Source organism: Phragmites australis, chromosome 14, assembly GCF_958298935.1.
Source record: "Phragmites australis chromosome 14, lpPhrAust1.1, whole genome shotgun sequence".
NCBI lineage: Eukaryota > Viridiplantae > Streptophyta > Magnoliopsida > Poales > Poaceae > Phragmites > Phragmites australis.
The window spans coordinates 21,829,861-21,901,748 of NC_084934.1; the positions used below are offsets into that span (position 1 = coordinate 21,829,861).

The 71,888-nt window shown below is 43.2% G+C and overlaps 4 protein-coding genes across 4 annotated transcripts; all 4 read left to right on the forward strand.

Annotated features, from left to right (window-relative positions):
* The first annotated feature begins 7,499 nt into the window (after nt 1-7,499).
* On the forward strand, nt 7,500-14,872 carry LOC133890326 (uncharacterized). The gene is made up of 4 exons (XM_062330732.1): nt 7,500-7,651; nt 12,950-13,548; nt 14,331-14,448; nt 14,633-14,872. The coding sequence occupies exons 1-4, from the start codon at nt 7,500-7,502 to the stop codon at nt 14,664-14,666; spliced, it is 903 nt and encodes a 300-aa protein (XP_062186716.1). The 3' UTR covers nt 14,667-14,872.
* Nucleotides 14,873-32,505: 17,633 nt separating this feature from the next.
* On the forward strand, nt 32,506-40,162 carry LOC133891777 (cysteine-rich receptor-like protein kinase 10). The gene is made up of 3 exons (XM_062332524.1): nt 32,506-33,019; nt 38,566-38,683; nt 38,866-40,162. The coding sequence occupies exons 1-3, from the start codon at nt 32,596-32,598 to the stop codon at nt 38,900-38,902; spliced, it is 579 nt and encodes a 192-aa protein (XP_062188508.1). The 5' UTR covers nt 32,506-32,595; the 3' UTR covers nt 38,903-40,162.
* A 2,025-nt stretch (nt 40,163-42,187) lies between these two features.
* On the forward strand, nt 42,188-43,006 carry LOC133890327 (uncharacterized protein At2g37660, chloroplastic-like). Its single transcript, XM_062330733.1, has 3 exons — nt 42,188-42,335; nt 42,570-42,798; nt 42,982-43,006. Exons 1-3 carry the CDS (start codon nt 42,188-42,190, stop codon nt 43,004-43,006), a joined length of 402 nt encoding a protein of 133 aa, XP_062186717.1.
* Nucleotides 43,007-64,962: 21,956 nt separating this feature from the next.
* LOC133891053 (cysteine-rich receptor-like protein kinase 10) lies at nt 64,963-69,083 on the forward strand. The gene is made up of 7 exons (XM_062331746.1): nt 64,963-65,938; nt 67,034-67,171; nt 67,362-67,492; nt 67,574-67,784; nt 67,875-68,112; nt 68,202-68,352; nt 68,451-69,083. The coding sequence occupies exons 1-7, from the start codon at nt 65,059-65,061 to the stop codon at nt 68,784-68,786; spliced, it is 2,085 nt and encodes a 694-aa protein (XP_062187730.1). The 5' UTR covers nt 64,963-65,058; the 3' UTR covers nt 68,787-69,083.
* Nucleotides 69,084-71,888: the final 2,805 nt, after the last annotated feature.

The window sequence follows — 71,888 nt, forward strand, 5'->3', positions numbered from 1 at the left end:
AAGCCGAAGGCCAGATGGGAGAGGTGATCCTCGACTCCCTCGGCCCTTAGTCGCAGCCCGGCTCTGGAGGTAATTCGCTCGGAGCCTCAAGACGACGTGTCGGAGGCGAAGTCGAAGGCTAGACGAGAGAGGTGGTCCTTGACCCCCTCGGCCCTTAGTCGTGGCCCGGCTCCGGAGGTAATTCACCCGGAGCATGGTGATGGCGTGTCGGAGGTGAAGCTGAAGGCCAGACGGGAGAGGTGGTCCTTGACCCCCTCGGCCCTTAGCTGCCGCCCGGCTCCAGAGGTAATCCGCCTGGAGCCTGGCGACGATGTGTCGGAGGTGAAGCCGAATGCCAGACGGGAGAGGTGGTCCTCGACCCTTAGCCGTTGCCCGGCTCCGGAGGTAATCCGCCCAGAGCCTGGCGATGGTGTGTCAGAGGTGAAGCTGAAGGCTAGACGGGAGAGGTGGTCCTCGACCCCCTTGGCCCTTAGCCGCGGCCCAGCTCCAGAGGTAATCCATCCAGAGCCTGGCGACATCATGTCGGAGGCAAAGCTGAAGGCCAGACGGGAGAGGTGGTCCTCGACCCCCTCAACACTTAGCCGTGGTCCAGAGGTGGTCCTCGACCCCCTCAACACTTAGCCGTGGTCCGGCTCCGGAGGTAATCCGCCCGGAGCCTGGTGACTATGTGTTGGAGGCGAAGCTGAAGGCCAGATAGGAGAGGTGGTCCTCGATCCCCTCGACCCTTAGCCGCTGCCCAGCTTCGGAGGTAATCTGGTCGGAGCCTGGTGACGGTGTGTCGGAGGTGAAGCTGAAGGCCAGATGGGAGAGGTGGTCATCAAACCCCTCGGCCCTTAGCCGCTGCCCGGCTCTGAAGGTAATCCGCCTGGAGCCTGGCGACAGTGTGTTGGAGGCAAAACCGAAGGCCAGATAGGAGAGGTGGTCCTCGACCCCCTCGGCCCTTAGTTGTTGCCCGGCTCCTGCAACAACCAGCCGGGGATACATATTATTTCCCGTGCCACACAGAGTGGGATTTTACTTATTGTTAGCATGGCCTTCATAAACGACGTATGAACCGTGTCTTTAGATGAGACTGTAGGGTAGTGACTTTACCTGTTACCATACGTGTCTGAGTCATGCGGGCCATACCTCTTCGATCTGTTGGTTGTGCCTGTCGGGTGCTAGTGGGCTTCGCATCCCTTCGGCACGAAGGCGTTTTCCTTTAAGATGTCACGGGATTTTGTCTGATAGGTTTGTTGGAACCTCTCCGTCTAGCGGAGGTTTTGTGAGACTATTTGGTGGAGGTTTTTGTAAGACGCTCCGCCTCACGGAGATTTTCGGAAGTCTCTCCATTTTTATTAGAGCTTTAGCAAGACTATTTGGCGGAGGTTTTTGTAAGACGCTCCGCCTCGTGAGGTTTTCGGAAGTCTCTCTGTTTTTGCCAGAGCTTTTGCAAGACTATTTGGCGAAGGTTTTTGTAAGACGCTTCGCCTCGCAGAGGTTTTCGGAAGTCTCTCCGTTTTTGCCGGAACTTTTACAAGACTCTCCGCTTTTGTCGGAGGTTTGGTAGGACTCTCCATCTTTGCTGGAGGTTTTGTATATGGCTCTCTGTTTTTGCCGGAGGTTTTGTAGGACTCTCTGCTTTTGTCGGAGGTTTGGTAGGACTCTCCATCTTTGCTGGAGGTTTTGTAAGGGCTCTCCGTTTTTTTCGAAGATTTTGTAGGACTCTCCGCTCTTGTCGGAGGTTTGGTAGGACTCTCCGTCTTTGCTTGAGGTTTTCTAAAAGGCTCTCCGTTTTTGCCGGAGGTTTTGTAGGACTCTTCGCTTTTGTCGGAGGTTTAGTAGGACTCTCCGTCTTTGTCGGAGATTTTGTAAAGGGCTCTCCGTTTTTGTCGAAGATTTTGTATCCTTTTGTAAGACTCTCTATTTTTACCATAGGTTTTGTATCCCCTTCAGCATGTATTAACACCGAAGGCTCTACACACTATCGGGGCTACGCAATACCTTCTAGGAAACCTAGGCAGCCTTGCCTTCCAAGTGACCTAGGCATGCTATGCCCGTGGTGTGTAGGCTCGTCATGCTGCCGAGGAAACGCCCCGGGTGCACTACAACACCGTCCACCAAGGGTGTGCCTTGGCGCGTGGCATTTATAGGACCGAAGCGGTTGAAAGAGACCTGGCTCATTGGAGCTTCCTCAACGGAGACGTAGGATTCACGGTGGTGAATCCGAACTTCGAGAAACAAATCTTTGTGTCTCCTCTTTTGTTTCTTTACTTTTGAGTTCTTGTTCAAATCTTTGTGCATATTGCTCGATCTACTTGTTTGTGTGTATTTGAGTGTAGGTTCTTCGTGGATCTACTTGGAATCATTTCCGGGAACACACGACATCACTTGGTTTGAGTTAAAACTCTCTTCCCATCCATTTTATTCAGTTTCGGGCTCTGTTCTGTACAGAAACCGGAGAATCCGGACTTCACTGGAGTATCCGAACCTGTACAACCCAGAGACTCCTGTCTTCACCGGAGTATCTGGTAAACAGTAATTTCAGGCATATGAACAGTGTTTTCAGCCTTTTTCAATTTAAGTTTTATTGCATATCTCTTACTAGATTAGAGTAATTTTTGTCACCTTAGGATTGTAATTTTCACACTTATTTGGGGTGATTGTGCACTAGTTGAGCCTAGCATATTTAGGTTTTTCACTTGTGAAAAACCCGTTAGTTTATATTTCGCTGTAAGTTTAGGCTAACGGTAAAAGGGGATGAATTTTTGTAAAAACGCCTATTCACCCCCTCTAGGCGACATCATTGTCCTTTCACTAGGGGAGTATCACAGGAAAACTCTGCAATTATGCTCCTCCGTGCTGTGTTGAGTGTGTCCTCTTTTTCCCTTTCTATTTCAGGTGACCACGACCCCCTATTTATAAGGCAGTACGTAGCTTAGTGTACAAGTTATCATGATGTACAAATATCTAGGACCTGACCAAATTATTAGGCCTTATCCTGGATAACTACCTTTTAACCTACATATAAGACAAATATCTACCGTGATAACTATGTTGGTGCTTGCCCCCTAAGGGGTGAGCCGGCTGCCAATTACGTCCCGGTGCTACTCTGCCGGGGGTGTCAGGATGACTTGCATCGTGTTGAGGTGTCAGGATAATCACCACTTGCACCAGCATTTATCACCCATCACCTGACGTTAGGTCGGCGGCAGAGAGGGGGGTGTCCTTTCTTCCCTAATATTATCTCCGGAGGCCGGTCGCGCCTTTTGGCTTCGGAAGGCCGCATGGGTACCGGAGGGGCAGTCCGAAGGGGTCCGCAACCCCTAGGGATAAGACCTCCTGTTGAGTTCGGAGGCCGAAGGCTCCAGGGGTACTTGCTGTAGCTTCAAGTCTTCGGCAGGCCACGTATGAGCCGGAGAGGTGGTCCGAAGGGACTTGTAGCCTCCGGGATGGGGCCTCCTGCTGAGTTTGGAGGCCGAAGGCTCTGGAGGGATCTTTGATAGCGACTGCCAACTATTATCCTCAGACCGGTCTATTTTCCCCCAACTAGATGAATCGTGGCCATTTGCAGCTTGGCATGTTAGGTTGATTTCCCCACCCCGTAGCATTCCATATCATTCAGGATAAAAAAAGGATTCTAATTTGTAGAAGGTTGCATTTCCATACACTTTCGTAATCAGTTGAGCACGCATGTTAGCTAGTCTGTTACTTCCCTAGCTCCCCTCTCATCTCTGTCTCAGAAAAACACTATTTTAGTGACGCAGTTGATCTAGTGCACTGGCGAATATCCAAGATTTCACAATGAATGGCATCAAATTATCAGTTTTGTTGTGTTCTCTGTTAAGGGTGTAAGCATATTTGTCGAGTTTCTATTATGTACTATATATATTGTTCCTTAAGACAGCCATATACATAAAATTGGGGTGGTTTGGGTATAGGGTGTTTATTTTCACTAGTTTTGACATTTGAGGGATGCAAATTTAATGGTATTGAACTTCAAGGTGTAAATTAAACCAAGACAAAAGTTGAGGTACCAAAAATAGAATTTTCCATACAATTATTTAGATGCTCGCTCATCCTCTTCTCTGCCTATGTTAACATGGTGCGATGTTGAACATAGTGGTGGATCCACCTGGGGAGGGAGGCTCAAGCCCCCTACTCCTGGGAGCATTTAGGAGCCCTAGCTACCTCTTCAATTTTTAGGTATGGAAGCGAAAGAAGAGGAGAAAGAGGAGAATGAGGTAGAAGAAGAGAAAAATAGAAGGAAGAAAAGGGGGAAGAGCCCTTTACTTCATAGTTTTGGATCCATCACTGGTTAAACACCTAGCTCTAAATCATCTTCCACTACCCTGCCCTCCGGATGAGAAATCTCCCCTACCAGGGGGCAATCACCTCTTAGTTGAAGGTTGTCATCATCCTAGGAGCTCCATCGTCAAGTCGCAGTAGCAACCCATCATCGTTATCATTCAGATGTGCATGCACCTCCTATGCGTCAGCCATTCGAAAGAAACTTAGGGTGTGTTTGGTTCCCCGAATGAGGTTTTGTAGAGCTGCATCATATAAGCAGATTCAGTGGAGTCATATTTGTTGAAAATAAAGAGTGTTTGGTTGGTTGTATATGTTTGGACAGACTGAGCTAAGTTTTTGTTTGGTCAGCCGAATCTGAAGCCACATGAGCGGATGCAAGAGTTGAGATTGTGATTGGTTACACATGTGAAAATGATTTTGCTACATTGACAAGTCGAACCGCCTGCATGAGCGGATGTAGAGCCTGTATCTGCCAGGCCAGGATGATGATGTATATTTGTATCCGCTGGGTCAAGATGTAACAGTGGATGCGGGCAACCAAACATGTTTCTCTCTGATATTATACGCATCTATCGGACCAGGCTGAGAGAAATTCGGACAACCAAACACACTCTTATCCATCGAATAGCCTACCACAACGCACGAGGCCCACTTCGGACGACCCAGTTTGTGGCCCATCCAGCTGACCAAAAGGTAAGTTTTTACCCTTTTCCTTTTGTATTGTTTCTAATCTTTATTAGTAATAGTTGAGCGCCCGTGCGTTGCAACGAAAACAAAAATTACACAAGATAACATTAAGCATATACAAAGGCTATTGCATGTGCTGGTTTCAGAGGAGTCAACAATGTTATAGTGTGTTGTTGACTTGTCCTTACCCAAGAACGCACGAGCAAAACTTTCAATAGTCTGAAAGAATCATTAAACGAGTCATAAATGATGAAACTATGCAGCAACTACTCTAGATAAATCTACCAAAGCCCTTTTTCTTTTCTACATGCAACCAAGTAGTAGGCAAACCAGCTTAAGTATTTGATGTGATCTGGAGCTATTTTCATTTAAGTATGTCTCTCTAGTTCTCTTTTGAGCTGGTACAAGCAAACAAAATACACATGAGACGACAATAATCACCTATTAGAAATTAAATAAACTACAAACAATACCCACCTTCACACACAAAAATAAGTACTTTAAGGTGTGGTCTGAATCCCTCAAGCTCACCTCAGTAAGGTTTTCTACATATGTTCCCTTCTGTAGAATAATCAGCATCAAACCATTAGCAATGCAGGGGCACAACAGGATACCCTCTCCCTCCCAATCTCCCTCTCTTAAAAAAGGTAATTGTTGCTCTGACCTCTACATCATCCCAGAGTCTAAGAGACGTGGTCTTTGCACTAAGAAGATCCCTCGCAACTTCGTTATATATTTCAATCGCTGAGAATTTCAATACAAATGCTGTCTCCACATGCTGCAAAAGAAATGGCATGCTTATCAGCTGACAATCAAAACTGTTCCAATCCGAGCCCTGTTATGAACTAAAACCTGAGGAACAACTCTTTGGTTACCTTGCCAATGTAATCATAGATATCTGCTACTGTATACTCCATTATTCCAGTCATGGTGTATGTCTTTCCACTACTTGTTTGACCATATGCAAAAATACTTGCTATTACAGGGGGGTGGGTAAAGAAAACACAATTCAGTGAGTTCGTGGAATGCTTCAATTCAAATAAATTGGAGAAATATATGCAGCAAGTTTGGACTTACAGTTAATGCCACTAACTACAGAGAGGGCAACTGCCTTGGCCCCTTCCTCATATACTTCTTTGGTATTGTAGTCAGAACGGAATACCCTATCTGCAATTGGAGTAATGTGTCAAGGAATATACACACAACAACACAGCTGGAAAGTAAGACAACTTTGTAGTGCATACTTGTTAAAAAGAGCAAACTAAAGCCCCACTGACCATCTATACTCTAGCAACATGAAAATTTGGCCACTACAATAAAATCATCCAAGTCAATTTGTAAAATGTACACAATTTAATTTAAGGACAAAATAGCTTCTTATGGGACAATTTTGCTAAATTGAAATAGTCGCTCCAAGTTGTTCATGTCAAACCATTACTCTGTAATCAGCTTAGCAAATATGTCTTAATTGCTAGTAACAAACGATGGTACCTATAGCAATAAATAGCTGATGATCTGGGAATGGAGTCTAGACAGGCATTCAGAATTTCGAGCAATGTCAAAGGACACACTATAAAGTTTGAACCTTTTTTCTTTGAAATGCAACTGAAATATACTACGTATACAAATGAACTGATTAAACAGCCAAATTGTGAACAGAAGTTGCAGAGTTAATGAACTATGTATACAGAAAGACCAAAACAATATGAACAACACAAATGTGGTAACAAAAAGACCTGGTTTGCGAAGCACTAACAAAATGAATATGCAGTCGGGGCAGTAGGCCGGTCCGGGAACACACTCCTGGAGATGATGGTAGTGTTGTTGATGCACTCCCACTCCGCTGGGTCCCCCCTTGCAATCTCCTTGTCGCTCAGCGGTCTTAGCCTCATCGAGACCAGTATCTTCTCCAGCTTCCCCGCACCACCTCCGTCGCCATTGGCCATCTCAGCCCCATCCACCTTGTCCCATTGCCTACTGCTAATAATTTACCCGCGCCTCACCAGTCATCACTGTGCTTTTGAGCTAGATCTCATCACTACGGCAACCTGTAATGCTAAAGCAACAGCGACACAAAAGCATGTAAAGACGAGGAATTTACTAAGCCTAGAGGTGAACCCGTGCCGTTGACAGCGGCGACGGCCCAACAGCCTTCGCCACCACGCTACGGCTGAGCTCGGCGGCAGCCATGGCGGCGCTTGTGCTTTTTTTTTTGGGCAGGATTATCGAGAGATTTGGGGTGTGTGTGCTGCAGGGAAAGCGTGGGAGTTGAGTGAGGCAGCCACCATGCTGTGACCACCACGCTCCCCAAGATCTGGTCATGTCTGCTTGGGAGGGTCGCACAGGACGGTGGCTACCCTTTTTCTCCCTCTAAAATATTCCTCCCCCTTCTTTTTCCCTGCGGGCGGTGACGAAGTCAGCGAGGGTGAGGTCAGTAGAGCGGATCTCTAGGAGGAGGCGGCGGCGCACGGTGAACGGACAAGCTGCGGAGCACCCGAGAGGAGGAGCGTCGAGGATGGGCGATGGTAAGCATCGACGGGGGCCACCTCCGCCATGTCATGGTACCTCTCCTGATGGAGGGCCACCGCGCCAGCTCCCGCACTGCGCCCGGATTGGAGCATGCGCCGCGCACCGTCCGCGTCCTTGGCGTTGTCGGTGACTACCGCTTGGGAGGGTAGCCGCGCTAGGTGCCACGCCTGCGAGGGTAGCCGCGCTAGATCCGCGCCGAGGAGGGAGGAGACGGTCGTCGCAGGCTGGTCTTTGGCGGTGGCGGCTAGGGTTCTCGCACGGGAGAGATGGGAGAGAATGAGGGGTGTCGGGCGTAGGCCGTCAGGGGTATGGCAGGGGTAGGGGCGGGTAATTTGCTGCGAAAGCTGATGGGTACTTTGGTCTTTTCGAGGGTGCGAGGGCAAGACGTCTTGACTGATGCTGGAATCACTACGTATTTTTTAAGTAGTAGATATTCATTATTTTTATAGGATTCTGATTTTACAATTTTTATATACAGTCAACGTTTCGAAAGACCGGATTTAATATTTTGCAAAATCTAGTTCAACAATTTATGTAAAAATATTGAAATAGTATATTCAATATGTTGAACTAGTACATTCAAATATTGAATTTTTTAATAAATTCAAATATAAGAAAAATATATTTTTATTGTATCTCAATTTGATGCATTAATTCTATACAACATAAGTGGATCGGATTTGAAAAATGTATGCACGGTTTAAGAGAAAATTCATATGAAGTTCGAGATTCATATTACTTTCCCAGCCAACTCTTCAATCGGGTAGTGACATATGTTGTCCTTTCGCAGACCCATTATAGAGGATAAATTAGTTGCTTGGCAATATATAATGTCAAAAATTGCTTCAGTTCGATTATGTAATGAACAAGATATTTTCAGGTAGGATTTGCATGCACATGGAATATTCTCAATTCAATCCATGTACAAGCAAATGATATCTCAATCGACAATTAGCAATGCCAAATGTCTGTGGAAGCAAATGATAAGGTTTTTTTTTTTACTTAGGTAAAGACGTTCTTTTGACAAGGATAATCTGATCAAAAGGAACTTGGATGAAAACCAAAAATGCTATTTTTGCAATCAAAATGAAACTATTAATCACCTTTTCTTTCAACGTCCCTTTGCTAGATCCTGTTGGCAAATAATCTCGATTGCCTTAGGTATTAAAAAACCTAGCAGTACGGGTCACATTATAGATGGTCGGTTAAGATAAATGGGAACGAAAACTAAGAACGAGATGCTAGTTGGGGTAGCAGCCATCTTTTGATATAATTTTTAATCATACTCCTAATATATCATTAATGCAAGCAATTTTCAGGGAACCTATTAGTTACGGTTCTGGAGATTGCTATAGAGGAAGGATCAAAGAGAAGACTTCTTGAGGGCGTCTCACGCATTGGAGGTGGTGACTATGGATATGTTCACCAAACATGGGTGACAGCTTAACTATAGATTATACGGATAATTCTTATAATGAGACTATGTAATAATGGACAAGAGTCTATTTGCTTTGTAGAATGCAAATATTTTTCTTTTGATTTTTTAATCGTTCAAGTCGAGACTTTGTAATAAACATTATAGGGTTGTATGCATCGGAGGATGCAAAAGGCCGAAAATATTTCCTTTATCTAAAAAATATCGTCCAAAACCCGACCTGCATGCCCGTGCCCACATGCAATCGTACCCGTCCAGAACCCGTTCACGAATCTCCAACAGTGTCGGACGCAAAAAGCTTTTTTTAAGAAACCGGGTTATTTTATATAGATATGTAAAGAATTATATTGTAGTTTTTACATCAACACCCTTGAGAAAAGAAGAAATACATTGTGATCTTTGCAGGGATTTCCCGGTCCTCTTTATCACCGGCGATCGGAGCAACCACTCAGCTAACCACCATCATACTGGCAAGAGGTCATGTTGAGTTTGCAACTTGAAGCCGATACTTTTCCCGACGAAAGAGCTTCCAAAGAAACTTTGAAGTTTTTTATTGCAACAAGTAGCACATCCAAAAACATGCTCTTAAATCCCTGAACGCTCAGGCACTTCATTACGGCCGCTGATCGTAGCATCACCGAGGGATACAGGATCTGACACCTTAAGCATCATAGGCTATCCCGAAACGTCGAACACCGAAACAATCCAAAAATGCTCCCACCCAATCACAACTAGGTAGAGCAAAATTGACCTCTCCCGAGCAACGCCGGCAAAGCCATTGGCGCTGGCGATGATGTTAACACCGAAGCCTTCGCAAAGCCCGCTCGAAGAAAACAAAATCTTCTCAGCATCCTCGTCGGAGCATGCAGTTTGACTGACGCAGTCATCGGGAAGGATCCGGAATAAGCAGACGCCCACCGCTGACGGAATCGGCATGGGAAAAACTAACGCTAGCTACTTCGTCAACCTACTAGAAAACAAACATATACACTAGACAAAAGGAGATCCAGGTTCCCCTTACATTCCAGCGCCAGTAGGCCGCCGGAGATGAAGGGGAACCCGGGTGGATCGACGCCGGATTTGATTCGCCTCCTGGTTCGCCTGAGTGTTCGCGAGTACACGTTGAATTCCTCCTGAGCAGATCTCCGGTCTCATCCTGGCCGGATCCACCGTCGTCCGGCCTCATTCCTGACCATGTCTGTCATCGCTGGCCTTCATCTTGGTCGTGCCGTGTTGTCGTTGCTTTCGGCCCAGCCTAAAAAAACAGTGTTGTCAATTCTTGGTGAGCTGGTCCAGATGTTTGGTGGGCTGCATGTTGTGAGTTGATTGTGGGTCTGCTGTCGTGGTTTTGCTGATTGCCTTTTTTCACTGGAGCTGTGAGGGTCCGTCGGTGGAGAGCTCTTTTATTTTTATATTTCGAAAATAAAAAATTGCAAACTAGACATCCGTTTGAAAAAATTGCAAAAATAGGCTACTATCACTCGTTGGAAGGATGACATCAAGGTGTCGCATATCCAACGGGTGGCATCTTCAAAAAAATTTGTCGACCTCCTAACGGACGACAGGTAAAAAAAAATTGTATTTCATTGCTTCAAAATTCAAAATACTATCAAAATAGTCATGTATTTTTTTTAAAAAATAAGTTGTTGTAGAGGATGCTATAATCTATCTCTCCAAAAAAAATTCAACTCAAACAATTACATTTACAATGAGAAAAAAAAGACAAATTTCTGACAATGAAATTTGTCTTTTTTTTTTGTTTCTTAGTGTACAAATCATATTTTTGTCTGCATTTTTTTGAGAGGTAGATCATAGTATCATCTACAATATATTTTTTTTCAGAATTGTTATGACTATTTCGATAGTATTTTAAATTTTAAGAGCAATAGAACGCAATGCTATTTTATTTTTTAACCTGTTGTTCGTTAGAAAGGTGATATTTTTATTTTTTTAAAGATGCCAAAAGGGTGATACCATACCTTTTCAACGGACGATAGTAGCCTATTTTACGATATTTTTAAAGGGACATCTAGTTTTACAATTTTTTGATTTTTGAAATATAAAAATAAAAAAATCCCTCGGTGGATGGCTGTGTTGCTCTGCTAGTGTTTGCCTGTTGCTAGTGTATCCGCTAACCTCCAGTCCATTTTCTCATTTGTGCCATCTCATCCAAATGGAACACAATTGCATACGTTTGGCATTTTGCAGATCATAGGGGAGGGGTGCTAAGGGTATAAGACTCTTCCTATTTTTAGTGTTGCTCCCATATATTCTACATTTGCACCTTGGGGTTGTTCAATACAGTTAACTAGACTCATTCATCCCTCTCCACCTATTAACATTCTTAGCGAAATGCCAACCAAATGTTTGTGACCAGGCGCCATTTTTTTTAGAGGGGCAGGAGCCAATTTTGCCAGCTATGAAATGGTCGATTGCGTGTTTGTATTTTTTTTTCTTCCTCAAACCTGGCATATTTTGGCATTAGACCGCAGAATTATGAAGTGTCAACTGGATTTAACATGCCAAGATCAAGGGCAACATTCTTGTGATGGATCACCGCATGAAGAAGAGCGGAGTATGATACGTAAGACATGCCACACTTTGGAGACCCTAATAAAGATATTTTCAGCTTAAATGGGAGGAGATTTAGCAACCCACTGGCTTCTGTTTGAGTGTGTTCAAACTTCTTTTGACTTGTTAAACTTCATTTAGCTTTGAGTTTCTCAGCTATGTGCATTTTCTTTTCCTAGAAATTTCATTGTTGTCAGTATTGACATGTAGAATGTGACTCTCTCTTTACCCTTGTCCCATTAATCTATTTTTAAAAGATCTCAATAATAATGTATTGAATGATTTGATTACTCAATATTCGATGGACTTAAGAATCAGGGTGAGTAAAGATAAACGTGATCTCTATTTGAGAGGGAGCGAATAGCATGTTACAAATTCTGTCTTCGTAAGATAAGGATTTCTATTACTATGAAATTCATAAATGAAAATAAAATAGCTAAACGGGAGGGCTACTATTATCCTTTTCCTTGTATGTTTTTCTAAAAGAAGGAATTTGTCTATTTCATATTTCGAGGTCTAAAAAAGGGCGTGGAAACATATAGGAACTCTTGAATCAAAATTGAAAAAAAAAAATAGCCTCAGTTCATTCGGAAATAGTTTTATAAGAAAGACTTCCATGCATCAATCATGTAGGTGGTACTTTTATGCTGCTCTCATCGGAAGAAGCTTGTATAGTTGGGAAGACATCACGGTCATATATAACATAGAAATTGGATAATCAGTCGTTTGACCATACTTATAGTACACTTTTCTTCCTCTTGTTTTAGAGCATTAAGTATTATGTCGTTTATCAGTTAAAGCCCCTATTCATTTTCCTTGCTACTGCAGGAATGATGTTGCCAGAAAAGAGACATTATGATGTAAGTCCCAACTTGAAACACAAGAAAGAATCTCCCCATATCTCCGCCTAAAGTGAACTACTTCCTATAAGATCCAAATTTAATGCAACATGGTCTAGCAATACGAAACAGGCTAAAGATTTCAACCTCTCAGATTAATTGTCCAAATATTTTTTTAAAAAAATGAATTTTCCTATCTAACTGCGACGCCCTTAAAAATTGATGTCCTCTCTGACTTGGAATACATGGAAGATTAATATATAGGTTTGCAACCTAGAGTAATCTGCATATTTCCTTGTTCAATTCATCATGTATGTAAAAAAAAAAAATGAGCATTTCATTTTTTTAGGTAATAAAAGTATAACTTTCGGCTTCTCCACCGACAAGACGTCACATGGATTTCATTTGGGATGCAGAAATACCCGTCCATTTTATCTGTCAAGATTCACGGTGTAACAAACTGATAGAAAAATGAACGGGCAATGTAATTCTACGACGGAACAAATATGAGCACTAAATGGTAAATTATACTCGGATAGAATCACACGAGTATTAGCGAGCATGTTCATAAAAATACATTGCGGCTACGAACCTGCAGGGGTGCAGGCAGCCCGCCAAACACGACCGGATGCGTGGTCAAAGTCGTCGTCCACGCGCGCCACTTTGCTGCACCGAGCGTACGTTGCAGCTCCTCGTGCTTCACCACTCACTCGCCCTCCTGGCTCTATAGACTTGTAGCCCTCCACCTACATCACCAGTTCGCCATCCCCGCCGTCCGCCGGTTACCAGTCATCACCATGAAGAATTCCTCGCTCATTTCCCTCGTCCTCCTCCTCGCCGCCTCGCCCCTCGCCGCCGCATGGTCTGACGTCTGGTGTGGCAGCGACGGCACCTACTCGGCGAACAGCACCTATGAAACCAACCTCCGCCGCCTCGCGGCCGTCTTCCCGGCCGAAGCCGCCTCCGCCCTGCGCGGTCGCTACGTCCACAAGCGTGCCTTAGGGTACTGGCCTAACCGGTTGCAGGCCACCTCGACCTGCCGGAGCCACGACGGTGACTGCGCCGACTGCATCGCCGACGCCTTCAAGGAGGTGGAGCGCGCGTGCCCGTACCGTAAGAAGGCCTACTTCGACAGCACTAACAACTGCTTTCTCCAACTGGGCGATGTCCATATTCTGGGGAGCGATGGCATATTTGGTGAGTTCTGCCATTACTGATTCTAGTCACCTCTTGTCTCCCTACAAGGGGGGGGGGGGGAGATTTCAGGAAATGCCCCCCCCCCCCCCCCCCCCGAAATGCTGATTTTCCACACAAATCAAGTCAGTGCTTGTGAGTTGTGACAGTTTTTTCAAGATTCAAGACTTTCTATCATCAGTAGCCTGACAATTAGCCATTCCAAATTTTCAATCGTCACACATACTCAACTTACTATTAACTTAGTGACGAATTTTCTTTCCCCACTAGTAATCATGTTAGTCGGTGACACAAAAAAAGCATCAAGTATTAGGTGACGTACATGACAACAAATTTGTTTTGACCAGTGATGCCAATTTCACCAATGCTTGTAAGATTAATGACAACAGAATGGCCAACAATTATGTTTTGCAAAATTGATGGCTTTATGGTCACATATTTCTCTGAGTTAGTGAAAATAAGACTTCATGAGCAGTGTTTCTTTGAGTCATGGTGGTGTTTTTTTTTTCAGTACTAAATTTGGCATAAGTGCCTATCACACTTTGATATTTGTTGAACACTCAAAACTCAAATTGTAACAATAGGACCGATTCAAGTGGCCCATTTGGTGAGCTGTGATGGCATGCTAGTCTCACACTAGAAAATTAAAGTGAGTTGTACTAACACATAATGTCTCTTCCCTGTATTCCAAGCTATTGATATTTACGTTTATACATTTCAACTCATTTACTCAAGAAATAATGTTCAACTATACTCAATATTAGGTTTTGTGCATCTCATTTCAGGAGGAAACGAACTTATACAGACCTTAGCTTGGGTGATGATATTTCAGGCAATTGGACTTGGATACCTTTTCTTCTTGTTTCTGCAGGCATGGCGTGATAGTAAAAAAGGCACCGTCATGTAAGGCCCCACTCCCAAATTTCTGCCTAGATTGAACTGTTCCTGCAAAGATCATACAAAATTTCCGTGAAATTCCGGTAACATGTACGTGTTAGAAGTCTTGGGCTAACAATACGAAATATGCTTGTGATTTCAACCTCAGGATAGTTGTCTAAGTAATTTTAATTCCTCTTTCATAATGCAGGCATTACACCCATCTTCCATCTGGAGATCAATAGTGAGCGGCTTGGCCACAAGTTTGAGCATCAGCGCCTACTACTCTCAGGGGAGGCACAATAATAGTAAATGGAATGAAAGGATGTTTTGATTTTCTTGACGAACAATGAATGGATACTTATTCCTCATTTTGAAGGACTTTGATCCTTACAAACAAGCGACAATGTTCATTTCACCTACTCTTCAAAAGAAATGTTCATTTCACGTACTCTACTGTTTTCATCAAATTTCAAAATTTGGTGATCCCGCTGTCCATATATATCACGAAATATGTATGCAAGTATGTAACTCCAACATGCCGAAATTGAGCACTCAGCACTGAATCATGAATCATTTTTCCTCTAGCAAAATAGGGTGAATAGTGAATCATCAGTTGAAGCTTGTTCGGCTGGGCTCATTGATTTCTCTCCCTACATTAACATATGTAAAAAAATGTGCCCAATTGGTCAAGTACTTCCGGCTCTTGTTTTCACTTGCCAGATTAAGATAAAGTACTATGTATTTTCCTAGAAATTGAACACGAGTTCAGAAAAAAAAAACATGGCTGCCGTGCTAGTAGCAGCAGCATGTCAAACAGAAGCCTAGTCACACGGGGCTCCAAACAGAAACAAATGATAGATCTCGCCACGCATGCCCCTTAGGGTTTCCCCACCGCCGGTCGAATGCACCATCCCGGGGTCGATGGCGGTGCTGGCCTCCTGATCCTTAGCTACGGAGGTGCATGTCGCGAATGACCACGGTGGCAGTGACACATGGTGACATGGGAGTGGCGGTGGGTGCAGAGTTCCACGGCTGCAACGCCGAGCCCTCATCGTATTTGCAGTTGTGTCCAAGGAAGAATCGCCGTGCGCGCTGGCCCCCTCACCCCCTCAAACACTTGGACGTTCCGAGGGCGTCGGTACGGCCGCACTGCCCACTCGGTTGGTTCCTACTTCGACGTCCACGACTTCAATTTGCGCAGCTTGGTAATTCCTCTACTCCGATTTCCTTTGAGTCTCTACCGCTGGAGACAGGGAAGTCCTTTCAAAAGTGACCATGGCTTTGTTTTTGGTCAGCGTCGTTGAACCCCAGATTTATCAAAGGCAATTAATCGAACTAAGTTGAGCCCAATGAAGCTCATCACAAATCTATGGTTCAACTAATAATAAGATCATGTCTAACGGATTCTTTTCAAGACTCAGAATTCTTTCGTAAAGGGATTTTTGTTCTCTTCAACACTTCAACTGTTCTGTTCACGAAGGGATTATTAAGCCCATTCTTTTTAGACAGGATTTTTTTTTTTTTTACGAATCCTTCGAAAACAAGCTATTGGAGATGAGGAAAAATAAAAAAAATAAGGCACAGAAAGAAATCAGAAAAGGAACAAAATAAAGAAAAAAAAGGTGGTCTAACCTCTAATGGATAGTTAGAGGAGGCAGCTGGGACAGCCACCGGCAGGTCAATCGGCAAGCATGATGAGGCCCCAAGATGTCGATGTTGTGGTACGGTTAGCGTCTTACAGTTATAGGTAAGTTATAGGCGACCTCTACCGCTAATCCCATCGACGACATCGGCCACTAATGCGATGTACCGCATCAGAGATTGATTGTAGCAACGCTTTGCTCTGTTGCAGTGCTATCGATGGTCGACGAGACGACCGAAAGTTCTTCGCACGAGCTTGTGTAATCAAGGTGTTCTTCTACTCCTGTAATCTCGGTTGCAGATAAAACAACTAAACAAGCTAGGCAGGAATCTTTCGCCCTGTTCTTGTTCCTATGAGGCTTTAGCTCAAACCTCACCCTGTCCAGTGCAGCTGGCACGTGGAAACTATCAATGAGACACCACTGGATCAATAATGCCTTTATGGTCTTAATGAAAATCTTTAATTCTAAAACAAAAACAGAAGCCATCTGCACTGTCCAGCTGTCAAAAGTCAACCTTACTTCTATTAGAAACGTCGCGTGGCGGGAGGCTACGCTACCCATCGCAATTGCCTAATTCTATGCAGCAATGTTGCATAGGTCTCCTCCTCCAGTATCACTTGGTTGGCACTCACTTATTTTTAATGTGAATCTTAAAACGGTGGATTTTATGTAATGAAAAATTATCCTATATGTTTATTACTTAACATATATAATCAGCGTTAAGGAGATCTCACCATTGCTTTGAGATCCATATTGAGGACACATGGCAGCTATACAAGCGGTGCTACAAGAAGATGCATCTGTAACAATACCACATAGAATTTATTTCCCCTTGCCACGCCTTTTGGCCCACACCTCCTGCGGAGGAGCCGTTTATTTCGCCTTCTGTAGCCCCAGTGTACACGCCTCTTCTTGCCACGCCTGCGTCACCTAGGCCTACCACAGCGCAAAGCAGTGGTGCCCCATGCTCGTATGGCAGGGATGCCACGGTGGACTATAGCACCACCTGCACCCTCCACTACTATGGCAAGCCTAGCCTGCCACACCACCATGAGTCCCTCCCACTCACCCACTTCATTTTCTCTTGTTGACATCCATTGGCTGAGGTTGTGGGCGGGAGACGTGATGACATAGAGGTCGAGGTTGAGGTTTTTTGTGGGAAGTCGGAGCTGCTGTGCTGCTAACGCGGTGAGCTTGACAACGATGACTCACATCGGACCCCATCGGTTGTGTTTATTCAAGTGTGTGGTGGTGCACCGTTTTGGTTTATGGTGGTCGTGGCGTTCACACAGTTGGGGTATTTGCTAGTTTCCCCTAATTAATCGTGGGGTTATATAATTTTTTGGGTCCAGTTTAACTCATAAACTGGGTGAACTCTCTTTAGGTCTAGACAAAAAATTTGAAACTTATTAGCTAGCTCAGCTCGTGTCTGGCTCAACTCGGTTCGGTTTGGCTTGTCTCATTAGATTTAAAATCTAATGAGACGAGCTAGAGTTTTAACTCATTTAAATAATGAGCTGGTTCGAGCTAGCTCGTGAGTAACTCTGCAAGACAAACGAGCCAGGAGCTGGCCCATATAACATTGTGCAGCCTAGTAGCCCCCATTTGCATAACCAAATATACACCCCCACTACTAGGAACCCTAACGCAATATCCCATTTCTATTCTCCCACTCGCAACCGGTGCTCAAGAGATGAGGGCTTGACCGCTCAAGGCATGGGCGTGAGGGCTATGAGGCCTAGGCATTGAGTCGCCAGCTGTCGGCAACTCGATGAGCGGTGAATCGGCAATGCCATCCTCCGTCCATAGCAGTCCTCAGTCCCCTGTCCATGATGTTCGTGCCATCGCCCACCTAGATCTCCATCCGCCTCGGCTAATCGACGTCATCGCGGTCCTCTGTTCATGACTCTGACTGTCCACCGATGGCCAGGCTATGTTATCCTCCATCCTGAGGTATACTTTAACCCTTTTTGTCACTTCTCTCGTGCTAGTCCTACTAGATCTAGTGCAACTGCTATACTGATTTGAGATGAACATGACTATAGAAAATTGTGACCCTGGCTACTAGTTCGTCGCCAGCTGCAGCAACACCAACATTTGACCAAGTCCAAGTTGAAGCTGTAGTTGCTAGTCGCGTTACTGTCATGGATTAGAACTCATAGTTTGATGCTATCAGTTCTATATGAATCAAATTCTGAACACCCATATACATGTATGAATATGAACATATGATGTATGTCTGTGTACCGAAATGATTAACTTGCATAATGGCAAGTCTGTTATAGAGAAATGAGTATAAGTGAATTGTCATTAACTAGCACGTGAGCCAAACGAGTTGGCTTGAGCTTTTAACGACCGAGTCGAGCTGATATTTTTGCTCGTTATGTTAATGAGCCGAGCCAAGTTAGCTCGTTATCCAGCTCTAATTCTCTTCTTCTATGATAAAATTGGCAGATTTTGTACAGTTGTTTCAAATACGGTATAAATGGCACCTCATTTTGTCACACAAAATGTCTCTAGTGAACTCCGTATCCACTGCTATAGTGATGTAGTAGGGGTTAGGTATTCTATATTTGGGGCATTCTCTCTCCTATCCGCATCACTATTTACAGAAGATGACTGTGGGTCCGAAGAGAGATAGAAAGTGATGGAAGGTAGGAAATAAAGTAGTTGCTGGAGATGAAAAAATAGAGAATACTGTAATAATATTAGAGGATGCTGTAATAGTATTACAAGGGATGAATTTTAGAGTATCTACTAAAGATGACCTAATATGGCAGTTGTTGAATGTCACAGTCACCACCCGCATTGCTGGCTAATTCAGCTCCACATGCTTCACTCGATCACACATCTATAGTCCTCCACCTCCATCGCTACCTGTGACCACTCACCAGACAGAACCATGAAGAATTCCTCGCTCCTTTCTCTTGTTCTCCTCCTCACCGCCTCGCCTCCTACAGCTGCCAGGACGTTGATCGTCATCTGCATCAACGGCGACATCTACCCGGCAAACAACAACTACGAGGCCAACCTCTGCCACCTTGCGGCCATGCTCCTGGCAGAGGTATCCGCTGCCCATGGCCCCCATACATACCGCGCTGTTGGGAACTGGCCTAACCGGTTGTAGGCCTCCTCTATCTAGCAGCACCATGATGGTGACGACGATGGCTCTGGCTATTCATCTTGCGTCGCCTTCATCGTCGGCGCCTTCCTAGAGGTGAAAAGCATGTGCCTGTGCCACAGGGCGGCCTACTTTTCCGATCGTGACTACACTCTCCATCTTGAAGAGTTTTGAATGTTTGGGAACAATGTCATCTACGATGAGTTCATCCATGCCTTGTCCACAAAGATTGTCGATTGTCGCTATAGCAGCAGTCAACAGTTACTTATTCTAGTAACCTGTTGTCTCCTTATAAGAGAAAAACATTTTTGAGATCAAGATTTTGCTCCCAAAAAAGCTAATGCTCTGACAAAAATTAAAGCTTGTGAGGTTCTATAGAAACAAGATTGGCAACTAGAGGGGGATGAATAGGCGTCTCAATAAATTTCTTCGAAACTGATGGCCTTCTCCTATTTGATTACCCAAAGCACCTCAAAACCTCAGCGGAAGAAAAAAAAATAGAGATACTATTTAAGAAGAAAAGTTCTGAGGCAACATAACTTCACGGATGGTATATAACCCATAGGTTCCATTCAAGATCATTTCATATGTCTTTGTACACAAAAACAAGCTACCTAGAAAAGAAAACACCCCAAGTAGATGGAATAGAGGTATGTGAATTCAATACACACTTGTACACATACGTGTGCAAATTTTATACCTCTGACAACAAAGAGAGTGACTTCACGAGGAGCAGAAATTTCAGCCCAAAAACCAAAACAAAAACCAGGAGGAAATACAGGAGGAAAAATTTGCAACGGGAGGAAATACAGGAGGAACCAACACAGAGCTAATGGAAGGAGACTAGAAGGAGATAAACTCAAATACAGGAGGAAACTAGCACTTTATTTCAACAAGAGGTCAGCTCTATTTTAGGTAGATTATAAAATATTTTTCTCTTACAAAATCTCTAACCTATTATAAAAGCTAAGCATATCCTCTTCTCTCCTATAAAACCCTAGCTCTCAAGCATAAGTGGTTGGTTCACCCTCTTCCAACAACCATACCCATCTATTTATAGGTCTTGAGAGCTTCCTTAGATGCCAAATTTTCTTATTTCCAAAATACACCTTGCTTACAATGACCTCCTACCTATCATGGAGGTATTTTGGTCCATATTTTGCTCCTTCCATCGAACGGCCATGAAATCTTCATGACTTAACTTCGCCTCGATGCTAGCTTCGCATTGATGCCACGTGCACTTCACCCTTCCACGGTTTTGAGGCCAAATCGCGAAACCACCTTGCATGCTTCTCAAAGTGTGACTCTCAGTTGCTTGCTTTAACCTCAAGCAAGAATACCAATGTTGACGCATGTACTCTATCTTACGACCTTGACTGTCGGCAAGTCTCTCCCGCTCCCAATCCCTCGGGCTGTCTTGTCACTTGCATCGGCATCCCCTTCACTTGATTTTGTCAACACGCCATCTTCATTCTTCCTTCCAAGCTTTGCTTGACCTCCAGGTGCACATCTGGGATCACCCTCAACTCCGCTTGACCTCATCGATCGTCCAGCACCAAGCACCCCGCTCGGCCCTGATCATCTCACCGTCGACCGCCAAGTTGCATCCATCACCTATACACCATGAGATAAGCAAACATGTTTCTCCAAACCCCATACCATCTCTAGGTTAGCCAGACTCAAAATGCTCAAGTCAAAGCATGTCTCATAAATTTTGTGAACACCGGATGTTCCGATGTGCACAACCTCTGAGCACCGGAACATCCAGTGTGTGAAACTTCCTCTGTGCAATGCAAAATCTGCTCTCTGCAAGAAATGATCCGGTGAGTACAAGATCCATCACTAGATCATCCGGTGAGTACAACTGCATCACACCTCATTTTGCAATATCTCTGTTAAATAGTCTGGTGAAGCCTCCTGTGTTAACTCTGCTCATCACCAGACTATCTGGTGTGCATCTTCTCTCTGGCACCAAAAATAGATATCTCTGGAGAATGCTCTGGTGTTCATGTCCCCTGAACACCAGACCATCTGGTGCAACATTCAAATTTGGCGCCAAGAATTTTTCTCTACTAGAAATGCTTCAATGCTCTCTTTGCCTGTCACCGGACCATCCGATGAGTTGATCTCTATTTTCCTCCATACGCTGGAATGCTCTGGTGCTCACACTTGTAGGGACTAGAGATGTCAAAGCACTATGAGGAGTGAGCAATATAACTCAAAGGCTCACAAAGTCTCAAAGTGATTCCATGTCACAAGCACCAGGAGTGAAGCAAGTTTTGATCATGTTGTTCAATTGTTAAAAAGGTGTCACCACAAGAGCATCCACAGTTTCATAATCAGTGCAAAGATTACATAACCTAGTGCTATGTCCTGTTCAAACTAGACAACCAAGTTTAACCCGACAGGTTATGCAAACACACATATATCAATCCAAACCTTAGTTTGATGAGATGAAAAAGAGCATTCTTAGAACATTAAAGAGCACAAATTAGTTTTATCAGTTGATCATTTAACTATCCTCAAGTGAATTTAAGCAACCATGGGTTCACTTCTTTGGCAAATCACATGAAGTCTTAAACCACCGTATTGAATTCAATTTTAACTCAAAACTTGATCATTCATTTAATTAACGCAGCATAAGATTCAAAATATGCAATTTTCACAAGGCCAAAACAAGTTGTGCCTTTGCGACACAAAAGAACACATACTCTCCCAAGAGTTAATCATGGGCTAAACATTTACATAGACAAAAGTCAAAGACCTCCAATCTGCTGAACTGAACAAAGCAACCTAACACAAGCTTTTTTAGAACTAGCCCTAATTTAAGCAATGAAAAGCAAAAGTAAATACTTAAGGGTGACATATGATTAGATTCATATATCAAATTTTGTACTTAGAAAATTCAAGCTTGCTCAACAGATGACATGTCTCAAAAAGAGTCTAAGTTTGCACAAATTGTTATACATCCACTCCACTTAGCACAATTCACAACTAGTACAAGAAAATGCAATGAACATATAAGTGAACCTCAACTACTATGATTATCTTTCAAAATATTATGCGATGCTAATACAACAATAATAAGATAGAGTATGTACAATGGCAACTTCTCCTCATATAATGTCATAAGGATGGCACACTCAAGCTCTCCCCTCAAATAGATAAATGTTGTTATATCGAGAGGCTTGATGAATATGTCGGCTAGCTAGTGTTGGGTGTCTATGTAGCTAAACTCAATGTCTCCCTTCTCATTATGATCTCTCAAGAAGTGAAATCTCATATCTATGTGTTTGGTTCTGGAGTGTCGAAATGGATTATTGGCAAGGCTTACGGCACTGGTGTTGTCACACAAAGCGGCATACTCTTAAAATCTAACCCATAGTCCCTCAAGGTAGCAACCATCCATAAAATCTATTAGCAATAGCTAGCAGCAACTACAAATTCTGCTTCAGCGGTAGACTGCGCAATGCTACACTGCTTGCGAGAAGACCAACACATAAGAGAATTACCCAAGAAATGACATGTACTAGAGGTACTCTTCTTGTCAATTCTGCAACCAGCAAAATCCACATTTGAAAAACCTCGAAGAGAGAGATAAGAAGATACAGAAAACCAAAGACCTTACTCGAGAGTGTGCTTGAGGTATCTGAGTATGCGCTTCACCGCTTGGCAGTGATGCGTCCTTGGTGAAGCTCGGAAGTGGGCACACATGCAGACGGTGAAGTGGATGTCGGGTCTTGTCACCGTCTGGTACAGAAGGGAGCCAATCGTGCTCTTGTACTCTCACTGGTCCACTATCTCTCCATCTTCGTCTAGATCAAGCACGATCTAGGTAACCATCGATGTTGCCAATGGCTTCACATCGCTCATGTCGGACTTCTTGAGCAAGTCCTTGGTGTACTTAGTTTGGTAGACGAATGTATCTTGCTTGCATTCCTTGATTATGCAGCCTAAGGAAGAAGTTGAGCTCGCCCATCATCGACATCTCGAATTCCATACTTATAGTTTCTGCAAACTGGGCCATAAGTGTATGAAAAGAGCCACCAAAAATGATATCATCCACGTAAATCTGAACAAGTAGGTAATCATTGTCATAACTAAGAGTGAACAACATTTTATCTAACGACCCTATCTCATACCCATATTCTAACAAGAAAAATCTAAGCCTATCATACCAAACTCTAGGTGCTTGTTTAAGCCCATACAAAGCTTTCTGAAGCTTGTACACGTTTTTTTTGGTATTTGGGGTGCTCAAAGCCGGGGGGTTGCTTGACATAGACCTCTTCTTCTATGAAACCATTTAGGAAAGTCCTTTTGATATCCATTTGATACAACTTGAACCCGTTAGATGCGGCAAATGCAAGGAAATCCTAATGGATTCTAACCTAACTACCCATGCAAAGGTATCTCCAAAGTCTATCCCCTCAATTTGAGTGAAACTTCGAGCCAAGTCTAGCCTTGTTTCTCGCTACAGACCCATCCTCTCCCTGTTTGTTTTTGAAAACCTATTTTGTGCCTATGGTGTGAACATTAAGAAGTGACTCTACAAGGATCCAAACTTGGTTTCTCTAAAGTTTTCTAATTCCTCATGCATGACATTGACCCAATTTAAATCAGATAAAGCATGTACAACATTTTGGGGCTCAAAGGCAGCAACGAATATAGAATCAGTGAAGTTAGCATGAGAAGCGGATTTGGACCGCATTACCCTTTCATTGATGTCGCCAATCATCATATGCGGAGGGTGTCACCGCTGAATGTGTTGAGGAGCTTTACGCTGCGAGATGATCTCCTCCTCAAACACTGTTGGTGCAGGCTCAAAAGCAACTGATGTGAAAGTAGAGGCTGCAGGACCCTCTACCTATGTAGAGGAGGCATGAATCAGCTAAGGTGCAAGTGTGATAGTAGGAAGTAGTGAACCATCCTCGTCATCCCTGAGAGCTAGAAGTCACCATCTACAAATATACTTTCGCTCATCTCCTGATCACCTGCACACTCAAGAACAGGGCTAGCACAAGGGGTTAATTCATTAAAGGTCACATCACATGACTCCATGATAGTGTTAGTGTCAAGATTAAGAACCCTATAAGAATGAACATGAAGCAAATACCCCAAGAAAATACCATCGGAGCAATGAGACTCAAACTTGTCAAGATTGTCATGCTTTAGGATGAAGCATCGACAACCAAAAACTCTCAAATATGAAACATTCGGCTTCCTTCCAAAACACAACTCATAAGATATTAAATTCAAGATCGAGCGCAAGAAAATCCGATTGGAGATGTAGCACGTTGTGCTAATGGTCTCATCCCAAAACTTCCTAGGAGTCCTATACTCATCGAGCATCGTCCTAGCCATCTCCACCAAAGTACAATTCTTCCTCTCAACCATGTCATTCTTCCGAGAAACATGTGGGGCAGAAAATTGATGTTCAATACCATGCTCAAGATAGAAAGTATCAAAAAATAGTTCTTGAACTCGGTGTCATTATCACTATAAATTGCTTTTAATGCACTAGGAAGTTCCTTCAATAATCTCAAAGCTAAGCTGCGAAAGTATGAGAACACTTCACCCTTGCTCACAAGAAAGAACACCCAAGAGTAGCGAGAGAAGTCATCAATAATGACAAGAACATACCACTTTCCATCCGCCGAACAAACCCAGGAAGGGCTAACAATGTCCATATAGAGAAGTTCTCATGGTTGTTCAGTCATCACCAGATTGATTGGTGAATAGGAGGCGGCAACCATCTTGTCATACTGACAAGGAGCACAAACAAGGTTCTTCTCAAATTTGAGCTTGAGCAATCCTTGGATCAAGTATAGGGCACTCAAACGAGTAAGCAAATCAACGCTCATGTGCCCTACTATCCTATACCACATCCAAAGCTTAGAAGAATGTTGAACAATCAAACAACGAGAATAACTAAGAGATTAAAAAAAATCAGCTCCAAAAACTCTCGCAACTCTAGAAATACGACAAATCAAAGCACTAGAAAAATCCAGAACTCGAGAAGTATTGCATTTGAAATGCACTTCCTAGTCCTCATCCAGCAACTGAGATACATAAAGCAAATTATATCCCAGGTGCTGCAACAAAGCCACATCTTTAAGAGTGAAACTCTCTTTCACCTTTACCATATCTTTGACTTTCACCCTTCCTTTTTGATTATCCCCGAAAGTAATGTACTCATGTCTCTTCGTCGGGGTGAGGCTGGAGAACCATGATGAATCTTCGGTCATATGGCTTGAACAACTTGAGTCGACGAGCCACTTATTCTCTAGGCCTCCGCCTACCACCTACATATGAGAAGAATAATAGGTGGATGACTCAGTACTAGGGTTAGTCATAAACTTCTTAGGAATCTTGTACTGGGTCATCCGTCCTGAAGAAGTAAAAGCAGGTGTATGCAAATCAATACTAACACGCTGGGAGTGAAAACCACGAGGAGGAAAGCATGGTCCGCCAAAGTTTTATGACTCAAAACCTCTTACATGTGGACCAAAACCATATGAGTCATGGTAAAATCCATGCGGGGCAACACCCCTAGGGAGAGGCTGAAAAGCATTTGAATCTCATGGGAGGGGGTGAGGAAAAGGATCATGTACACCAACAGAGGGACAGTACATGTCCCGAGTGCTCCATTCCCATTCACACCTCTCATCTCCCCTACAGCGAAAGCAAAACCCAACAAGGTAACTCTCTCTGGCGGTAGGTGCAGTGGTAGCCCCTCTCAGGAACTCGACTGCCAGTCACTTCAGGCTCTCTCACAGGTGCCCTCGTTTTAGATTATGGTGTGGGTTTCTTCTTTGTAGGTTGTGGTGTAGGCTTGTTCTTTTCTGATATGGATTATGAGGCATTGATTTTGTCTTTCTCTGACTCTAGGGTAGTGGATGAGGTAAAAACAGTCTTGTCAGAACTGATGTAAGCAACTCTCTCAAAGCCTAAACCCAAAGCTAACCTAGCCTTATCAGCACACATCTTGGTTTTAGCCAAGATCAAATCCATTTTGCCCTTACCTTATGAGCACTTCTCCATAATAGAAAGGAGGTACTCATTCTCATTCATGAGCTTTTTTAACTTACCCAGTTTCCCAACTAAGCTTGTCCTTAAGAATAATGCAGGTGGGATATTTTGGCTACACATCCGCAGAACTTTCAGCACTCTCCAATCTAGACTCTAGCTCCTTTATGCGCTTGTCTTTCACATCAGCATCCTTTAAGAGCAAAGGGCAATTATTGCAAGCACCTAAGATAGTAGGTCTAGACTCTAAAGGAGCTTCTTCTCGGTAGTCTCAAGCCGACTAGTGACTTGAGCGTGCACATTCTGAAGCTGGACAAGTTGAGCCACAACAACCAAACAACTCGCACACTCCTCATCATCAGGCCTAGACCTAAGCAATGCAAGCTCAGTAGAAACAGACTCATACTTGGGCCTAAACTCCTTCAACTCACACACATCTTTCTCAAGTAACTTACCCTGGCTAACAAAAGCATCATTCAAGGTATCGACTTGAATAGAAATCTGGTCGTAGGAAGGTAATACCTCAGAGGGATCAAGCTTGGAGTTACTGTCGTTGTTGTCGTCCACCATGAAGCAGAGTCCGGTGAAGTCCTTGTTCTTCTTCTTCTTGTCCTTCACCAGTAGCTCCTCTGAGCTCTCCTCCTCGGTAGAAGAGGTGTCGATGTCACTGAGAGCTACCACAAACGGCCTAGAAGCCGCCTTGGTCGCCTTTTTAGCCATCTTATCGTGGTTCTTCTTGGAGAAGGACTTCTTGTTCTTCTTGTGCTTGCCGTAGTCGTGATCGCAGTCTTCCCTCTTCTTGAGCTTAGGGAAGTCCGCCGTGAAGTGAGTGGTGTCACCACACTCGAAGCAAACACGAGAACCACCCCTCATCCTGTCTCGATGATTGTTGTAGAAGCGAGTGAACTTCTTCACAATGAGCGCAAGATCCTCATCATTCAATGTGTCCACCTATTCCTCTGTGATAAAAACTAAGGAAGACAAAGAAAATTCACTCGGTGAAGTGTTAGCACAAGAAAATCTAGCTCCAGCCTGATTGCCACCGTTCAATCCAGAGACCAACGCCATATTCTAAGATAGGGGGTTTCCGAGACATATCCGATCTGCCTTGGCTATCTCGGTGGACTTAAGCTTAATGAAGAGTTCATCACAAATTAATGTATCATAACTTGGTGACTCTTCAATGCTCGAGATCTTCACTTTCTATATGCTACGATCAAGAGAATAAAGACGTTTGATCACCCTCTCATAATTAGAGTAGGACAAAATACCAGTGGATCTAAGGTTGCTAATAGTTTCATCAAATCTAGCAAATATAACATCCAAAGATTCACCGGGTCCTTGCATAAACATTTGATATTCTTGGTTGTATGTGCTTTGACGTCTATCCTTAATTTGATTAATGTCTTCATGAAAAACACTCAGGGTAGACCAGATCTCCCAGGCAGTATGGAGGTGCTAGACCCTGTCAAACTCATTTCAACCCAGACTTGTGAACAAAATATTTGAAGCCTTGTTGTTGGCATTATACTGTTCGATTTGAACCTGAGTCGTGCGAGCAACAGTGATCTCATAGTTGGAATCAACTATTTCCTAAATTGCATTTCCTTGGCTTAGAAGATAAGCCTCCATTCTCACCTTCTATTACGAAAAATCTTGACCATCAAACAACGGAATCTTTTCACTTCTCTCCATTGTTACTTACGGATCACACAGCCGATTAAGGTTAATAACTGATCAAATCGGCTCTATTAACAATTGTAGGACCGGGATTGACGAGAAGATGGGAGGGTGAATAGGTGTCTCAACAAATTTCTTTCGAAACTGAAGGCCTTCTCCTATTTGATCACTCAACGCACCTCAAAACCGTAGCTGAAGCAAAAACACTAGAGGGACTATTTAAGAAGGAAAGTTCCAAGGCAATATAACTCCACGGATGTTATATAGGTTCCATTCAAGACCATTCTATATGTCTTTGTGCACAAAAGCTTGCAACTTTGAATCAACATGAGCTACCTAGAGAAGAAAACACCTCAAGTTGATGGAATAGAGGCAAGAGAATTTAATACCTACTTATACACATACGTGTGCAAATTTGATGCCTCTAATAACAAAGAAAGTGACTTCACGAGGAGCAGAAATTTCAGTCCAAAAACCAAAACGAAAATCGTATCTGAAAGGAAAAATTTGCAACAAAACACAGAGCTAATAGGAGACTAGAAGGATATGAACTCGAACATGGGAGCAAACTAGCACTTCATTTCAGTCAGTTCTATTTTACATAGATTACAAAATATTTTTCTCTTAAAAAAATTCTAACCTATTACAAAAGCTAAGTCTATCCCTCTCCTCTTCCTAAAACCCTAGCTCTCAAATATAAGTGGCTAGCTTACCCTCTTCCAATAGTCATACGCCTATATTTATAGGCCTTGGGAGCTTCCTTGGATGCCAAGTTTACTTATTTATAAAATACCTCTCGCTTACAATGATCTCCTATCTACCACGGGGGCAATTTGGTCCATATTTTGTTCCTTTTATCGAACGGCCATGACACCTTCAAGACTTAGCTTCGTCTCGATGCTAGCTTCACGATGATGTCACATGCACTTCACCCTTCCACAGTTTTAAGGCCAAACCATGAAACCGCACCGCACGCTCCTCAAAGCGTGACTCACAGCTGCTTGCTTTGGCCTCAAGCAAACATTCCGATGTCGACGTGTGTACTCCGTCTTGCGATCTTGACCGCCGGTAAGTCTCTCTCGCTCCCGATCTCTCGAGACGCCTTGTCACTTGCACCGACATCCCCTTCGCTTGATTTTGTCAACACACCATTTTCATCATTTCTTCCAAGCTTTGCTTGAACTCCAGGTGCACAGCTAAGATCACCCTCGACTCTGTCTAGCCTCCTCGATCGTTCAGCACCAAGCACCCCGCTCGACCCCGATCATCCCACCGTTGATTGTCATGTTGCATCCATCACCTGCATACCATGAGATAAACAAACATGTTTCTCTAAACCCCATACCATCTCCAGGTTAGCCAAACTCAAAATGCTCAAGTCAAATCATGTCTCAGGAATTTTGAGAATACCGAATGTTCCGGTGTGCACAGCCTCTGAGCACAGGAATATCCCGTGTGTGGAACTTCCTCTATGCAATGCAAAATCTGCTCTCTGCAAGAAATGATCCGGTGAGTACAAGATCTATCACCGGATCATTCTGTGAGGACAGCTACATCATACCTCATTTTGTAATATCTCTGTTAAATGGTCTGGTGAAGACTCCTGTGTTGACTTTGCTCATCACCAGACTATCTGATGTGCATCTTCTCTCTAGCACAAAAAATAGACTTTTCTGGAAAATGCTCTGGTATTCACGTCCCCTAAACATGGGACCATTCAGTGCAACATTCAAATTTAGCGCCAAGAATTCTTCTCTGCTGGTAATGCTCTGGTGCTCTCTGAGCCCATCACCGAACTATCCGGTGAGTTGATCTCTATTTTCCTCCCTGTACTGAAATGCTCTGATGCTCACACTTGCTACATAGCAGACTATCAGGTGATGTCAAAAATCCTCCGATGAGAGTAAACTTCCTGCACCCGAGACAAAAAATCCAACTCCAACTTTGATTAGTCATAAATATAATCACGTACAAACATATTCATGCTAATCAAGGTCAAATAAAATCTAACATTATCAATGACTCATCATAATCAAACTAAAACATTTATCTGGTTTCGCAGGTTGGATAAACTTTTTAGTCGTCAGCTCATCGCACATGTTCGGCTCACTATTAGTTTACTGTTGATTTTTCTTTTCCGACAAATAATCATGTTCTTCGTGACATAAAAATATCAGTAGACAGTACTAGATATATACATGGCAAAAAAAAAAAGGTTAAATTAGCGATGACATGATCCACCTTTGCTTCCCATATCCCATGTAAATTCGTGGCAAGTGAATGGCCCAGCATTATATATTGTATAATTGATGACTTTTATGGTCACATAATAGTCCAAGTTAGTGAAAAATAGTTTCACTGCCTGAGTTGCTTCTAATAATGATGTTCTTTTCCCTGTGCAAATAAATTTGGCCACTAGTGCCTATCACAGCGACGGTGCGCTAGCCCCACATTGGAAATTTAGAGTAGTTCAGACTAACTCATAATGTCACTTTGACCAAACAAACATTTTAAGCAAAGCAAGAGCGAAGCGTACTTACCAAAAATTATTGAAGAAACCTGCAAAACTTATGCTATTTAAATATATCATCATATGATTTTGATTTCTTTCTTTTCCTATGCCTCAAATTTATTAACATGTATCAAATGTCATGTACTTAAGAAATAATGTTCAATTATGCTTTGACATGAGGTTTTTATGTATCGCATTTCAGGAGAAAACATACTGAGACAAGCCTTAGCTTCGGGATTGATATTTCAAGCAATTGGATTTGCCTGGCTTTTCTTCTTGCTACTGCAGGAATGGCGCGACCGGAAAAGAGGCACTATGATGTAAGGCCTCGCTTGCAACACAAGAATTTCCCCATCTCTCTGCCTAAATTGTTCTACTTCCTGTAAGATTTATACAAAAGTTATGTGAAATTCGTGGAACACGGGCCCTTATTTTCTATAAGTACGAAAAATTTAAGTTCAACATGGTCTAACAATACAGACAACTTGTCCTCTCTAACTGCGGCACCCTTAAAAATTCTAACTGCGGCACCCTTAAAAATTCTTGTCCTCTCATACTTGCAATACATTTTTGCCTCTTACATAATGCAGGTGTTCTTCCATCCGGAGATTAATAGGAACTTGGCCACAATTTTGAGCATCAGCGCCTACGTACAAAGGCACAACAGTAAATGCATACATGGATGGGTGTTCTCTAAGGCAAATAGTGAATCATTACTAAAAATATCCATCCACGACTCTCTATCACCGTTGGTTCTTTAATAATCGATAATAATAATATATCACTGTTGGTTCCTTAATAACTGATATAGATAGTCTATCAAAAAGAACCAATAGTGAAAAACTATTATCTTTATCGGTTCATATTAAGAACCAATAGTGATATAATATAAATCGGCAGTGATACTCTCTTATGAATCGACAATGATAATAGAAGGAATATCACTATTAATTTATATTAAGAACTGGCAACAACAATGATAATAGAGGGAGTATTACTGTCGGTTCATATTATGAACTAACAATGATAATAATTTGTCGCTCATTTTTAAAAATTCATAACTTTTTCATACGGAGTTAGATGAAGATAATTTATATAAAATTATAGCTCTTGATAATATCTACAATTTTGTAGTTGATAGTTTTTTCATTTAAAACTATCTAGGTTCATAACAATTTTGGCCATAACTTATCAAGCTCAACTCCTTTTTGTCGTTGTTCAATCATTGGAGTACCTAACATTCCTAACTAGATGAAAAGGGGTAAAATTAGTAATAATTAACATGATTAAATAATAATATATGCAATGATTAACTAATAAAAAATAATTAACATATTGTATGTGTCATACTCTTCTTTGACTTTTATGTGGATCAACTCAGTTTCAAGTTGGATGAAATATAGATCGATACAAAATATAAATCGAGAAAATGATCATTCTAACTGTAGTAATTATATAATAAAATAATAATATTGGTAACACTTAAAGTTGTCTCGTGTTGAAACGGAGGAAAACTAGTATCGGTTTGCGTATGTTGTTTGCCTGGACCCATTGATTTCTATCGTTACATTACCATATGTACGAAATATGCTCAGCTGGTCGACTACTTTGGGTCCTTGTTCTCACTTGCAAGGTCAAGATAGAAAGTACTGCCAAATTTTTCCTTAAAATTCATACAGAATGCGAGTTAAAAAAACAATACCTCAGCGCTAGCAGCAGCAGCATCGTTTCAAAGAGAGAATGAGATCGTCCGACTTCATCCCCTGTTAAAGTTAGTGACTTTAATAAGCTGTCACCCGTTGATTTAAGATGAAGGATCAGATTTGATGATACAATATTGCGAACAGTTACTAACAGATTTGCTATAATTCAATTGCTACAGTGTTTGGCGTGGGAGGCATCGTTAATCCTCTCACAAAAATGGTACTCTCTGGCTTCATCGGGGTGACCTATGAAGGCAAAGGAACCGGATCCGTCAATGAGAATACACGAGGTCAAGCACGTTGCCGCCCGGCTCCACTACCATCCAGCAGTCAACAGTCAAAGTCGTCGTCTACGCGCGCGCCACTTGATACACCCCGGTGGAATTCAGACTTCTACTAGAAAATGCGAGGTTAATCCTTGCTTATATTTCACGCTCTCGTCTTCCTGGCTCCAAAGTCAAAAGTAAGCAGAAACATCTCACAGCCATGCGGCGTTTCTCCCTACTTTTTTTCCTCTTCGTCTTGCCTCTTGCCGCCGACGGCGACCTCCAGGACGTTGTCTGCCTCGGCCATGGCAACCGCACAGCGATCAACAGCAACTACGAAGCCAACATCCACCGCCTTGCAGCCATGCTGCTTACAGCCAAGACCTCTTCCTTGCCCGGCGTCCCCACCGAGCATGAGGTCGGGAAATTCCCTGATGGTCTGTACGCCGTCTCACACTGCCGCAACGGGACCGGCTCCTCATCCTGTCGAGCCTGCATCACCTTGGCCCTCCAAGATGCGCGGCGAGCGTGCCCGTACCACAAGGAGGTTCTGTTCTTCAACGGCAACTGCTCTCTTCAACTCCAAGATGTCCTCTTCTACCCAAACACCGTTACCTACATGAGTGAGTTTCCTGCCCAAGAAGGTGAGTTTTTTCGTGTTTCCTGGAACTTTCCTTTACATAATTCATACTTGTTTTGTTTACTCTCAACTCTTAACACCGGAGCATATGTTACTACTAACTAGGTACTTCTCCCAATTAAAAAAGGCAAATTCGACTAGAAAGCTGGTATATAAAACTTGTAACTCCATAATATCTAGGAACATGTCTTATAGTGTAGAGAAAGCATGATCTTGTTTTATTATGAAATGGGTCTGAACAGTAAGATGAGCCGTGAAAATGAACTCAGCTTAGGAAAGATCCTAATAAGCAGAATATCTTAAGATGAAAAGCTTAACCATACATAGAAACAATAAGTGAATGGAGCAATGATGACCATATTGAGAGGCAAAGTATCCTTACTCTTCATTAAGGGGAAAGAAGTCCAGAAAGTGCTCTGCAGAAATCTTCAAAAAGCTCCGGCCCGAAACCAACTGAGTCCTAATCAAGCCGGGGTCTTGCTTGAAGGTTCTATCTCTGTGCACTCTTGTTCTGGCACAAGGATCTTGGATCACATTTACTGATAGCTTCATATCACTACCACAAAAAAGCTCATCTGAGATATCTTGTCTCTTACGTTTTTTTGAAACGTGTGAAAAAAATTATCTCAAACGATCCTAGTTAGAAGCCATATTAGACAAGCTACATGGCTAGAACCGTAAGAGATAGCTAGTATCTCTCATAATTTTAGTATGAACCTATCCTAAATAATACTAGGAACAGATCTACTATTAAATTGTGTATAATACTTTAAAATCATGAGAGATACTAAAGGGCCAAGGTTTTCTCACACAGTTTCTCTCCCTCACCCATGAGAAATAAATGTGTGTTGTCTCCCATATTGGCCGGCCTTTAAGTTCCCACCGACCAGCCACCTCTCTCTCCAAAAATAACCCAATCCCCATTTGCCTTTCCCCTTTGCCTTCCAGCTATCGTGAGCTCCTCCATTGCTCCAATCGCTACCACTCCTCCGGCGTGCCTCCCCATGGTCACTCCTCCTCCGTAGCCGCCAGTGCCCGCTCCGCCATCTCCTTCTTGGCCAATCATGTCAAAGTCGAAGGTAGAGGAGGAGGAGGGTATGTAGGTCTCGTCGGAGGAGACCAGCTCCAAGCTCTCCATTGAACCAGAGGAGGTTGGCAACAACGACTTCGATGTTTGAAGGAAGGGTGCTCCACCGTCGACGAGCTTGGACGAGGAAGTTATGCCACTCCACTCCAATGAGGAATAAAGATGATGAAGAGGAGCAGGAGGAGGAGGAGGCCAACAGTGCCTATGTCGGCAACAAGTCACCCTCAGATGCGAAAGCCCAGCGGCGAGGAGGAGGCTGACGCTGTGGACAACTCCAACCCCGAGGACCTTGCCGAAGTGGGCAAGGTTGTGCTGTGGGCCACGCCAGCGCTGAGGGCATGGATGGCGACTCCGACAATGACAATGACCACTCCGGTGCCGCCGGCCCCTTCTTCACCATCAGCCACAATGCTGCCCATGGTTGCGAGCCAAGCAAGAGGCGTATGATCTTTTAGGATTGGTTAGGTGTAGGTGATGGCGATCTGGATTGCGGGATTTTGTGTAAATCCAAATCCTTTGTAGCAACTGTTCTTTTTTTAAAGTAAAGTTATAAAAAGATCAGTTAGCAGTTACGCCGACAAAGAAGCCTAGGATATTGTTGTAACACCCTACTTTACAACTAAGAAAAATTATTTAAAAAATAGAAAATTTTGGCAGCATTTCCTCTATAGGGCGGTATAACTGACCACAAAAAATATCACAGGTAGACAATATATGATATAACCAACATATATATAGAAACCTTCACGACGCTACTAGCGTCTTACCACAACATATACAAAACAAACGACAGACCACCAAAAATACAACTTATAAACACCGGTTCAGTTATTGACATCGTGAGGAGGTAGTGCGTGCAACTACCAAGATCCATCCCCAAAATGCACGTCAGCATTCTAAACATACCTGTAAAGATTTAACAGGGGGTGAGACGAGCTCAGTAAGTAACAGCTATGAATATAAACACATCTCACTCAGTTCAAAAGTCTTTGGGAATTGAACATTCTTCTCACAACAAAAAACACATGGTTTTAAAGAGAATATCTTTTTAGAGTTTTTGTCGAGAAAGTAACGACAGACTCCAACCCGGTCTCCCACAAAAATATGGCATTTAACTCCAAGAATTCTGTATTCTTCAGATATCATAAAAATGTATGAATGCCATGATGCAACTCCATTTGAGAGCTGGACGATACCAACATCTCATGCAACTCCATGTACCGGTACGAATCAGGCACGATGGCAGTGATCGGCCTTTATCACCATATGAAGTGCATAAATGCATATGTATGCATGTGAATTGACGTCAATTCTTTATTCCTTTTTGATGACTCGTGATAAAAAAAAACACCAAACTGATTCATGATGACAGAGGTACAATCCAAATCAATAAGAAAAGCATGGATTTAAATAATCAAATGCAACATCATCCATGATTTGAATGAATTAGAAAAAGCCATATACTTCAATTTTATTTGCAAAAGAAGTAAGACATGAATATAAACATAGCACTGAATCACACCCCCACGTTACTTGTCTTTTACCAAAAGCGATGAAGAAATTCGATTAAGAACGCCCGGAAGTAATACCACCTGTACAGGTATATTATTAGCACTAAAACACATTTAGAACACATAAAATATGAAGCGTCAATCCTATGTCTGAAAACGCTGCATATACGCCTATATTTTGGAAAACTGAACAGAAAACTGTATCACATGAAATGATACACTATTTCCAATTCAGAGTCGAACCAAAGTTCTCACTAATTAGACTTTGCTCCGTTGAAAGAAATGAATGTTTCGACTCGGATGTCGTATCTTCGAATCAATAATGATTATCGAAACGAATCAGACTATTGATCACATGAAATGATACGACAGGAATTGATTGATTTAATTTAATCCAACCACAAACGTCTAGGAATTACCAAGGAATCACCTTCGAAGGATTGACGACGAATCCGACAAAATGCGAAAATTCCAACTTTTCCCTTTTTCTTCTTTTTTCTTTTTCTTTTCTCTTGCTTCCTTTTTTTTCTTTTTCTTCTCTTTTCTTTTCTTTTCTCCTTTTCTTTTCTCTTCCCTGGCTTTCTTCTTCCTGGCTTCTCTCCTGCGCTGGTTTGCTTGCTTCTCTATTTCCCAGTCTATACACAGAGAGAGAGACCACGGCGGCTGCGGCGACGCATGGTGGCCGGCAGCGGTGCACGGCAGCCGGCGTGCACGACGGCGCGACAGCGGTGGCCCGGCTCGCAGCAGCGCAGCGGCGCACGGCGGCGAGTGGCAGCGGTGCGCACAGCAGCGGCGACGGCGTTGTGCGGGGCGCAGGGAGCGACGAGCAGGTGGCGCGGCAACGCGTAGGCCGGCGACAGCAGGAGACGCGGCGGCCGGCGGCGTAGCACGGTGCAGAGGCGCGGCGGCCGGCGGCGCAGCACGGTGCAAAGGCGGCAGGACGCGGCGCGCGGCACACGCGACGCGGAAAGCTCGGCGCACGACGGAGAGAGAGAGAGAGAGAAAAGCGAACGCAAGAAGTGTCTGGATGGATCGGGTTGAGGGCCGATCTCCGATACTTATTTTTTTTTATTTTTTTAAAACAATTAACGGTCTAAATTTATTGGACTTGCTACGGGTCACAAAGTGCTCAGAACAGACATACGAATAGCAAAATGGGTTCGTCTCGACGAGATGAACGCAACCACGGTCTCCGATCGTCCATACGAGCAACGGATCAAAAAGTCAAATTCTGGTCAAATCTCTCTTTTTTTTTCTCTCAAAAAAATTCGGTATTACAATTGTAGCTAGGATGGAAGGCTAAAATGTATTGATCTTTTTTGTATATAATGAAAAGATCAATTTTTAATATAAATTCACTTGTGTTTAAATTATCTTGGGTTCTTGTGTTAATGCATGATTTAAATTTCTAAGTTATTGTATGATTTAAATTTGTTCTTGTGTTTGAATTTTGGCGCCATCTAAATGTAGTAATAACATGTTAAAAGGGATATATTCTAGAACCTAGTAATGATAGACAAGCTAGCTCAATGTTAACAGGTTGGGTCACATGTACGAGGTCTCTTGAGTTCGAATTTCAAGTGACACATTTGTGAAAATGGCTAAAAAAAGAGGGAGTGAATGGGGGTGATACCTAGGTGTTACTGGCTATCCCCCATTTTTTGGTAGTTTTTGAACGTGCTGAAAAAGAATGCCACAAGGATTTACCAGGATCAAGTCGTTTGTAGAACTATTTGACAATTTGTTGCAAAATTCTATGGTCCCTACCACACGTTGGGACTATCCTGATGAAGCTTATAAAAATCAAATACTTGAAAATAAAGTGTTTCAATGTTTCATTTTTCAGACAAAATGCAAAGTTAGTGTATTGGACCCTTCAAAGGAATATCTAAATTATGAGCAAAATGATCGCTTCAAAGTGTTTACCATGCAAGTTTCTATAGCAGAGACGTCCCGATACAGTAATCTTTATTAGTAATATCCAACAGAATCCTCTCCTTTTTTTCTTAGGAGAACAGTAGGGAAATATACTTATATGTAAACTACACATAACATTTACAAGAAGAGAAAATAGAAGGAACATTACATGAGGACCAATAATTCCACAACTAGCGGAACATACATCCTTAATGGAAAAAGGAACAGTGCATTAGGCTAAAAGAATAACAGAACCCTCTGACTTTTTAGCCATTAAATTGTAGCCAAGAATTCAGCTCAAGCAACATTCTCCTAGGAGCTCTTTCTTTAGGAAGATTCATGTTTGGCACCAAGCATCTTATCCAACAATATTTATTGCACAAACTTTTTCAAACAAAGAGAACGAAATTCCATTCTGGAAAACAAGATGGCCAGCTAGAAATCACAAGAGCATGCAACACAATAATCCTTTTATAAACTAATTCCCTTGTAATAGTGATGGATTGTGAACTTGAAAACAAACTCCCTTGTAGCTACTGTCCAATTAGGATCGGTAAGCCTATGTCCAGTTAACCACACTTGAAACGCCTAGTGCTTCATTCCTGTATCCCTGGAAACTGCTATTCATATAGCTCTCTACTCGAGAATTCCCCTGACCCTCCACATCTCCATGGCGTGGTACGGTGCACTTCCATTGCAGTATTGTAGGCTGTACCATATGCTTCAGATAACTCGTCAGACTTCCCCTCTATTTCTGGTGGGAAATATGGAAAGAGAGGAACAGACGCATCTTCAGCATGGAGGAACTTTCAGTCCCTCAAATCACAAGGGTGATCTGTGATGAGTTGAGAGACTATCAGTCAACAAAGTTTCCCCTTTTTTTCTTTCTTTGTTTTTCTTCCCCTCTATTTCTTTCTTTCTGCCTGCTCCTTTTGATGTTCTCTCTCTTGTAATCTTTTTCTCTACTTCTTAATGAATTGGCAGGGCTCCTGCATTCTTTCAAAAAAAAGTCATTGAAGTTTTCTGTTATTTCAGATGGAAACATTGTGATGAGGAATTTTTCCTTGGCTATGGTATTTCAAGCAATTGGATTCTTTTGGCTTTTCTTCTTGCTTCTGCAGGACTGGCGTAATAGAAAAAGTGGCTCCCTGATGTAAGTTTCTCGTTTTTATGTTCAAGCAATTTAAAATTCTCTAACTTTTCTTGTAAAAAAATAAATAACACTTTAGTGTTATCCATTTAAGGGATTTATAGAAAAGGAATTTGGTTCTGACATCGCCGTTCTAGCTCGCTTCCATATGGAGAAATGAATAACACTTTAGCATTATAATGCAGGCGTTCTAGCTCTCTTCCATCTGGAGACAAGTTATAAATTACCATCGCCACAATTTTCAGAATCAGCTCTCCTACTCTCAATGGATGCATTCCTCATGAATGAGAGATCCACTTATATCTTCATAAACAATTTTCAATATCCAATTCACGGATTATGTTTCTAGATTCTGGTTGGGCTTATGCCATCCCGGTATGTTTACAGCTTCAAGTTTCTACGCATTGGCATTAAATAAACTGTGAGTCGTTGAGCTCGAAGAGATTGTTTGAATGCATGGGTTTACGTAAATCATATGGAAATATCTGAAATTCAATTGCATTATATGAATAACATCGTGCTCCATCTGGTTCAAGCCTTACGTCGAACAATTAGTGTGCGAGCATAAATCGGACCATATCTGATGATCCAATCATGAAATATTTCAGAACTGAACACAAATCCCCGGACGCTACGAAGCAATAACGAGTGAACGATGAAACAAAATGTAACTAAAAACGATAATAAATTCCAAAATTTTCTTCGAACCATTGCGTACTTGAGACATGAGAGCATTGAGGACAAGCGAATGGCTGGCGGCCGCGCGATCCGATCGCCGCCGCGAGCTCCACTGCCCGGCGACTGCGAGCATCAATGCTCGGCGGCTGCGATCTTCAGTATCCGGCGGATCGCGGCCCGATCGCCAATTCGCGACGGTGCTCGGCCGACGACGTCTCCGACGCTCCACTGGGTGGAAACGGAAATTGAATATGGCTGGCAGTGGTATGGATAAATATGAAGTAGTTAATATGTTGGAGTTCAGCTGCCACGTGGGGGCTGTGGAAATCAAGAAACTATTTTTGTTTTCAGAATTGCAGTTGGTCCGGAGGAAGATCAATCTTATGCTGAGAAACTTTTTTTAGCACAGGGAGACCCCTTTTCCATTATGAAATAATGGAATCCAGAGTTATACTGAGAGCAGTTGTATTGCCTCGATGAAAGGATAGGAGTTACTAAATTTGTCTTTATCGAAAAAAAGAGTTATACTGAGAAAACGACCAAGTTTTGTGCCACGCCCTCATTAGATGTGTTCAATCAAGTGATGACCACCCTGGAAGTGAAGACATCGAGCTTGGAAAGGCTGAAGGAAGATGTAAATGGCTGGAACCGGTGTGAGGATAAAGAATTCTGGAAGAAGATTTACCAGAGCACAAGCTTCAGAGGAGCAGGCAAACCTCAAGACCGGCGTATCGTCAAGTTCTGTAGGCTGATGGGACACTCTGAAGCTCCTGGCAAGTCATTCTGACTGAAGGGGCGTGACATGTAGGGAAGCTGCGCGAGTTTTGGCTAGGTTTTTCATTGTTTCTTTGGCTCAGCTTGATGTAATAGGTTAAAGTAGGTTCAGTTTTATGGTGATTGAGTGTACCGAGTTGTATATGCATGGGATTTAGGAAGGGATGAAAACGGATCGGATAAATTTTATTCTATTTCGATCTGTTTTTTAAATTTTTTCTAATTGTTTTTAGGTTTTCGAGACTTACATAAAAATGGGGTCTGTAGGATCGAGAATGACGACCAGAGGGTGGTGAATAGGCGCCTTAATAAATTTCTTGCGAAATAGATGGTTTTTTCCATTTCTCACCCAACGCACTCAAAACGCTCAAGCAGATGTAAAAGAATCAGAGAGACAAAGCAAGAAGATCAGTTATATGGCAACATGACTCCACAGATAGAATATGAACCATATGTTCTATTCAAGACCATTTTATGTGTCTTTGTGCAAAAAATCGTAATTTTCAAAGAAACTAGAGAAGATAGTCACCGGACAAAGTTATCCTCCAAGATGATAGTCTAGTGGCAAGAGAGCTCAAGACCTGCTCAAATACATGAGTATATGAGTGTTTAAGCTACTAGCATAAAAAAGAATAACTCTACAAAGGTGAAAAATTGCAGCTAAAAAAAAGATCACCGATCAAGGAACCTCTCCAAGTTGATAATCTAGAGGTAAGGGTACTCAAGACCCATGAATGTACACTCATATATGAATTTTTATGCCTCTAGCAACAAGAAGAGCAACCTCCTAAGGTGCTGAAAATTCAACTCAAAAGCCAAAACGAAAATCACAAAGAAACATCGAAAACTTGCAAACTTGCAAGGGAACCAATAGAGGGAAACTAGAAGGAGATGAACACAATAACATAAAGAAAAATAAACTTCATTACAGAAGAGGTCAGCTCTATTTTCGACGAATTACAAAGATTTTTTCTCACAAGACTCTCACCTAATACATAAGCTAAGCACGTATCTTCCTCTCTACTAAAAACCTAACACAAGACTCTCGTAGGAGTGGCACAAAGAGCTCAAATAGCTGGTTCAAACTCTCTCATAACTGTACTCCTCTATTTATAGGCCTAGAAAATTTGATCCCTAAGTTTCCTAACTTTTCCCAAAATACCTCTCTCTTGTAATACACTCCTACCTACCACCGAAAGTATTTTGATATATTTTCTTCTCCATTCATGGGACGGCCGCGACGCCTTCATGGCTTAGCTTTGCCTCGACGCAAGCTTCGCGATGGTGCTACGTACTCCTCCAGTCCTCCCATGGTTTTGAAGCCAAACCGCGCAACTGCCTGTACGCTTCTCAAAGCGTGACTCACCGCCTTGCTTACACATTAAGCAAACGCTTCGATGTTGACGCGTGTACTCTGTAATGCGATCCTGATCGCCGACAAGTCTCTCCCGCTCTCGATCCCGTGGGTCACCTTATCACTTGCATTGGCCTCCCCTTCATTTGATTTTGTCAACACGTCATCTCCATCCGCCTTCAATGCTTTGCTTGAGCTCCACGTGTTCAGCTAGGATCACTCTTGACTCCGTCCGGCCCCCTTGATCGTCTGGCCCCAAGTACTCCGCTTGATTCCGATCATCCCGCCGTCGACCGCCAAATTGCATCCATCATCTATGCACCATAAGACAAGCAAACACAAATCTCCAACTCCAATTCTAATTAATCCATAATCAATATGCTCAAATAAAAACCTAAATCAATTCAAATCACATCAAAACTCATGCAAAATTGAAGATCATCAAACCAAATAAATAACAATATCAATCACTCATCACAAGTAAATCAAGACACATTTCAATTTGATTTCTTAAGTAAAAACAGTTTTGTCGTTTTCCTGTATTATCAGTATCTTTTTAATTCGGAATTTTACGTCAGGATTCCTATTTTTCCAATTATCACACATAAGGCTATAGCCTATTGTACCCAGCCTAGTACAGGCCTCGGCACTTTCCCCACTCCATTCCCAATGAGCTCTCCGCCTCTGCCTTCGTCGCCGCGATGGTCTCGCCTCCCCGCTCCAGCCGCTTGCTCCTGGCGCTCCTGCCCCTCCTCCTCCCGCTCCTCATGGCCGCCAACCTCATCCTCAAGGACGGCTACACTGTCACCACCGCTACGCGCTCCTCCCCTACAGATGACCTTTCAATTCGTCTGTTGTTCAAGGCTCCTGAGATTCCTTGATGGGGAATTTTTATTGGCTGGCGTGTTCTGGGAATTGTGATCGAAATGGGAATGCCTTCGATTTGGGTTACAGTTTGACTACCGTCTTTGTAAAGTTAGTGCTAAATTCTAATGCCAGTGAAGCTGCAGTGGGTGTGTAACAAACTCTGCAACTCTATTCCTGTGTGTACTCACTGCTCAAACTGGAGTAACTTGATTTTAGGCCAAATTGTGTACAACAAGCTTATGGAGATATCCGAGCAGTTTGTCGCAAGAGGGCTAGTGAGGACAGAGGAGAGCAAACAAAAGATTGGGGGAGCACATGATGTTTACATTGCTGATATAAGGGACGCAGATCATCTAGCACCTGTTCAGGATGCTGATGCACTCATAATCCTCACTAGTGCTGTCGCGAAAATGAAACCGGGCTTTGACCCTAGCAAAGGCGGAAGGTACCCTGAGCAGGTTTTTTGAGCGAACCCCTCTTCAAGATCATATGTAGAATGTGTTACTCATCAGTTTAGCTTATGATAAAATTGGGTGGATTGGATTGGTCAAAAGAATCAGATTGATGCTGGTACGCTTGTTGTTCATTCTGTTTAAGCTTAAGTTTTTATTTGTTTTAAATTTTACAGATCACACATAGTATTTGTTAAGTGAAATGCTTGCTTTGACAGCCAAAGCTGCTGGAGTAGAGGATATGGTGTTAGTGGGATCCATGGGAGGAACAAATCCTAACCATCCACTGAACAGCCTTGGCAATGGCAATGTACTGGTAACTTGTTGGAGTTTCCTCCCTGCGTCATGTATAAAACAATGGTTCACCAGGGAAAAACCCGAGTCAACATCGCTAGACTACATATAAGCATCCCTTGGTTTATTTGAAAGATGTATTTCAAACCAAGGACGAATCGATGTGGTGCTGTCGACGTATGCAGCGACTTCGATCACCGTTCTGATTGCTAGCCGTCTAAGGCCAGTGGGCACATAGATACTGGACTTCTGTTGCCTTTTTTTCGATAAAGGAAGATTTTATTGCTCTCAGAGAATTACATCCAGGTGATACAATAAATCTGAGAAACCTTCCGGCCTCTGCAAAAGGTGCACACAGCCAAAACAAAAGACAAAGACATTAAAACCAACAGAGACAAGAGATGCTATGACGACCCGATTGACCATCTAGGCCGCCACCCATACACTTGGATAAAACAATCCTTGACCACCCTCTCCAAATACTGACAAGCCTTCGTAACCGTGATCCGAGAATCTGGCTTCTGCAAAATTGCCCAGGTACGGAGGCCTGTGCTTCGGCTTACTGCTTGTTGCCTGGGTGGGGAATGGCTAAGTGCACCAACGTTGTTGTGATTTATTTATGTCACTATCATGTATGGATTCATGTACTGTGCTTCGGATTCGCCATGTTTAGTTGAAGTTTGAACTCATGGTTTGAGGTTCAATCTTCCCGATTTTAATCACTGGTTTCTGTTCGATACCGGTATATTTCTGTTTGGATTGGTTCATTTTCGTATAACACAATCCCGTGTTCGTTTTAGTTTCCGACTTTCCTATTTTTGTTTCCGTCCAATTGAGAAAATATGAAAATAAAAATGGTCAGAAAATTTTCTCGACCGTTTCCATCTATTTTCATCCCTAGATCCAGGACCGGACCTTGTCCTTGCATTTGGTTTGCTTGGATTCAACCAAACCATGCTAGATGGAGAAATATTGGTTCCGTGAATATTCCATATAGATTTTGAACCATACTGTGGGTGAAAATCGGCCGAATGAGGCGCTCTCCCATCGCTTCATTTTTTTTCCTTTCTTTTTGGTTCCCTTCTCTTGAAAAGAGTAATAACTAGATATTTTGACATTATTTTTAGAGAAAACCGATGAATATATGGTCAGGTTACTATTTAATAGTTTATATTACTTTGTAGGCATGTAAAAGATAGATTTACAACTAGAAAATAGCGCGCCGTTGATACGCTGGATAGCCCATCACGGAGGCAGAAATGTGCAATAAGTCTATAATATCTTAAATAATTTTTTATGTTGGATAATGTGTATTCTTTGATAAAGATTTTCCATGATATATATTCTCTAAATTGATCTTTCGTTTGGAGACTATGCACTGGGGATTTCAAAAAGGGTTATTAGGTCCAAAGGAAGCTTGTGCAGTTTAACAGATCTCAGCTACCCTGTTGTACACAAATTCTAGTGCAAATAACTGTGTCAAGAATTTAATTTACATGTATGTGTTTTGCACCAAGGAGAGATGCGCAACTGCTGATCTGATATGGAGAAAACATAATTTGTTTCAATACATGAGGAAATGAAATGTATAATTATGTTTCATATTCAACAGAAACCTCCTGCTGCTAAATTGTTTGCACAATTGTCTAAAAACTTAATATTGCCATGTAACTTGTCATTTAACTGGGAGAGCTTCAAGTCATCCTTAGTGGTACCACTCTGTCAGAAGGCTGACCTGTAAAATGCGCTCACTGAGTTATAAATAGGAAAGCTTTGGCAATGAGAAATAGGGAAAACAGGAAGCAAATAGACAAGTCCATCTTCACTAATATTAAGGTCAGTTGTTAACCTGTGTGATCGAAATGGTTTGCAACTATAACTAAACTAACAATGCCAGTGACCCTCGTCAGTAGGTCATACATAAAGGGATTATCAGGTTCATACTTTAGAGAATCAAAAGGTTGATTGTACTATGTGTAAGATACAATGTATATTACAACAAAAGATTTGTAGACTTTGGTTATATTATAACAAAATAACTCCATGAGTTCAAAAGGTAAGAATTGTGACCATATCGGCATACCTGGGACATGGTTACATAAACCAATCGGCATCATTGTGATTCACAAAAATTGTGTTCTTCTGAAACCTTAAATACTTGCTAAATCTAGCAGCATCCAAGTAAATTACACTCATTTCTTCATATTTGACCAAACAAAAAATATTATGGCCGATGAGACATTTATCATGGCTAAGAAGTGAAAACAAATTTTGTTACTTACCAGTACTGATGTCATCAGACCCAATGAGACAAAACCTGCAATTCTAATAAATCCTAGAGTTAAGACAACACTTGTTAACCAAGAGCAAGCTAGTAGCAAACAATACTCAAAACTTGAGTACAGATTCTAAAAGCTGGAGGCAAGCAAATTATAACCTTGAGCTAAGAAATCACTCTGGACATCTCCATCATAATTCTTGCAAGCCCATACATATCCTCCTTTACTCTTAAGTGCATACGCTACCATGTCATCAATAAGGCAGTGCTCATACATATCAGGGACCAAAGAGCAAAAGATACACCGATGAGAAAAAAAAAGGACTCAGACCAGGCTCGACCATGTTAATCGAAAAATGGAAGTTAAAATGTACCACTCAGCTTCATAGACCTCATACCTTCGATTTTGTTTACTTGGATCTTCACTCAGCTTCATATATCTCCTGGAAAATATCCTTGATTCTGTAAATAAAACAGAGTACACCAAATAAAACATGCTGCACTAAGGAAAAGGTACCATCATAACTAACTGAAAATAATATGAGAACAGGTTAGCAACACCCAACCTGCCATCATATTTCTTCAGAATCGTGTTCTTGGTGCTAAGGTACAACTAAACCGTGTTGATAGTGCACGATCTTGAATTGCTGCAGAGTAACAACCATTTAGTTAAGCCTATGGAGCATATTTACCATCCAACTTCTTTGGGGGAAGTGGAAAGGCTTGCAGGCTGAGATTTACCTGATTAATTGCCGGCATTTAGGACAAGTTTTCCACACTTGGCTGCAGCATGTTTTTAGCATTTCATGCAGAAGCTGTGAAGTGGAGGCACAAGTACTATGAGATTTAGGAATTTTACATAATTGCCAAAACAATAATTGAATACTCCAATCCGCATGTTCCTCCAACATTTCTTGTCATAATCTAATTTCAAGAAAGTGATGTTCAATTCAATGTTTTCTATATACAACCTTAGAAATTGGAGCAAAACTTGATTTTTGGGAATAATGTATGAGTATAGCATAAAAAACATGCCCTTTTCAAGTCCAGATGAACTGACTGGAAACCCTAGTATTCCAGTATTCTATATACACGAAATGCGCTAAAAAGCATACTTACATTGCAAACAAGTTTTATCTGGTACATTTATTCGTGTAATTTAATTAACAAATTTCTACACTAATCAGCAAGAATGTACATAGTTCCAGGCAAACTAGTTGAAGTGCACTTCCAATAACTGAAGAAATCACTACTGGCATTAGCATAGCAAAGGCAAGGAGCAAACTATGCTAATTCCAGACAGCGAATAACACCATACGTTTGCACAAACACACAAAACTAAGCAAAAGTTTGTGCTTTGTTTCCTTTCATATACATATTTTCTGCATTTAAGCAACCTCTTTTCTCACAATTCAAAGGTACATGTGTCCACTATGCGTGGCACTCAGCTCAAAGCATATATTCAGGCAAATCTGTGAAAAATACATCTCCCGAATCACTCTTCAATATCATCAAGTATGCAATCACAGATCAGGACGCCTCCTCCCCCACAACGGAATCCTTGTCCTCCTCCTCCTCCTTCACATCCTTCTGTCCATCTACATATTACTTAACGCCAGATTGAGAACGACCAAATAGATAGACCAAAAATTTGTTCAAGAAATCAAGCCAAGGATGAAATGTCACACCTGGTTTTCAAGAGAACAAACCAGATGTATTCCACATGTATGGCAGGATCAAGTTTCCATACATCCAGTGACATCATCAATGATAATACAACTGTGTCATTAATTAACGATAATATTCCTTACAAAAGGACCCGCAGGTCTAAAAGAAAACACTAAGAAATCTTCCAACGGTAGCAGGACTTCCATCCATCCACAACGTTGTCCAGGGGAGCGCGAGCCTATGACATGGTCTTCAGAGCGACGTCTTCTTCACCTAGAACTCAGCACCATCGTCCAGAAGGTCTTCGAAAACTTCGCCTTCTGAGCAGCATCCGGAAGTTGGGAGAAGGCAAGCGTGAGTACATAGAGTACCCAGTTTGTGAGGGAAAACATGACATGTAGGCTTTATGATTAGAAAAAACTTGACTCGGGATAACTGCAACTATGCCAAACTAAACTAGGACTCAAAAGACATAGCAACCTATTTACTAGGTTATGACTCCAACAATAAAGAAAATAACTCATCGGAGTCCATCCGACTACTAGACTCACCAGATATCCCATATCCGGCTACCGACTCATCGGGGGTTCCACCACCCGACTACCCAAACCAACCATTAAGGATCCCCACTAATTATGAAGAAGTCCAAGCCCGCTCTTAACCATGAGCACGGCTGATAGATCAGTTTTATTACTCTGCAGAGTTTGCACACTTTACCCATGAGTCGTGATTCCCGTTTTGCTCCACACTTCCGGGGTGTAGAGTCGAGGTCTCACTACAAGGCCGTTACAAAGCGCCTCCAAATCTATATGCACCCACTAAGGTTTCACTGCTAACAGGGATTCCATCCACTGCAGATGCCCCATCTTGTGCCACTTAACTGTCCACTGGTGTGTACAGAATATGAAGAGCAACTAATTATTTGGCCAGGCCGTACCCATATAGGCCTCGTGGTTGTGCTGTTATGCCGGGTAATAGGCTTCACAAATCGGTCCTTAGGATCCCACACAGGAACAAACACAACCTTGCTGTGCAGCTCCACCTCAAACTAGCCATCCAGTTGGGATCCCTATATCATGTTACTACAAGATTACCATACCCAATTTCTTGTTATATAAATATTAGTCAAGATTAATATTTACCCCAACCATGATAGCACTAGCACAACTACCCTTTTTATTTCCCATGACCCTTCAAAGGCTACAAGGAATGTCACACAAACTCTAGTAAACCCTAACCATGGGATTTCATATTAAACAAGCATGCATCTAGGAAAAATAAAAGCTACATTATCTTAGAATGGTGTCAAAGTGGTCAAGGACACTTGCCTTTGAATGCAGGTTGCTCAAAATTCTCGAATGCCTGGTCTTGCAAGCTGACACACTGCTCGTCTCCTAAAGCAATTGCGCACACCGGAAAGCAAACAAACACAATAGCTAAGTACAGCATACAAAATAGAGGAAAAGCACTCTAAAAAGGTTGCTAATGGACAGTACACGCTGCTATGATGGCGTGAGCGCAAAAATCGCCTAAATCGGAGCTCGTATGAAAAAATTGTGATAGTTTTAATCTACAGGGGCTTTTCTGAAAAGTTATAGGGACTAAATTGCAAAAATAGAAAGCTCTAGGGACCTATATTTAAAATTTAGGGACCTATTTGTAATTATACAAAAGTTTAGGGGGCTAAAAGTAAAGTACAGAACTAACAGGGGCATATTTATGAAAACAAAAAAAGTTTGGGGGCCTAAATATAAAATTACCTATTTTTAGGGAATAAGGGAAGTATTTTTGTACTGGAAAACCTATTTATTGCATCAGCAGGCTACTGGGCTCGGTGGGCTGATGTGGCGGCTTACGCGGCTACTGACTCAACTCAGATGCTGACGTAGCGCCTACGGGGCTGCTAACCGGGATGATGTACCAGTACCATGGACCTGGGTCCACAGGTCTATGGTGGACCGAAAGGGTACTCGGTTGATCTAATCTGGGCCGTCGATGGGAGATCCTACGGCTCTCGGCGTTTAGGGAGGGAGGGGCGGCGACAGGGGCCGGCGGAAGGCGGTGCCGCCACGGGTTTCGCCGGAGCATCGTCGGCCAAGCTCGATCTACCTCTACGGGCTACCAAACTCGACAATTTTTTGGCGCAAACGAACGAGACGGCGACGGGGAGTCTCATCTGGGGGTTCTCGACGGTCGGTGGGGTCTCTGCGGTGGTCAGCGACGGAGAAGAATGGCGGCAGAGATTAGAGCTCGGAGAAACGAGGCTACGGCGACGAAGGAGTGAAACCGAGGGTTGGGGAACAAGTGGTGGTGGAAAGGGGATCAATTTGCTGCGGGGTGCTTCGGTTAGAGCTATCGATGGCGAGGTGGCGGCGGGTCTTACCGGTGCTCGGTGAAACGGTGGTTCCGGTGGCGAAGAGGCGTCGACACGCGGCGAAATGGGACCCTCATGCTTCGGCGAAGCTGACGGCGGTCTCGGGCGCGAAGGGTAGAGCTCGGACGCGGCGGACAGCGCTTGGCGAGCTCAGCGACGGCAACAATGGTGCTCGGGAATGAAAGAGGGAGTGCGGGGTGGGGGAGTTGCAGGGGCTACGGCACATCTTAAAGCACCGAGACGTGCTGGTCATTGCGGAGATCATGGGCGTGAAATCGAGGACATGCGCCGGCGAATTCGGGCAAGCTGCGCGCGACGGTTGCGGGCGCAGGCGCGAGGTAGATGCTTACAGGCAGGGCTCGGCTGTCAGTGAGAGAGAGAGAGGGGGGGATGGCCGGCTGCGCTGAAGTAAAGAACTAGGCCGGGAGCTGGGCTGAGGAACTGGGTCGGGCCGCAAAAATTCAAACGTCACAAACCTATCCCCCTTAGGATGAATCTCGTCCTTGAGATTCGGAAAGATCAGGAAAGAGGCTGGGAAACTCTGCTTTTAGGTCATCTTCTCTTTCCTAGGTGCATTCTGCTTCTGAGTGATGCTTCCACTGTACTTTACACATACAGACCCTTTTGTTTCGGGTAACCCGTTCAGATATTTCGATAATCCTGACAGGGTATTCCGAATAGGAAAGATCCTCCTGTATATTCAGCTCTTCCATTGGCAGCTGCTCTTCCGGGACTCTTAAGCATTTCTTCAATTGCGAGATATGAAACACATCGTGCACACCAGAGAGCTGGGATGGTAAATTCGGTTGATAAGCCACTTCCCCTCTCCTTTCCAGTATCTGGAATGGTCCAATGTACCGGGGTGCCAGTTTACCCTTGACTTTGAATCTGCGAAGACCTCTGATCGGGGATACTTTGAGGTACACGAAGTCTCCGACTTCAAAGGTCATCTCCCGATGTCGATTGTCTGCATAACTATTCTGCCTGGACTGCGTGGTCCGCAAGTTGTTCCGAATCTCCTGCACTTGCCTTTCTGCATCTCTTAAGACTTCTGGGCCAAACACTTGGCTTTCTCCAGTCTGATTCCAGAATAGTGGGGTTCTGCACTTCCTTCTGTATAGTGCTTCAAAAGGAGCCATCTTTAAGCTGGCTTGGTAACTATTGTTATATGAGAACTCCGCATAAGGGAGGTTCTTATCCCAACTCTTTCTGTTCTTTATGGCACATGCTCTCAGCATATCTTCTAGAATCTGGCTGGTTCTTTCCGTCTGTCCATCAGTCTGCGGGTGGTAAGCTGAACTAAAGTTCAACCTGGTGTCCATGGACTCATGCAATCATTGCCAGAAACGTGATGTGAACTGGGTACCTCGGTCAGATACTATCCTCTTGGGTACTCCATGCAGACACACAATCCTAGACATGTATAATTCTACGAGCTTTTGTCCCTTATACGTCTCCTTGACTGGTATAAAGTGAGATACCTTTGTTAGCCAATCAACTATGACCCATATAGAATCATACTCGGATTGGGTTCGAGGTAATTCCACTATAAAATCCATGCCAATTTCTTCCCATTTCCACTCAGGTACCTTCAATGGTTGAAGCAGTTTGCTGGTCTCTGGTGTTTAGCCTTAACTCGCTGGCATGTGTCACATAGAGCCACATATTCCGCTACTTCACGTTTCATTCCATACCACCAATATTGATCTTTGAGATCCTGGTACATCTTAGTGCTTCCCGGGTGAATGGAGTAAGCTGAGTCATGGGCTTCTCTTAAATTGACTCCCGAATGGATTTGACATTCGGAACACATATTCTTTTCTTATACCACACCACTCCTTGCTCATCTTCCATGAATCTTGGAGCCTTGTCCTTTTTAATGAGTTATTTGATCTCAAAATTTTCTTGTCCTCTTGTTGGCCCTTTCGTATATCCTGCTCTAGAGTAGAATCCACTTCCATTACAACTGCTTCTGCATTGGACACAATACACAAGTTAAGCTTTTCAAATTCGTTACATAGTCTAGGCTATCTTTCCTGTAGGGTCATCATACTAACATAAGCCTTCCTGCTCATGGTATTTGCCGCTACATTTGCTTTTCCTGGATGATAGTTGATTCCCAAGTTGTAATCCTTGATAAGTTCCAGCCATCTACGCTGTCTGAGGTTGAGATCGGGTTGAGTGAAGATATACTTCAAACTTTTATGATCCGAGAAGATATCGCATCTCTGCCCTATCAGGTAGTGTCTCCAAATCTTGAGTGCATGAACTACAACAGCTAGTTTCAAATCATGAGTAGGGTAATTCTCCTCGTGCTTCCTTAATTGCCTTGAAGCATAGGCTACCATGTGACCTTCTTGCATTAGCACACATCCCAACCCTTGTCGCGAGGCATCACAGTACACTGAGAACGGCTTCTGTGTATCAAGCATGATTAGCACTTGAGCGGTGGTTAACCTCTTCTTTAGCTCGTTGAAGCTGGCCTCCCGAGCAGGGGTCCACTTAAATTCTTTTCCTTTCTCCAATAACTCCGTCATCAGTTTGACGATCTTGGAGAAGCCTTCTATAAAGCGACGGTAGTACCTGGCCAAACCCAGAAAACTCCGAATCTCTGAAACTGTCTGTAGTGGCTTCCAAACGAGGATGAGCTGCGACAAACGAGGATAGCCGCAGGGACGAAGAGATCCGGCAGAGGGAGGTCTAGCTGGCGGCGACCCAGGCCACTGGCATTGGCACTGGAAAACCGTAGGGTCAGTCGCCTATTTCGTGCGAGAACGGCGGTGACGGCGGTGGCCAGAGTCGCGCGAGGCTTGAGAAGAAATCCTGATTTCTCAGGAAGCTAGGGATCTGGGGGCTTGATAATCGGATGGCCCTAACCTCCCTGTGAACGGATCGAACGGTGGCGAACCAAAGTGTGACGTGGATAGCCCCAGAGGGCTCAAATGCGACGGCGTTTACCTCACATAGTACTTGTTATTTGATAGTACTTAAACAAGTCCATCATAAGCAACAAATAGTCACGGGAGACATCACAGAGTATTGTTCTCAACCGAGCACTACTAAAAGAATTCATATGATACTTTTCATCTCTCACAATTTATTTGGAATCGTGTGATAAAAATTATTTTCCACGGTCCTAATTAGAAGCCATGTGAGATAAGCTATATGGCTGGAGTCGTGAGAGATAGCAAGTATCTCCCACGGTTTTAGTGTGAATCCATCCCAGATAATATTAGGAATGGATTCACTCTTAAACCATGTAGCATAATCTAGAATTATAGGGACACCAAAGGGTCAAGCTTCTCTTACATGGTTGATCCCCACCACCCATGAAAAATAAATATGATTTGTCTCCCGCGCCGAGAGGCATTAAGTTTCTATCGGCCGGTTAGCTCTCTCTCTCCCCAAAAAAACATCAATCTCATCCCCATTCTCTTCTCTCCTCTTGATCCGGCAGTCATGAGCTCATCTGTCGCTCTGATCACTATTGCTCCTTCGCCGCGCCTCCCATGGTTAATCCTCCTCCTATACCACCACTCCACCATATCCTCCGCACGCGATCCCTCCATGGTCACCACTTAGCTGGCCCTCGTCGGAGTTGGAGGTGGAGGAAGAGGAGGCCATTGAGGTCTTGTTGGAGGAGAATATCTCTAAGCTTTCTATCGAGATGGAGGAGGTTGACACTGACGACAACTTCAACGTGTGGTGGGAGGGATCTCCACCACCGCCAGGCTCAAACAAGGTGGTTATTTTGCTGAGCTCTAACAAGGAGTAGGAAGATGAGGAAGAGGAAAAGGAAGAGCCGAAGGAGGGAAACGGCGACGAGGAAGGGTAGGAGTTCAGGAACATCTCTGACCTAGAGGAGGCCAGCGCCAAGGACGATGCCGACAAGGAGGTGGAGTACGACAGTGGTGTGGTGGATGACGCCGACACTGAGGGAGACATTAACACGGGGCCACACCAATGTTGTGGATGACTCCAACGACGACAATAACGATGGTCCCCCAAGCTTCTTCGCTGTCAGTCACTCTACCACCCTCGTTGTCTAGCCAACGAAGCATTGTAGGCAAGATTAGTGTTAGTGTGTAGGTCATGCATGCTAATCCAAAATTAGGACATCAAATCTAGCATCTTCTGCAAACCAGAAGGAGGATTTTGTGTATTATGAATCTTTTGTAGAATTGATCTTTCTTTTCATGTAAAATGAAAAAGATCATCATGGATGATGATGATGGTAGCAAGGATGACAAATGGTGAAGAAGGCTAGGATGTTGTTGGATAGTGTAGTGTGTATGTGATATGATAAATATAGTTATTATGTACCGATCTTTTTTTGTGTATAATGAAAAGATCAATACTTAAATTAAATTATCATGTGTTCAAATTTATTTTTGTGTTAAAATTTGTAAGTGAATATATGATTCAAATTCAATATGTGTTTATATTTGATTGTGTTTAACTTCATTGTTGTCTTCAAATTTTGGTGCTATGTGAATGTATTGCGTACATGTTAAAACAAATATATTATAGAACCCTATTATAAAACACAAGCTAGTTTAGTTTGTAGGAGGGTTGGGTCATAAGTTTGAGGTTGTGAGTTCGAGCCCAGATGACACACTGATGAAAATAATGAGAAAATGAGGAGGAAAAAAATAGTGGATGATTGTAGACATGTATGGATGGCTGGTAATCATGCAAAAAAATATCATTATTTTGACAGATTTTAACATTCTTTTATCTTTTTTATGCTTTAGAACCAAGTGTCCTAGACGTATTGTCAATGATGGTTTTCGCATCGAACTGTCTGAGATAATGATTATCTCACATGACTTTTTGCCCATCATAGATAATCAACCGTTATATCTGATTATGTAACTATGACAGCTGGGAAACGTGTGAGATGAGGATTTTCGAGCCATGTGAGATGAAATTGTGTGTGGTAGTGGAGTTGCGCCTCACACACATTGTGCCCGCTTGCGCACCTTGCTCTTCTTGGCTGCGCCGCACCGGCGCATGATTTGCTCCTCCCGGCTGAGCCACGCATGCCCTCCTCCCGACCGAGCCACGTCCACCCACATGCCCTTCCTCCAGCCCGCCATGCGCCTACGCTCATGCCTGCCTCCAGCCCGAGCGGCACCCACATCACATGCCCTACTCCCAATTGAGCCCCGTGCGCGTCGCCAACCTGGATGGCTTATCGCTCTGCTCCCAATCAGGCTGGAGAAAGGGATTTAGGGTTAGAGACATAGAGAAAGGGAGGAAGGGGAATGAGAACTTCCCAACCAGGCTGCAACATAAACCACATGGGCATTTTAGTCTTTCCAATCTCACTCTATTTTTTATTTGATTACTTTTTTAAGGTAAATTGGGTTGTACCAAACGATGCAAGAAAACAGGGGCAGACGGCATGCTCATACTAGATAATTAGACTACCAAGTAAGGGAAAGAAAGCAATTGTCCCATTTACAGTACTAGCAAGTCCTGGAAAAAAGATTCAATCTCAACTACTCTCTCCGCTCTTTTTTATTTACCATCCTAAAATCCGCGCCACAATGTTTCTACTTCAACATTGATATGTTTAAATAAAACTATCACAATTGGTTAAATGAAAATTACATAATTGGATTTGACTTTACAAATGATTTGAGAAAGGTATAGCATTTTTTATTGTATGTTGATGAAATGTTATAAAATGTAGTGGTCAATTTTTTTACATCTATAGGACTACAAAACATTAATAACATCAAATAAAAAAGAATGTGGGGAGAACAAATTTAGCAAATTAGCTTGTACATGAATATTAGAAAAAATATGTAACAGATTCGATGTCAAATACAACTAAATAGTGGCTCTGTTTTCAAACTTCATATGGAGACTCGATGTCTAATACAATTCTAAAAAATTAATTTGCATGTAATGGAAATAGGGAAGCATGGGAAGAAGATTGGCAAATGGGATCGAAAATTACCATAGGAAAATGTAGAGCAACTAAAGATGTGACGCGTTGAGAGAGAGAGAAGATAAAGCTATTTTTACTAAGCTGTGGGTCTCAGACATAAGAGTGTCAAAGAACTGTACGGAAAATTTTGTAAAGTTTAAAATTCTCTTTACCTATCTGTGACATGTATAAGCACTAGCAATCACGATGTGTTACACATATGAAATCAATAATATTGTAACGGGTCAAACAAATTTTATGAGAAAAAAATAATATTATGCCGTCAACAATAAGACCGATAGGTTAGATACTCAATGTTATTTCAATTTTTTTTTATTTGATGTGCAATTTGTTAGAAGCTTATATACTAAGCAAAAATTGGGTCATTGTTCTTTCTATTCGATTTTTTCTAGCTTAAATAATATGTTTGTAACGAAAGAGAGCATTCATCAAGCAATATAATCAAAATAACATAGTGCACGAAATATCTGTATCAACAATAACAGGGCTCAAGTAGATGAAGAAGGCGACGCAGCCGACGGCGAGGGAGGGAATGCTAGGCCACCGGTAGACTTGTAATAGATTATTTTATATTTTGGTCATGTTTAGATCAGGTTACTTTTAATATTACATTTTTGCTTAAAATAATAATATATTTGAGACTACCATCACACCATAACGTAGATTTTGCAACCTGCTTGTCCAAATCACGGCGAAAACGATGCATCTTTCACAAGGATATAAGAAACAATAAAATCACAATTGTGTTGCAAAACTAAAGATTTGTTATGGTGCTAAGTGTGCAAGTTGGAGTTTTTGCTTAGTGCTGATGCGAGCTGTGGGATGCTTTGGCACTTTATTCACAGACGCATCTTTATTTCTATATAATATAATATAGATGGATTTCTTTAGTTAAATTTCTCCAGACTTGCTCATCTACTTCTGTTCTTTTCTTCAACCCTAACCAGATGGTTAACACAAGGAGGAGCATTAACACTCAAGGGGAGAACAACAACAACCAGAATCCACTCCCGCCCCCTCCATCGACCTTGGAGCAGCATATGGCTATGCAAACTCAAATCTTGCAAGCTATAGCTCAAATAATGGTGCATATGCAACAACAACAACCAAACCATATTCCTCAACCACATCAACCATCAAGGCTTGGAGAATTCAAACGAACTCAACCCCCAGTCTTCAGTCATGCAGTGGAACCAATGGATGCAGATGATTGGCTGAAGGATATAGATAGGAAGCTACACGTTGCTCAGTGCAATGATAGGGAGATGGTTCTCTACGCCTCACATCAACTCACTGGTCAAGCCCTAGATTGGTGGGAAGCCTACTGCGCAGCACATAAAAACCCTGCATCTATCACATGGATGGAGTTTAAAGCTAGTTTCCGCACCCATCATCTTTCCTCTGGAGATGTACGTCTGAAGAAGAAAGAGTTTGAAAAGCTCAACCTTGGATTTGTGGCAGACATGGAAACAACCACCATGGAATTAGATTGTACCCTTGAACAAGAAATTCGGAAAGGTCAACTGGAGGACGAGAAGCTCAAGGGAATTAGACAGCTTATTAAGAAGGATAAAGCTCCAGGTTTCACGGAAGATAGTCAAAGTACAATATGGTTCAAAAAGAGAGTTTGCGTACCTAACCGGGAAGATATTAAAAAGACGATTCTGAGAGAAGCTCACGAATCAGCTTACTCCATTCGCCCTGGGAGTACCAAGATGTATCATGATCTTAAGGATCGTTATTGGTGGTATGGAATGAAAAGAGAAGTTGCGGAATATGTAGCTCTATGTGATACTTGTCAAAAAGTCAAAGCAGAGCATCAGAGACCAGCAGGTTTACTGCAACCCTTGAAGATACCTGAGTGGAAGTGGAAAGAAATCAGAATGGATTTTATCATTGGATTGCCCCGTACCCAAAGTGGATATGACTCTATTTGGGTGGTAATTGATCGCTTGACAAAGATCGCCCATTTCATTCCAGTAAAAACCACGTATAGTGGAGCTAAACTAGCAGAGCTGTATATGTCAAGAATAGTATGTCTGCATGGAATACCAAAGAAGATTGTTTCGGATAGAGGAACTCAGTTTACCTCTAAGTTTTGGCAGAAGGTACATGAGTCTATGGACACGAAGTTGAATTTTAGTTTTGCTTATCACCCTCAAACAGATGGTCAAACAGAAAGGGTAAATCAAATATTGGAAGATATGCTGAGAGCATGTGCTCTTAAGTATGGAAAAAGTTGGGACAAAAGTTTACCTTATGCCGAGTTCTCGTATAACAACAGCTATCAGACAACCCTCCAAATGTCTCCCTTTGAAGCCTTGTATGGGAGGAAATGTAGAACACCGCTATTCTAGAATGAGACGGGAGAGAGTCAGGTTTTTGGCCCAGAAGTTCTACGAGATGCAGAAAGACAAGTTCAGGTGATTCGGGAAAATCTGAGGATTGCACAGTCCAGACAGAAAAGCTATGCGGATAATAGATGAAGAGAATTGGTTTTCGAAATTGGGGATTTCGTCTATCTTAAGGTCTCGCCAATGAGGGGTCTTCGTAGATTTAAGGTTAAAGGAAAGTTGTCACCAAGATTCATCGGACCTTTCAAGATATTGGATAAAAGGGGAGAAGTGGCTTATCAGTTGGAATTACCACCTCAGCTGTCAGATGTGCACGATATTTTTCATGTTTCCCAGTTGAAGAAGTGTCTTCGGGTACCAGAAGAACAATTACCTATGGAAGAATTAGACGTTCAGGAAGATCTCTCCTATATAGAATACCCTGAGAAGATTCTTGAAAGATCGGAAAGAGTAACCAGAACCAAGGTAATACCAATGTGCAAAGTGCAATGGAGTCACCACTCGGAAGATGAAGCAACTTGGGAAAGGGAAGAAGATCTGAAAGCGAAGTTTCCTTATCTCTTCTCTGTTCCAGGTGAATCTCGAGGGCGAGATTCATTCCAAGAGGGTAGGTTTGTAACACCCTAATTTTTTTCTAATTCTAAATTTTTCTCAATATTTGTAAAAGTTCAAATGAGTTTATATATTTTATTTAAAAAGAGAGAAAACCCTATTTTATATGAAAGAAGGAGAAAATGACATAGGATATAAGTGAATATTTTGCATTCATGCTGAATTAGGCAAATAAGATTTTTATTTGATTTTTGATGAATTTATTTGAAGAGATTTTGCTTTGATTTTGAGTTTGAATTTGGATTTGAATTCATAGGAAAAAGAAAAAGAATAAAATCTCTTCTGGGCCGCCTTTTCTCTTTTCGGCCCACTTTCTCCTCAGCTTCGGCCCAGCCGCCGCCGGTTTTCCCTCCCGCCCGAGCCTCCTGCCTCGGCCCAACTCCACGCGCCAGCCCACGCGCCGAGCCTCTCACCCGAGCCGCTGACATGCGGGTCCCACATGTCAGAGCCTTCTTCCTCCTCAGTCGGACTCCGACTCAGAGACGGGAACGCGCCGGCTGCCGTCTCCCGTTCAAATCCGAACCCAAACCGAACCCGAGAGCTTCTAAAGAGTTGCCAAATCAAATCCCCGGGATCCCCTCTACCTCTAGCCGGCCTTATCTCTAAGGAAATCGCGGAAACAAGCTCGGATGCATCTCCCCGCCGCCATGTCCGAGTCGATCCGCCGTCGCCCTGGAGTCCTAGCGCACCACGCCCTTCCGAACCCGCCATATAGCTAGCCCGAACCCCCTCGACCAGTTCCCATCGCCAATTCACCAAAACCCGAGCCTCCTCGCCGAGACTCATCTCGCTGCCGATGCCACAGCCGCCGCCTCTGCACGAGCTCGCCGCCCCGTCGATCCCGAGCATCCCGGAGCCTTCCAAGCCCACCATCGGAACCACGTGACCCCACAGAAGCTTTTCCGTCCCTCGCCACCACTGATTGATCGCCGGAGCGCCATCCCCGAAGAAGTCCCGAGCCTTCCGCCGCCCCTTGTCGCCGCCAAGCTCCTCCAGTGTCGATCTGCCCTCGGTAAGCCCTCAAACGGGATGCTCTCTCCCTCCTGATGCTATTCCGCCGCTTGTCGTCGTGATCCGAGGCCGACGACGAGGTTTGCGCTTGTCTCCAGCGAGTCACCGCCGTGCCCGAGCTCGGCTCCGCCGAGGAACACCCTGCCGACCGCCCAAACCTTCCCCAGCCGTCGGATCCGAAGCCCTCAGCCCAGATTAGATCTGTTCTTACCCCTTCGGTCAATCAATCAAAAGCTGCCACGTGTTGCCACTTAACCCAGTCAGCAGCCATGCCATGTCACCCATCCACCTCAGCCGCCACCTCAACCTTTCTGCTGATGTGTCACCCTTGTCACCATGCCACGTCAGCCTGAGCTACCCAGCCAGTAATTCAAACCTTTTTCAGTATAAAAATAAATCTGATAATTCCTTTAATTGGTAATTTTGCAATTTAGCCCCTGAACTTTTCTAAAATAACAAAAAGAGCCCTATCTTTTTACAGTTAGGTCCCTATACTTTTTCATAATTACATTTTGGTCCCTCTATTTTTACAAAAAGGTCCCTAGACTTTCTGTTAATTCAATTTAAGTCATTTTCTTTTTCCAGATTTAACCCTAGACTTGTTTTAGCCCTAACTTTTCCATCGTAACTCCGATTTAAGCGATTCTTGCGTCGATGGATTCGTTTTTCAGTGCTCTTTCTTTTTAGCCAGTTTTTATCTCGTTGTTCTTTTGTTTTGTGCTCTGTTCTTAGTGTATCTTGTTTGTTTGTTTGCCGGTAATTATGCGATTAGCCGATAACGTTCCGGATCAATTTGAAGAACAGCAAGACCAGGAGCAAGAATACACTGAGCAGCAGCAAGGAGAAGGCAAGTGTCCTTGATCATATTGAACCTACATTTTTAAATGTTTTGTTTTACAAAACTGCATGCAATGTCTGTCAATATGATGGGTAGTCACCTATGTTAGGGTTTTTCCCTAGATATTCCCTTATCATTCCTTGGAACCTAGATGGTTTATGGTTAGGAGTCTTTTATGGGTAGATTGCTTAGCCTTGCTTTTGGGAAGTGTCATAATTTTGACTAATGAACATATGCAGTAATGATGGTTAATATGATGATGTTTTAGCAACATGGAACCTTAGATCTTGAGCATAGGGATGTTGGTGATAGTTGTCATGGTTATGACGTTGGTTTAGTGTTTGCTCAAGTAACCTAAGTAAGGACCGGTTCGTGGAGCGACAACCCAAGAAGTAACGTACCAACCACGAGGCTGATATGGGTAAGGTGTGACATACTGATTAGAGTCTGTCCAATGTGCGTTGGGTCAGCACAAAAGGGGGCTTCTGGGTAGGAGCTTTGCTTGCGTAAAGCCTGGCGGTGAAACCAAGTGGGCAGACATGCACTGGATTAGTCTTTAGTTAGTGGAAAGTGTCATACAGTGATTCTTGGTGGCACACCACTGGCGTGTGTTAAGTGTCTTGCAAACACGGCAACATGGAATTCACTGACTCGTGGGTAAAGTTGGACAACCTCTGCAAAGTGTAAAACTGTTATAACAGTCGTGCTCACGGATATGAGAGACTTGGATCCTCACATGATTAGATGGTGGTTTGGTTTTGGTTCTGGTACAGGGAGTACTAGATGTTGTGGTTTTGGTCTTAGTACAGGGAGTACTAGACGGTTGTGGTATGCAGGGTGGGGAACCTTGTATGCTAAATGATGGATAGTTGGGTTACATTCATTTAATACATGCCTAATGCTTTTGAGTCCAAATGTGTTTTTATTACTCGCATTTATGCAAATAATACCTTGTGTCAGCCTATCCTTGATATAAGCCTGCATGTCATTAATTTTCCACACTTGCTGAATACATTATGTGCTCACCCTTGCTTTCTCCTACCAAAAACATATGCTGCTCAGTGGAAGACTTTGAGGATTTCCAAGACGACGACCTGGTGTTCTAAGGAGCGCGTCTTCCAGTCGGTGCCTGTGGAGTTTTGGTCGCCATTGCTTTCGTCCCGCTGTGTCGTTTAGATGATATCGTTTAGGTTAAATTTTGAGGTTGCTTAGGTGAAGTCTTTTATTGTAAGAAGTGAACGTTTGATTAAATAAACTATTGCTTTTGTTACTTCACCTATGACGTCTTTATGTGTGTTAAACTTCCTGGGCACACATAAGCTGCACTTGGTTTTGGCCGTTAAAACCGGGTGTGACAGACATCGACTAATGAGCCTTGAGGTTTTCTCAAAGTATCATCTAGCGACACAAGAGCGGCAGATGAAATCATTTTGGTGTACTACATAATAAGACAAAAAAAAAACATAAGTATGACACTGAGTTGACATGAATGAAAAATTAGAATTAGAAGACCCTCAATCAAACAATCACTCTAGCCAAATTCTCGTTCCAAAAATCACACAGCAATCAAGCCAAAATTACAAGCAATTTTTTTAGTGTAAAAAGGAATTAATTTTCATTGTTAGTTTACTATTGAGTAAGAGGCGAGGTGGAGGGAATTGATTGTGGCGTAAGAGACACTTCTAAATTAACATGGCTTTCCAAATTAGTGTGTATATTGATTGATGTTTCCAAATTAGTTGCTTTTTAATTTGATGGGTAGAGAAAGAAAGTTGTGGGGAAGGAAGGAAAAGAGACAAGGAACCAACTTTGATTGTGAATCGTTTGATTGTGTAAGATATATGGTGTAGATCATTCGGATCTACCATAACTTGTATATTTTATAGGAGTATAGATAATAACCTCTTTAATACTCTATTATTTTGTACCATTAATATACCACTAAAAAGCAATAATTTATACTATCATTGTCGGAGAAAGTACGTTTTCAATATACCCCGCACAAAAAGTATGTTTGCAATATTCAACCCTTCCCTCCTCACGGGCTAGCAGTTTCCAATCCAAATCTCAATCAACGAACAAAAATTGTCCGATCTCAATCCAACAACCATGACTTTGTCTTCCATCTCCAATCTTCTTCCTCTGCCCGTTCTTCTTCACCTCACTGCAATCGCCCACCTTGCCCTCTTCCTCCCATTTCCGGTGGTGTCTACGCCACCGGATCCACATCCACAGCTTCTTCCACACTAACTAGTCTTCGCCGGGTGGTCGCCACACCTCGCCACCCCGGCACAGCCCAACTGGCGATCCTCCACCGCCTTGTCACCGATTTCTAAAACAAGAAGCAACCTTAGCTTAGAAAGCAACTAGATGACATAGCAAGCTAGAAAGGTAAGAACACACATGCAAGCATATAAAACATAAGTAAAGTGCAGAATTGAAACTTGCATGAAAGAAATGCTAGAAGCAAAATGCGGAATGTAACAAGAGTAGGGAAAGAGGACACTGAGTTTTTCTCGAGGTATCGAAGAGTTGGCACACTCCACTAATCTTCGTTGGAGCATCCACACAAGGATGTCGCTCCCCCTTGAGTCACCGAGACTCAAGTGCTCATTAGTGATTGCCACTTCTCTATCTCCGGATTAGCGGGCATCAAACCAAGTACACAAGCTTCCTGGGGCTCCCACAAGACCTCCAAGAGCTCACCGAGAACACCTCCAATCTCCACGACCGGCTAGATGTTACCAACCACCAAGAGTAACAAGCTAATTAGTTTACTTGATCCCAATCAAGTCTAAAACAACAGCTAGATGCACACTCACTATTCTTTGAGCACTAATGAAGTCTTTAATATTCAATTAAGAAATTGCAAATCACTTTAAGTGCTCTTCCTTGCCTTTAGATGTGCTTCTGGGTTGCAAGAGAGACGAATGAAATCAAGTGAGAAGGTATATATAGACTAGAGGTACAAATCTAGCCGTTGCCCAACCACTTACTTTTTCTGTGAACACCTGATGGTCCGGTGCACACGTCTCTATTAACACCGAACAATCTGGTGAGTTAACTTTTTCAGTCTGCTGATTTGACAGTTGTCAGTAGCTGTTGCAAAATGCTTCGGTGTTCTTCCATATAGCATTACCGGATAGTCCGGTGAGTTATACTCTATTTCTTTGAAAATACGAAGCTTCTGTGAAACAATCCGGTGATGACTCCTTTAAGTCACCGGACAATCCGGTCAGTTCAACTCTGATTTTCTCCAAAAGTACTGAGCTTCTGTTAAATGGTCCGGTGTATAAACCTTTCATATCACCGGACAATCCGGCGCATATAACTTCACATTTCTCTGAAAAATAATTCTTCTGTTAAATACCCCGGTGTATAGTTCCTTCCATCACTGGATAATCTGGTGAGTTCAGTTGAAGTATTCTTAGAAAAGACAAATAGAGTCCGGTGAGTGAAAATCCTTCTTACACCGGACAATCCGGTGAGAACAAACTTCCTGTAACTCGTCCAATTCAATCGACTTTGAGTTTTAACTTCTTAACTTCTCACCCATGGATTTATTTGAGCTACCTAGTGCTAAATTTTCTCAAGTGTGTATCCAACTATGTCTAGACTTAACTAGGTCAAACTACAACACTTAGCCCCCTTTTATAGTATACTCAAAAGACAAAAAAAGACATATAACTACTCCAAGTGTCCTTCATCACCTTGTGACACTTAGAACTAGAAGATCCATAATCTTGACATAAAAGTCCTTTGATCGACCAATAGAATTCCATGAGGGATAAGAAAAGCATTCAATCATTATGAATTAAAGAATTTGAATTCCTTCAAAACATACACATTAGTCACAATGATATGATTGTTATTAATCACCGAAATATTACCACTTACTTAGAGGCTTAGATGCTACAGCCCCCACATACGCCACCATCATCGGACTAGCCTGTCTCTCACGACCTCCCTCTAGTTCTGGCACCGATAAACCCATGACAAGCTAATCCCGCCAGCCAATCTCATCGGAGTTCATCAACTGAGAAATTCACATAATTCCTTGAGTGTAGGAATTGTGCTAAAGAAACCACTTAAAGTTGATCAGTCAAGTATAGGGATGTAAATTGATGAATTTAAGGTATCTACCGATTCTTTTTAATTCAATTAATAATCCTATTTTTTCAAATTAAACAATTTTTCAAAAAATAGTGTAATTAATTAAACTAAAAAGCATCGTAGGTACCATTATATTCACTAATTTGCACCCCTTCAGGTATGTCTGCGTTTTCAAGATCAAAGACCGACTGGACCCACTTTGACAAGTTCAATTACCATGGTGCCATTTATTCTTGTGAAAATGCCCCGCATTTCTGCTAACTTTTACAGATTAATTTCTGCAAGCTTAAAGGATTTGCCGCAAGCAGTTTCCGAGTGCCCGGCTGATCGTGAGTGACCACGAAGTGAAAACAACATAAAGATGCAGGGACCAACTCGTCGTCGTCGGTGCCCATGCTACGCTGCAACCTAGCATGCACGGTGAGGGCAGATCGAAATCAAGACAAGAGCATGGCTCAGTGGACGTTGCCGTGTTGGAATTTCGAAGCGTGCGACGACGACGAGTTCACTGCTTGGTCCACGTGAGGAAGACGACTTCACGTCCAGTGGCCACTCGTTTCTGTTCTGCCTGTGCTCAGGAGTCAGGACGCTGGGCCCGCAGGTTTTTTATCTGGCCCCACTGTGTCAGTCTCCTCACAGCCAAGTCAAACTAGCCCCACACGAGTCAACCCTCGCGACTCCCATCCATTCCCTTCACCACCTCCGCTTCCTCCACCGCTCCACACCACGCCTCCGCCCGTCACCCACACGCCATGGCCATGGCCATGGCCGCGCACCACCACAGCCACCTCCCCTCCTACCTCGCCGCGTTCGCCGCCCTATTCATCGCCTTCACCCTCGCGCCTCCCGCCGCCGGAGACTCCCTGGGCCAGCTCTGCGGCACCAGCGGCAACTACACCGCGAACAGCACCTACCAGGCCAACATCCAGCGCCTCGCCGCCACGCTCCCCAGGAGCGCCTCCTCGTCCCGGACGCTCTTCGCGAACGCCACGCTCGGCGCCGTCCCGGACATCGTCTACGCGCTCGCGCTCTGCCGCGGCGACACCAACGCCTCCGCCTGCGGCGACTGCGTCACCACCGCCTTTCAGAACGTGCAGCAGCTGTGCGCGTACAACAAGGACGCCACCATCTTCTACGACCTCTGCCTCCTCCGCTTCTCCAACCAGAACTTCCTCGCCTCCCCCGCCAGCGGCGGCAGCGGGACCGTCCTCATCCTCATGAACACGCAGAACGTGTCCGCGCCGTTCAAGGTGTTCGACGCCGCCGTGGGCGTGCTCCTCAACGCCACCGCCGACTACGCGGCCGACAACTCGTCCAAGAGGTTCGGCACCGCGGTGGAGGGGTTCCAGACCTTCGACAGCCAGAACCCGACGATTTACGGGCTGGCGCAGTGCACGCCGGACATGGCGCCGGCCGGCTGCCGGAGCTGCCTCACGGGTATTCTTCAGATGAGGTTCAAGTATTTCAGCGGGAAGCAGGGTGGCAGGATTCTTGGATTGTGGTGCAACTACAGGTATGAGCAGTACCCCTTCTTCACCGGCGGCCCGCTGCTTCAGCTGCCGGAGCCACCCGTGGGGGCGCCGGCGCCCGCGCCCGCGGCGGTGAACGTGACGCCGCCGACGGCCGGAGGAGGTGAGTTTGGGGAATTGAATGTCTTCTTTGCATTCTTGCGCTCGCTTTGTTCTGTACAGCAGAGGAATTTTGCAGTTCTTGTAGGGAAAGAACAGATGTTCTCTGAAGAACAGGAACACGGAACACTTAAGACGGATTGAATCCAATCCATCAACACAATATAATTCTGACAATTTTTATCTAATTTTATTCGATTCAAAGCATAGACACGATGTTTGATTTTAGGATATGAACTTGGAACGATGCCTCAATTCCGTAAGTATGTTTGCAGCAAACTGAATCAAATATCTGACGAATGTCAACATCGTTGAGGGGCTTTTCATTGTTTGTTTTCTTTCGATTAAAACAATTCTGAAGTAATTGCTTTGTACACGATTGGAAAAAAAAAAAAAGAGGAAACAAGTAAGCGACGAACAGATTCTGGTACGCGTTAATCTTAAGTTATATATGACAATCATATCTGCTAGTTTTCTATTTTCTTTGTTTGATCTTGACTTATATGCAGTCCCGTAGCTATCAGTTGCTTGACTGGGAACATGGAACATTATACGTGCCCCGAGTCCTGACCAGTTCTACATCCTGGCTGTATGCTAACCATATAAGCAATCTCCTTGAAAGGTTCCAGTTGGAAGTTAGAACAATCTTCCATGGCTCCATGCTTAGATGTAATTGTAGGGAAAAATTATTGTAATAGAATCTCCTTTATCATCTGTTAGAAATTGCCTGTATACGTGTGCATTTTTCTAGACCGGTCAATTCACGCAAGCTTGCATGACCGTGCACCGTAGAAAGCAAAAATCGGAAAGACCTGGTTTGTTTCTCTGCCCTTTACGTGGTTTGCTTTGCCACTCGTTTTATGTGTCAAAGCTCAGCTATTCTAGTCTTGCTCATTACTTATGACAAAGTATCAATTTACAAAGCTTGTAGCATTACAAACATCAAAACTGTTAATATTTTTCTCCTTTGGTACTTGTGGATTTCTCAACAGAAGACTATAGTAAATACGTGTTACAGCTGCAGATACATCACCTTCTTCAGTTTCTTGTTATATTCTTTTTAATATGCATCAAATTAATTGATGCCTTTCATTCACAGGAACAACAGGAAACAAAACTGGTAGAGTTTTAGCCATTACACTGCCTATAGTAGCTGCGATCCTAGCAACTGTAGTAATTTGCTCTTGTCTCTGGAGGAGGAAGAAAAGGAAAACACCAGGAAAGCCATCACTGCCAGGTAATTTCTTTCAGTAGTTCAGTTAGTTCAAATTCCTTTCTTTTGTACTATTATAACTAGCATAATTTTTCAATATTCTATACAATCAAAAGTAAAGTTTTATGTTGGCCTGGACATCATTCTCATATGAAAATAGGAATTGCATTGATGTATTACACACCATTATTAAGTACTTGTTCTCTTATGACAGATTCAAGTAATCCAGAGGACATACAAAGTATCGATTCGCTCATTATTGATCTATCAACTCTGCGAGCAGCAACAGAAAACTTTGATGAAGGCAATAAACTCGGTGAAGGAGGTTTTGGTGCAGTTTATAAGGTGCTAATCATATTTAGCATATGCACCTTTTTTGTTCTATATTTTAAAAGTTTTAGTTAGTAAATATGCCCATTTTTACAGGGAATCCTCCCTGATGATCAAGAAATAGCAGTGAAAAGGCTCTCACAGAGTTCTCGACAAGGGATCGAGGAGTTGAAAAATGAGCTTGTTTTGGTTGCTAAGCTTCAACACAAGAATTTGGTGAGGCTTGTCGGTGTTTGTTTGGAAGACCATGAGAGATTACTTGTGTATGAATACATGTGCAACAAAAGCCTCGACACGATTCTTTTTGGTATTGTTACTCGTCATCTTTTAGCAATAGTGAAACAACAACTGAAATTTTATAGTGTACATTTTTGAGTTTACTCTTTCTGTTTGATAGATCCCGAGAAACGCAATGAGCTAGATTGGGGGAAGAGATTTAAGATAGTGAATGGGATTGCTCGAGGCTTGCAGTATCTTCATGAAGATTCTCAAGTGAAGATAATCCACCGGGACCTCAAAGCGAGCAATGTTCTGTTAGACTATGACTTTAATCCTAAGATCTCAGATTTCGGCCTAGCAAGGCTATTCGGAAGTGACCAATCACAAGATGTCACAAATCGTGTCGTGGGAACCTAGTAAGTGTCGATAACATTGCCATTTGTAAGGTTCATGAGAGACCACCCATTCCTACTACATCCTCCATAACACAATGTTCTTGTTGCAGTGGTTACATGGCCCCGGAGTATGCTATGCGTGGGAATTACTCTATCAAGTCCGACGTGTTCAGCTTCGGCGTTCTAATCCTAGAGATCGTCACGGGAAAAAGAAACGGTGGCTCCTATAGCTCTGAGGAAGCCTCTGATCTCCTTAGTTTGGTAAGTGCATATATAGCGTATGCCAATCCCTCTGTACCCCAGTTACATCCTGCAAGTTTACAGCAATAATATTGGAGCAATTCGGTTATCGGATGCAGGTGTGGGAGCACTGGACGGCCGGGACACTCATGGAGATCATGGATTCATCCTTGAGCAGCCTCTCTCCGCGAGACCAGATGCTGAAGTGCATCCACATCGGGCTCCTGTGCGTTCAGGACGACCCCGCAGACAGGCCGATGATGTCGACGGTGAACGTCATGCTCAGCAGCAGCACGGTGACCCTCCAAGCTCCATGCAGGCCGGCGTTTTGCATCCAGAAGGATGGCGTCCACTCGGACATGTACTCAGATGTGTACCGTGGAGCTTCGCTGTCCGCGAGCAGATCGCCTATGTCGCAGAACGACGTTTCAATCTCTGAGCTTGAGCCGAGATGAGTCTCCCGGCCCCAAGTAATGGTGAACACGTTGCACTGTTGTTGCGAGAATAATCAAGAATGGTGTAGGGAAGGTCCTCCGTGTACTTTTTATCAACTAGTCAAATAGCTCGTGCAATTACACGGCGAGAAGACTTGAGTATACGGCTGTTCCAGTATACAATTAAAAATGTAAGTTTAAGGATATTTATAGCAGACTGGCCGCACAATTGGACGGCTCATTTCTTATGTTTTCTACATCATCTAACTTTTTATATGATTTCTCTAATTTATTAATAAAAAAGATTAGTTTCCTTTATTTTATTGATTTTCTAAATGTTATTTACTTTCTTTACTACTATATTAAAGCCTGCACGGTATAATCCTTACCTTGTTTGTTTTTTTTTTTTCCTTTGAGACATTTTGTTAAGTACCCATATATTGTTTGTTTATATTTATGTAACTCGAAAAAAAAATCTCATTAGGCTTGCTTTGGGCCCTTAAGTTTCCTTTTGGTTGATGAGCTCTAGTCAGTTGTGGAGTTTTTTCTATTTTTATATTTTTTATTAAAAATTTAAATAAATAGATTCTTCGTAGAAGAAATTGTAAAACTAGCCTTCTCAGGGGGCTGCAGCCCTCTGAGAGAGCAGTTAGGCAACCTAACCGCCTCTTGAGAGGGCGGCAGGCCTAACCGCCCCCTCAGAGGGCGGCACGGGGGCCTTTTTCTTCTAAAAATATAATTTTTTGTGTAATTCAAGAAATAAAAAAAGGCTTTAAGAAAATTTGAAATTTAAATTTGGAGTAGGTTATGTAATAGTCGGAGAATAAAAAATCAGTAATTAGCACTCGCAGCATTTTACGTGGGTATGAGGTGCGAACGGCAACAAACATAGTATTAAACATAGGGTGAAAACATTACAATAGACTATAACCGCGACGACACGACGAGGAAACAAAGGTGGCATGTACGGTTCGCACTAAGACCTACTTATTAGTGCGCCGATCCTAATCATAACATGCCTTAGAGAGGGAAAGTATGTCGGGTTACATTAGATACTCTCTACTGAGTGCATCTAGGATACTTTCCCTTTCGGAGCGCATCGGGACCTGCTGCCTTAGCACGGCGGGCTCTCTCCCGCTTCCTTTCCCTCTCAGCCTCCCGAGCCTGAGCCACGGTACGGTCGTGCACCGCCTTTCTCATGCGCTCTTCTTCCTCCCGCTTCAGGTGAAATTCCTCTTGCTGTTGCTCATACTCCCGACGTGCGTACGCTTCCCTTCTCCACCTCATATTCATGTCGACCCACTGCTTCTGCGCGTCATTTTGCTCATTGTCGAGCCATTGAATAAATCACAGAGCGGTGAAGGGGACTGAACAAATGGAACAAGATGAGCGGTTAGTAAAACAGGGTGCGAAATCAGAAGAGATGAGGCTGATATCTATTGTCATACCGGTCGATAACCAGTTGTTGCATGTTGAGGCTTGTCATACTCGTAGTTGGCACACATGAACAAGCCCAGTCCATAGGTGTATGAGATGTCATGTGACTCGCGGAGCTTACAAAGGTCACCACAGAAGCACATTGGTGGTTCAAGACCTTCAGGTATGGTAGTCCCCCAATGTTTCTTTGGTGGGCTTGATGAAGCTGAGGAAGATATTGCGCTTGAGAGATCTGAGAAATGAGTGGTGCATCAATGTAAGGAGATTTGGCTATTTATAGTTGGGGGAGGCAGGAGCATTGGATTCGCTCTTGAAGAAAGGAGTGAGTGTAGGGGCGCAGCTGGTGGCAGGAGCATCGGATTCCATCTTGAAGAATGGGAAAGTTGTATCATTGATCATGGTCCGAGATTCCATATATTATTGGTACTTGTGTTGTCATTTATTGTTTGGAAAAAGCTGGGTAGTGTTGTCACTTCTTATTTAAAGCCTGCGCAAGGAGGCATGTGTTGTCATGTCATGGTTAAAGTTCAGTAGTGTGGTCACTTCTTGATTAAAGTAACACTCCCAATAGAGGAAGTGAGGTATCACTCATTGCATAAGTTATTTTATAAGATATAATAACGACGACATAATGTAGCTTGTGGTCGTGTCGGATTAAGAAATGCAACTAGGATGCCATTGTTTTGGAATATGAAATGTAGTTATGACATGCTAAGTGGACCATAAAGAGTAAACGTGTATGAATCCGTAGGAGTACATCGCGAAGCGAATATGCATATGTAAGTTACATAAAATCTAAAATTCTGTTGTTGCCTCCCTCGTTGCCGTCACCCGTGCGCCCCATCGTGGTCCCGATGCTGCTGGTTAATCCTCACGTGACCCCTGGAGTAGGTGAGGGGGTCGGGTGGACCGACGTGTCTGGTAGGCCTAGTAGGGAGCACCGGATGTCGAGGCCTCGTCCTGTGTCGGCTGTGTCCGAAGGGGAGCACTGGGTATCTAGGACCGCTGGAGGACGTCGTAGTCTGGTGTGCCCCCGAAGAAGTCACGAACGAGGTCGTATGCGGCGTCCGGGCCAGCCTCATCCTCCTGACTAGGGTAGGAGGACTGTGAATGGGGCCGCTAGTACCTGAGGGTGGACGCACAGGGCTCGATCTACGAAGCTACGTCGAGGCTTGTGTATGTGCACCTAATGAAAGTTTAATAATCAATGCAGTAGTAAGTAACGAATATTGTTGAATGTTGTTCGAAATTAAAATTCGTACTAAGTTGCTCCGAGCCTCTATGATGTGGTAAAAGGGGTCGTGTGGGTGCCGACACGAATGAACGACGGTGCACATCTAACCGCCGAGACGACTCAGCGTGGACACCACTAGACCTGGGAGGCACCCCTGCTACATCTGTGGTGGATTGGCAGGAGGTTAGCTTTAAGGCGCGCGCAGTCTTGTCGAAAACCCGCTTGATGAAGCTCGTAACATCCGACGCACTGAGGTGCTACCCTTGCTGAAGGCGGTCCATGGCACCAGCTGCATCCTTATGTACATCATAAATGATATCTGCCTGCGGATACGAACAGGAATAAACAATTACAGTATACGGTTTTGTTCGTTGAGTATGGACTACTGACTTCAAAGAAAAACTTACCGTTAATGCAGCGTCCTCGTCCCAATTCACCGGGTATGCCTCTGT

Coding starts and splice junctions, on each gene's coding strand:
- LOC133890326 (XM_062330732.1), top strand. CDS start 7,500: ATGGTAAGCATCGACGGGGGCCACCTCCGCCATGTCATGGTACCTCTC. Junction 7,652..12,949: donor GGTGACTACCGCTTGGGAGG/GTAGCCGCGCTA, acceptor ACGAACCTGCAG/GGGTGCAGGCAGCCCGCCAA. Junction 13,549..14,330: donor GGGGAGCGATGGCATATTTG/GTGAGTTCTGCC, acceptor ATCTCATTTCAG/GAGGAAACGAACTTATACAG.
- LOC133891777 (XM_062332524.1), top strand. CDS start 32,596: ATGCGGCGTTTCTCCCTACTTTTTTTCCTCTTCGTCTTGCCTCTTGCC. Junction 33,020..38,565: donor TGAGTTTCCTGCCCAAGAAG/GTGAGTTTTTTC, acceptor CTGTTATTTCAG/ATGGAAACATTGTGATGAGG. Junction 38,684..38,865: donor AGAAAAAGTGGCTCCCTGAT/GTAAGTTTCTCG, acceptor ATTATAATGCAG/GCGTTCTAGCTCTCTTCCAT.
- LOC133890327 (XM_062330733.1), top strand. CDS start 42,188: ATGGTCTCGCCTCCCCGCTCCAGCCGCTTGCTCCTGGCGCTCCTGCCC. Junction 42,336..42,569: donor TACAGATGACCTTTCAATTC/GTCTGTTGTTCA, acceptor ACTTGATTTTAG/GCCAAATTGTGTACAACAAG. Junction 42,799..42,981: donor GACCCTAGCAAAGGCGGAAG/GTACCCTGAGCA, acceptor TAAATTTTACAG/ATCACACATAGTATTTGTTA.
- LOC133891053 (XM_062331746.1), top strand. CDS start 65,059: ATGGCCATGGCCATGGCCGCGCACCACCACAGCCACCTCCCCTCCTAC. Junction 67,785..67,874: donor CCTCGACACGATTCTTTTTG/GTATTGTTACTC, acceptor TCTGTTTGATAG/ATCCCGAGAAACGCAATGAG. Junction 68,113..68,201: donor AATCGTGTCGTGGGAACCTA/GTAAGTGTCGAT, acceptor TTCTTGTTGCAG/TGGTTACATGGCCCCGGAGT.